This window comes from Capra hircus, chromosome 10 (genome assembly GCF_001704415.2).
Source record: "Capra hircus breed San Clemente chromosome 10, ASM170441v1, whole genome shotgun sequence".
Classification (NCBI taxonomy): domain Eukaryota; kingdom Metazoa; phylum Chordata; class Mammalia; order Artiodactyla; family Bovidae; genus Capra; species Capra hircus.
In genome coordinates, this window is record NC_030817.1 from 30,517,269 (window position 1) to 30,589,357 (window position 72,089).

At 35.8% G+C, this 72,089-nt stretch overlaps 1 protein-coding gene across 1 annotated transcript; it reads left to right on the forward strand.

Moving 5' to 3' along the window:
- Positions 6,647-51,630, forward strand: C10H14orf39 (chromosome 10 C14orf39 homolog). Its single transcript, XM_005685939.2, has 18 exons — positions 6,647-6,695; positions 6,793-6,849; positions 7,859-7,985; positions 18,763-18,852; positions 24,012-24,199; positions 24,313-24,355; positions 26,118-26,238; positions 27,186-27,277; positions 27,673-27,806; positions 28,595-28,671; positions 35,037-35,122; positions 35,209-35,267; positions 38,360-38,421; positions 39,598-39,770; positions 41,156-41,161; positions 41,451-41,589; positions 45,663-45,720; positions 51,431-51,630. The coding sequence occupies exons 1-18, from the start codon at positions 6,647-6,649 to the stop codon at positions 51,628-51,630; spliced, it is 1,761 nt and encodes a 586-aa protein (XP_005685996.2).

A 72,089-nucleotide genomic window follows, 5' to 3' on the forward strand; every position in this document is an offset into this window, starting at 1 on the left:
AATAAAACCAAGGTACATGAATAGTAAAACAATGAATGAGTCAGAGTAATGTTTATTTATTTTTGGCTGCACTGGGTCTTTGTTGTGGCACAAGGGCTTTCTTTAGTTGCAGCAAGTGGGGGCTACTCTCTAGTTGGGTGCACAGGCTTCTCATTGTAGTGACTTCTTGTGAAACACAGGCTCTAGGGAATGCAGGTTTCCGTAGTTGCGGCACCTGGTACGTAGTTGTAGCATATGGATTTAGTTGCCCTGCAGAATGTGGGATTTAGTTTCCAGATCAGGAATTGTATCCGTGTCCCCCTGCATTGGAAGGCAGATTCTTAACCACTGGACCACCAGGGAAGTCCCTAGTCAGATTAACATTAAATGGCATCTACAAGAAACAAAAAGGCTGATTTTTTTTTTCATTTGCCTAATATGGTTTGCACATATTTGGAAACCCACTGGCGTTAGAATAAATATCAATAAAGGTCAGCAGAGTTGTCAAACAAATACCTATATTTTATTGACTTGATAAATCAAGGAGTTGATGAAAGTATAGATCTAACTTGGTCACGAAAGTCAACTAGTTTCAACACAGGGAGTCAACTGAGAAAACAAAGGATATATTTTTATATATCAGAGACATTTTTATGTTATAACGGAGATATTTTAATATTAAAATATAAATTTAATCATACATATTTGAAAATCCTGGCACACTTTAATCCTGTTGTTTTCTCCACTGACCTGACTGCCATTCATGTAAATGAATTTGTGTTAGCAGATTCACATTGTTTCACTCCCTTTTTTATGACTATTTTCCCTATAAGAACTGTTCTTAGAATGAAGTGGCTTTATTTCCTTGGAATTGCTTGTGAATTGAATTGGGATTATAGCCATTATAACAAAACACTGCTGTAACCTATTCATTGTGGCTGCCAAGGTGTTTGTGTTGAGGGGAGGGGAAAAGGGGGGGCCTATTTTCATGGAGTCTACAGTATGGTGGGTGAGATAGATATTTATACAATAATTGCACAAATAATTTAGAAGTATAAGCATGTTAAAGGCTATTAAGGATAAATATATGAACTTTGACAGTCGATAATTGGTGTTGCTGAGGCTGTGATGCTTTTTAGCTGAAATTTGAAAAATGAGTAGGAGGTTAGGAGCCAGCTAGTACATTGTCCTTGTGATGGAAATGAACATGTTAAGAACTGAAAAAAGGGTGTGAAGTCTGGATTTCAGGAGGAAGATAAAGTTGGAATTATATGAAGAAGCAGAGATAGATAGGGACAGGATCATAAAGGGCCTTGTAAGCCATAAGAAGAATCTTGCCATTTATTATTAGAAGACTAGAAAGCCACTGATGTGTTTTAAGGTGTGTGTATGAGAGACAGAGACAGAGTCAGAGAGAGTATAAAATTTGCAATCAAGAATTACTGTGTTGAAGGATGTATGATTAATGGACAAGAAAGCTAGAGTAGATATGCAGCAAAACCAGTTTGGAAGTTATTACAAAAATCTAAATGAGAGAATGATGGTGACTTAGCCTAAGATGGTAGCAGTTGAGATGGAGAGAAATGGATGGATTTGAAAGATATTTAAAAGGATTTGTGGTGGATTATCACTGCAGATGGTGACTGCAGCCATGAAATTAAAAGATGCTTATTCCTTCAAAGGAAAGTTATGACCAACCTAGATAGCATATTCAAAAGCAGAGACATTACTTTGCCAACAAAGGTCCGTATAGTCAAAGCTATGGTTTTTCCAGTAGTCATGTATGGATGTGAGAGTTGGACTGTGAAGAAAGCTGAGCACTGAAGAACTGATGCTTTTGAACTGTGTTGTTGGAGAAGACTCTTGAGAGTCCCTTGGACTGCAAGGAGATCCAATCAGTCCATCCTAAAGGAGACCAGTCCTGGGTGTTCATTGGAAGGACTGATGCTAAGGCTGAAACTCCAATACTTTGGCCACCTCATGTGAAGAGTTGATTCACTGGAAAAGACCCTGATGCTGGGAGGGATTGGGGGCAGAAGGAGAAGGGGACGACAGGGGATGAGATGGCTGGATGGCATCACCGACTCGATGCACATGAGTTTGGGTGAACTCCAGGAGCTTGTAATGGACAGGGAAGCCTAGCATGCTGTGATTCATGGGGTTGCAAAGAGTCAGACATGACTGAGAGACTGAACTGAACTGAACTGATATGGGAAATGATAGGAGAGGAAGACTGTCTAGGATAATGTCTAGGTTTCTGTTATGTACTGCTGGATACTGGCCCCGTTCATGAAAAGAGAAAGAATTTTAAAGGTTCAGGATTAGTTAGGGGAAACATGAGTTGTGTTTTGACTTATGTAGGCAGTTAGATTGATGGATCTGGAACTCAGAGGTTAAGTATTATGGAAAGCTTCTATTATTTTTGATTTCCCAGCATTTGAATCCATTTCTTATGCTTGGAGAAGTTCTCACCTTAACAGTCTGAAAGGACAAAAAGTGAACCATGAACCTAGGTTTCTCTCATCAAATGTACTCATCCAAAATTCTGGATTGGGAAAAAGTGACACAAAGAATTATGCCCTAGGAAGAATCCCCTCCTGGAAATGGTGGCAGTTGAAATAAGATCAAATTTATAGGATGGCTGTGGTACTAAACTATCTTGTGCTGGTAGTAATGATGTCAGTTGCAGCCCTTGATGTTTGATTGTGGTTGTGGTTTCTGGACCACTCATTCTGAAGTGTGAATTTGGGCATTGTTTCTTGCTAGAGCTTGGTTCTTTAGCTATTATGGAGATTTTGTGTTACACAATATCCTTTTTAACAAATTTGATTTTTACTTAAATCAGCCAGAATCAACTTCTGTTTTTTTTTTTTCCCCACTAAATACTTGAATTAATACTAGAAGTCTATGCCGGAGATACATGTTTGTGAGTCATATATATAGTGGTAAGCTATAGACGGCTTCCCTGGTGGCTCTGATGGTAAAGAATCTGCCTGCAATTCAGGAGGTGTGGGTTCGATTCCTAGGTCAGGAAGATCCTCTGGAGAAGGAAATGGCAACCCACTCCAATATTCTTGCCTGGGAAGTCCCATGGACAGAGGGGCCTAGTGGGCTATATAGTACATGGGGTTGCAGAAAAGTTGAACATGACTTAGTGACTAAACAACAAACTATAGACAGAGATGAGAGTACTTAAACATAAGAGAACAGGATGAGAGGAAAGGGCTAGGATTGAGCCTCAAGAATTTATAAGATTTAGTGACTGAGTAGAAGAGGATGAATCTGAAAGAGGAGATAGAGAAATTATTAGACATAGGAGAAAAAAGCAAGTAAATACTGTATTCTAGAACCCAAGATGTAGAATTATTAATTCTCACTTTACATTTCAGGAAGCTGAAGCTTTGGTTAGAAACTTGCCCAAAGGTTTGACTTCACAAATGACAGAACCAGAAGTTGAATCTCTATCTGTCTAACTACAAAGACTATTTACAGAGTTGATTGGATGTATACAAGAAGTGGGCTAGTGATAAAGAACCCTTCTGCCAATGCAGGAGATGTAAGAGATGCAGGTTGGATCCCTGGGTTGGGAAGATCCCCTTCGAGAAGGGCATGGCAACCCACTCTAGGATTCTTGCCTGGAGAATTTCAAGGACAGAGGAGCCTGGTGGGCTATAGTCCATGGCGTCGCAGAGAGTCAGACATGACTGAATTGACTTCGCAGGCATGCACACACGCACAGATAATAGGATACAGCTGGAAATACAGATTTGGGTGTTTTAAGCACATTTTGAATGAATAATCCAACAAACATATAGAAGGGGGGTAGAGTTAAAGAAAAAGCTAAGATAAGAGTCTGTAGTTGGGAAGTGATAGTGAGAGGGAGAAAAGTAGAAGCCAAAATCAGAGGGGCAGCTAAGAGAAATGCGAAAGCAGTTCTTTTAAGAAAGTAGTGTCTTAGAAGACAGGGTTAGGGTTACAGAAAATTTTAATGGGACCAAGTACAAGAAAGAGGAAAGAAGAAGGGAAGGGTAAGACTGAGAACATACCGTTATATTTGGACTAAAATTTTTTTATTATCTGAAAAAGCAGTTAAATGTGTTAGGGTATAGTGGTTGGGTTGAAAATCAATGAGGAAAGGAGTGGAAAGGAATTGTAGGCAAGAGACATGTTTTTAATTGATAAATTTAGCAGTCAAAGTAAGAGTAGTACAGTGTAATTTTAATAGGCAGCAGTTTTAAATTAAGAATTTCTTTAGATTCTGATTTGCATATGTGGAGCAAGAGGGGAAGGTGCTAATAATAGGTAGGGAGAATTTTAATGATTTGTCAGGGAAAATGTTTACATGAGTCAAAATTCTATAATTTTCCAAATAGAACATTATATTTCATTGAGATTTAGAGGGGAGAATAAAATTTATTATTTAAAACTCTCCAGTAGATGGAACATCTTCATCTTTAATGCTTTTCCAGAAGGAATTTCTGGAATGGAATAAGGGGTAGTGGAGTTGGTAGAACTCAAGTGTATTTTTATGAGAGTATATTTTATAAAGATATACATAGATGTAAGTAAATGGATTTCCAGATCTCAATAAGGTGATTTTTCTAGGTCTCCACAATTTTACATAAGAAAATCTACTATTAAGTTGAAGTGGATCAGCTTTTTTGATCTGTCAAGTTTTCTTAGCAGTCATAGCAATGCAGCACCAGCAAGACTAATGATAATTTAGCCTTCATGTCTATTGTCTCATACCTTCCTAAAAAAGGGTAACTAATAAATATAAACAAGTATAAGAACAAACCTTCTAAATCTCTTATGTCATCAATTTACATTAAATTAGCTTTGATGACTCACTATATTGATACTAATAAGCAGTATTATATCACATTATAATAAAACTGGTTATTGCATATATGATCTGAAGTACTTAAGAAAACTCGCCGAAAGTATCTTTTTCATATTAAAAATCTGTGAAACAATTTAAGTGTAGGGAATTGAGGCAATTATTTACATCATTTTCACCGGGAATTAATCCCATGGGCAAAGGAGCCTGGCAGGCTACAGTCTATGGGATCGCAAAGGAGAACTTAGTGGCTAAACAATACAAATAATGAAGGCAGTTTGGGGGGGCTATTTGTCTAAATCATTGTGAACAAGTTATAAACCATAAATTAAAAGTTATAAAGTGAATTCTTTATTTCACCTTAGATATGCAAGGTCTAAGAGTATAAATTACAAAGACAGCATTTTGGAAAGAAAATATTAATGTACATTTTATTTGAAACTGAATAAATACCACTCTCAAAATGTTTGTTAAATGAAAATGTATTTGAATTCTTAGACTTGCTTTTCAGCGAGTTTTGAAGGCTGAATGCGAAATTGAATTTTGACGATTGATTCGAGTGGTTTTTGTTGTCATGTTAAGGTTAATGTCAATTTTATTGCTGTTCTCCGAAATGCATTTTAAACTGTTATTTTACGAGAGGACTGGCTAGTCTTAGGGAAAGAAAACAATAGCTCCCGACGGGTTCCCTAGCCTAGGTCTTGGGCTTCTGATCCCAGCAGGTCTTCTCGGGCGGCGGGATGCTTGATTCTCGCTTCGCGGGGGAGGGAGGCGTGAGCGCCGCCGCGCTGGTCTCGCGTGGAGTCAGACCTCGCTTTTCAGCGCGATCTTGGAGCTCCTGCGGTGGGCTTCGCGGGGCTGGGTGGGGCCGAGCGAGGTAGAAGCGGGGCTCGGACGGGTCTGTGTGGCGATCTGCTGTCGCGTCCTCGGCTCTCGCCACCCCGAGTCGAGAGTGTGGGATCCGGGAAAGAAGGGTGGGCGTTCGGGTGCCAGAGGGAGTCACTGTGAGGTGGATGGGGAAGAACTGTGTATGGCGGTTATTCTGAGGGCAGGCGGCCATGAAGGGTTTGCGGGGCTGGAGGGCCCTGTCCTCGGAGTATGACTGGAGGTTGCGTTCTGGGGGCTTTCCTGGCCCGTGGTCTCGCTTTCGGCCGCACTGCAGCCCGAGGCTTCGGGGGTCGCCGCGAGGCTGGAGTGTCGGGGACGGTCTCGGGTGAAAAGAAGCGAGTAGTCTCTGAAGGGAGTCGGCGAGCAAACTCCCCGCTTCGGAACGCGCGGGAAGAGTAGCTCTTCGACTCTGTGGTGAAGAGTGGTCCAAACTCCGCCTCAGGCGGTTTTTAAATTTTTTTTAACGCGACTTGGTAGTCCAGTAAATACCTCCACTTTTAGATTCTTGGTGGTAAATTCGCCAGTGTCAAATTGCACGGTTCCTGTAGGTTTTACCTAGCTGTCGGTGAAGGAATTTCACAATTTTGCTACACGTAATACTCAGGCCGAGAAAGGACATTCAGAGATACTGTTTATTGTAAAGAGCATGCCCTTTTGAGAAGTCTGGGTGTCTGTGGACTCCAGATTATTCAGTGATTTATGGCACTACCATGTATAAACAATTGTGAAGTTTTAGTAATGCAACGACATTCAATTTACTATGTATAATTGTATATATTTATTTTAATATATATAACGACATTAATTTTTAAAATACCTGCCCAGTACCGGGATGAAGGGGTCTTTCTTTCCATCCACATTTTTATGTAATAATACTGTGTCAAAAGGTTTTTAGAAAATCCTTCCTTCTTCTTATTTTTTTTTTAGCAAGTGTCCAAGATGAATGACAGCCTATTTGTCAGTCTGGACAGACTTTTGCTAGAATTTGGTAGGTATAAAGTGAAAATAAAGAAGTAGGTAACTATTTGTATTATCATTTGACATTTTAACAATGAAATGAAGTTACAAGAGTTATTTTATTTTAGTTTTCCAGTATGAACAAGATATAAGTACTAAAGAAGATATAGTTCAGCGAATTAATAGTAAGTAGTTTTGCATGACAAAGATGTTTTAATTTTTTATAGAATATAGGATGTTATGCAGTTGCTTTGTTTAGGGTAATTTATAGTTGGCATTAGAGCTCCCCCTTCTATCTAGGGACTAATAATAAGCTGTTTACCCTAGCTAGTTTTTCAGTAGTACATGTCAGTATTCTGTATTCAGCATTTAATTATTTTGTGTTTAGGAATTTTAAGTAGAAATCACTCATATTACATAAAATTGAAAATATTTTTTCCTTAACACAGGTTATTTCAAACATTTGAGTAAAAAATTTTAAATATTTTTAGAAATCATCAAAAGTCAGTGGCCAGAATTAATGGATGCCACATTTTCAGGAATGCTAATTATCAAAATTAATATTATGAGTAGAATGACAAAGCAAATTATATAAATGTAGTGTTTTAAGATCCTACATAAAAACTATCCAAAGAAGCTACAATCATTATTTCTAATAGTTCTGAAAGGTTTAATAAATTTGTTTATCTTTTCTGCAACAAAAGAGAATAGGGTATTAAGAATTTGTTTTAATTTTTTAAAGAAATTACATTTGATTTTTATCTTGTGTTTACTCACTAGTGACAAAGAAATAAGTGAATTGAAGATATATTAAATAATGACTTGGAATTGATTAATAGAAATTTCACATTTGTCAAAAACAAAACTCTTACATTAGTATCATGTGAATAAATGTTTACATGAACTCATAACATCATAAGATACCATTGATCTTAGACATTTCTTAATCTAGCCCTCTTACATTAGAGATGGAACAGGGGACATTTCTCTTCAATCTCAAATACGACTTCTTAGCTTCTGGGTCTAGGACCAAGCCTGATTGTCCTGTGCTCTTTAGGGCCCTTCCCATCTCAAGCTTCACTTCTTGTCCATTCTTTGGTTCTCCTTTTTTAGGTCAGTTGCCATACCTTTTTTCCTACTGTATTTATTCTGAATTTATGATTTCTCCTTAAAATAAATATTTCTGTTTTCTAGAATGCTTTGAAGATATTAAAGAATACAAAGCTACTGTTTGTAAGATACATGAAACTATAAATACGACAGATGAGGAAATTGGTCATTACTGTAAACATAGTAAAGAGATCAAAGACAACTGTAGTAAGTGAGTATTTTAAAGAAACTTTCAATAATTGTTATTAGATTCTCTTATTCAGGGATATTGAGTTTATAGTTGAAGACACTGTTGCTTGACAGTAGTATTTTATATTAGGAAAATGATGAATCAGGTCTTCAATTTCCTTGTTACAAGACACTGTAAAAGGGATAACAGAAGGTTCAAAAGAAAGAAGTAAGTGTTCTAAGTGAGGTGAAAGTCACTCAGTCATGTCTGACTGTTTGTGACTTCATGGACTATACAGTCCGGGAAATTCTCCAGACCAGAATACTGGAGTTGGGTAGCCATTCCTTTCTCCAGGGGATCTTCCCAGCTCAGAGATTGAACTCAGGTCTCCTGCATTGCAGGCAGATTCTTTACCAGCTGAGCCACAAAGGAAGCCCAAGAATACTCGAGTGGGTAGCCTATCCCTTTTCCAGGGGATCTTTCTCACCCAGGAATTGAACCGGGGTCTGCTGCAATGCAGGTGAATTCTTTACCAACTGAGCTATCAGGGAAGCCCTAAGATCTCTCTAGTTCAAATCCAGTTAGTATAAATATAATATTTTGAGTAGACTCAGAAAATTCCTATTAGATAAATAGATCTAAAATAATGTTCACCTTTGAATTTTCAAGATCTTTTTGTCTAAGGGAACTAGCCTAAAATTAGTAGCTTTTCAAAATAAAACTATTTAGTATCTTAATTCTTTCAGTATAGTCTCACATCCTATTCTAATAGTTATATCTATTAATATTATTTAAGACAGACATTTTGAAGCAAAGACTTTTTTTTTTTTTTACAAAGGCTTGTTAATGGAACCTAACTGTATGATCAAGTACTTACAAAAAGAAAGTGTGTTAGCTTTCTGTATTTAATTTTATGTGGGCCACTGTCTTTGTATTAAGTACTATACTTAAGAATCATGCCTGTTTTAAAATGTTTTGTTATTTAAAAATTTCATAAGCTTTTGGTTTCCCTTATTACTTTTTTTATAGTTGTTTTAAATAGAAGTGACACATGCCTAGTATAAAAATTCAAAGCGTATACAAATATATGGAATAAAAAGTCTCTCCCTGTCTGCAGTCCCCACCCCCACCCTGTACTCTTTCTTATAGGTAATCACTCTTAACAGTGAGTACACTTTCAGACCTTTTAAAATATACATTCAACACCATTACTACATATGCTTATTTATATGTCTACCTGTATTTCTGACTTTCCTTGTCTCAAAAATGCAATCATACCATACTGATTTTTCAACTTGTTTTTAAAATTTAACAATAGGTAATGTAAATGGTACTATACATGGGATGACTGTATATAGATTTCATTCTTTTTTTAATAGCTCCATAGTATTTTATAGTACTGATGCATCCTAAGTTACTTAATCTTCTCCTATTAATATACATGTTGGTTATTTACAGTTATTTCCTATTATAAGCAATATATATAGGTCTCCTTCCATATTTCTAGAACTGCTGCTATAGAATGAACTCCTGGAAATGACATTGCTAGATCAGAGAGTATGCATGTTTAAATATTTGATAAGTAATTCTAAACTTCTCTCCAAAAAAATTATACTAACTTATACTTTCACCAACAATATTTGAGAGTTTCTATTCCTCACAACCTTGCTAACACTGAAATTATCAATGTTTAATTTTTTTTGGCAGTATCATTAATGAAACACTATGTACTGTTCAACTTTTTCTTTGAGGTATACTGCAGTAGGTTTTACCAGTGGTTTCCCTCAATTAGCTGCAATGGGTTCTGGAAAATTACTGGTAGTTTCTCCTTAGAACCTACTGTGTTCAAGATGTACTTTATACAAGATTATTCTCTACTGGGTGCTGAGGACAGTTAGGATCTGTTGATTTTAATGCGCAAATACCTCTAGTTCATGATTTCAGCTTGTGGCTAAGTGATTTAAATGTGACATATGAATTCATGAAAGTATGAGAAAAAATATAGGTGACTATAATCTTTGAGAGAAGAAGATCTGTGTCATCAAAGGTAGAAATCACATTGGAAACAATGGTAAGTATACATAGAAATTAAAAAGAAAAACACCTCAAATTGATACAAAAAGCAAAAAGATAAAGTAGAAAAACATCAAAGAAGGGTCAATTTAAAAAATATAAAGTGCTTGTAGAAATTATTAATAAAGAGCCAAAGCCCCATTAGAAAAAAATGGGCAAAGATGGTAAATAAGTAAATACCAAAATGAAGAAATGTGTGTCTAATGAACATGTGAACAAATGCTCAATCTTACTAATAATCAAAGACATCCAAATTAAAGCAATAATATTATACATTATTGTACATTATTTTGTCCTTAAGTTTTACAGAAATTTAAAGAAGGTTCATACCCAGTATTGGCCAGCAAATAAGAAAATCACCTTGCTCACACAATGTAGGAATATGTTATTGTTGTTGTTCAGTCACTCAGTCGTGTCTGATTCTTTGCAACCCCATGGACTGCAGCACTCCAGGCTTCCCAGTCCTTCACTGTCTCCTGGAGCTTGCTCAAACTTATGTCCATTGAATTAGTGATGCCATCAACCATCTTGTCCTTTGTTATCCCCTTCTCCTCCTGCCTTCAGTCTTTCCCAGCATCCCAAGAGTCAGCTCTTCACATCAGGTGGCCAAAGTATTGGAGCTTCAGCCTCAGTTCTTCCAGTGAATATTCTGGATTGATTTGTTTTAGGATTGACTGGTTGATCTCCTTTCTGTCCAAGGGACTTTGAAGAGTCTTCTCCAACACCACAGTTGAGGCATCAATTCTTCAACGCTCAGCCTTCTTAGTGGTCCAACTCTCACATCCATACATGACTACTGCAAAAACCATAGCCTTGACTAGACAGACCTTTGTTGGCAAAGTAATGTCTCTGCTTTTTAATATGCTGTCTAGGTTGGTCATAGTTTTTCTTCCAAGAAGCAAGTGTCTTTTAATTTCAGGGCTGCAGCCACCATCTGCAGTGATTTTGGAGCCCAAGAAAATAAAGTTTCTCATTGTTTTCATTGTTTCCCTATCTATTTGCCATGAAGTAATAGGATCAGATGCCATGATCTTCATTTTTTGGATGTTGAGTTTTAAGCCAGCTTTTTCACTCTCCTCTTTCACTTTCATCAAGATGCTCTTTACTTCTTTGCTTTCTGTCATAAGGGTGGTGTCATCTACATATCTGAGGTTATTGATATTTCTCCTTGCAATCTCGATTCCAACTTGTGTTTCTTCCAGCTCGGCATTCCCAGTGAGGTAATCTGCATATAAGTTAAATAAACATGGTGATAATATACAGCCTTGATGTACTGCATTCCCAATTTTAAACCAGTCCATTGTTCCATGTCCAGTTCTAACTGTTTCTTCTTGACTTGCATACCGGTTTTTCAGGAGGTAGGTAAGGTAATCTGGTATTCTCATCTCTTTAAGAATTTTCCACAGTTTGTTGTGATCTACACAACAAAGAATTTTAGTATAGTCAGTGAAGCAGAAGTAGATGATTTTCTGGAACTCTTGCTTTTTAGATAATCCAACAGATGTTGGCAGTTTGATCTCTGGTTCCTCTGCCTTTTCTAAATCCAGTTTGGACATCAGGAAGTTCCCGGTTCATGTACTATTGAAGCCTCGCTTGGAGAATTTTGAGCATTACTTTGCTAGTGTGTGAGATGAGTGCAATTATGCAGTAGTTTGAACATTTTTGTCATTGCCTTTCTTTGGGATTGGACTGAAAACTGACCTTTTCCAGTCCTGTGGCCACTTCTGAGTTTTCCAAATTTGCTGACCTATTGAGTGCAACATTCACAGCATCATCTTTAAGGATCATCTTTGAGGAATTCAACTGGAATTTCCAATACCTCCACTAGCTTTGTTCATAGTGATGCTTCCTAAGTCCCACTTGACTTCACATTCCAGGATGTCTAGCTCTAGGTGAGTGATCACACCATCATGGTTATCTGGGTCATTAAGGTATTTTTTGAATAGTTCTTCTGTGTATTCTTGCCAGGTCTTAGTATCTTCTGCTTCTGTTAGGTCCATACCATCGCTGTCCTTTATTGTGCCCATCTTTGCATGAAGTATTCCCTTGGTATCTCTAATTTTCATGAAGAGATCTCTAGTCTTTCACATTCTATTGTTTTCTTCTTTCTTTGCATTGATCACTTAGGAAAGCTTTCTTATCTCTCCTTGCTTGGATATATCTTTTCCTTTCTCCTTTGTCTTTCACTTTTCTTCTTTTCTCAGCTATTTGTAGGGCCTCCTCAGACAACCATTTTGCCTTTTTGCATTTCTTTTTCTTGGAGATGTTCTTGATCATCACCTCCTGTACAATGTTATGAACCTCCATCCATAGTTCTTCAGGCATTCTGTCTATCAAATGTAATCCCTTGAATCTGTTTTTCACTTCCACTGTATAATTGTAAGGGATTTGATTTAGGCCATACCTGAATTGTGCCTAGTGGTTTTTCCCACTTTCTTCAATTTAAGTCTGAATTCGGCAATAAGGAGTTCATGTCAACTCCCGGTCTTGTTTTTGCTGAGTATATAGAGCTTCTCCATCTTTACCTGCAAAGAATATAACCAATCTGATTTCAGTATCGATCATCTGGTGATGTCCATGTGTAGTCATCTCTTACGTTGTTAGAAGAGTGTGTTTGCTATGACCAGTGCATTCTCTTGGCAAAACTCTGTTAGCTTTTGCTCTGCTTCATTTTGTACTCCAAGGCCAAACTTGCCTGTTACTTCTTGACTTCCTACTTTTGTATTCTAGTCCCCTGTGATGAAAAGGACATCTCTTTTTGGTGTTAGTTCTAGAAGTTCTTGTAGGCCATCATTGAACTGTTCAACTTCAGCTTCTTCGGCGTTACTGGTTGGGGCATAGACTTGGATTATTGTGATATTGAATGGTTTGCCTTGGAAATGAACAGAGATCATTCTGTCGTTTTTGATACTGCACCCAAGAACTGCATTTCAGACTCTCTTGTTAACTGTGAGGGCTACTCCATTTCTCCTAAGGGATTCTTGCCCACAGTAGTAGATGTAATGGTCATCTGAATTAAATTCACCCATTCCAGTTCATTTTAGTTCACTGATTCCTAGAATGTTGATGTTCATCCTTGCCATCTCTTGCTTGACCACTTCCAATTTAACTTGATTCATGGTCCTAACATTCCAGGTTCCTATGCAGTATTATTCTTTATAGCTTCAGACTTTATTTTCACCACCAGACACATCCGTAACTGGGCATTGTTTCCACTTTGGCTGAATTTCTTCATTCCTTTTGGAGCTATTTCTTCACTCTTCTCCAGTAGCATATTGGGCACCTATTGACCTGGGAAGTTCGTCTTTCAGTGTCATATCTTTTTGCCTTTTCATACTGTTCATAGGGTTCTCAAGGTAAGAATCCTGAAGTGGTTTGCCATTTCCTTCTCCAGTGGACTGAACTCTCCACCATGACTAGTCTGTCTTGGGTGGCCCTACATGGCATGGCTCATAGTTTCATTGAATTAGACAAGGATGTGACCCATGTGATCGGTTTGATTAGTTTTCTGTGATTGTGGTTTTCATTCTGTCTGCCCTCTGGTGGTAGACTTCCCTGGCGGCTCAGACGGTAAAGCGTCTGTCTACAATGCAGGAGACCTGGGTTCAATCCCTGGGTGGGGAAGATCCCCTGGAGAAGGAAACGGCAACCCACTCCAGTACTCTTGCCTGGAAAATCCCGTGGGTGGAGGAGCCTGGTAGGCTGCAGTCCACGGGGTCGTGAAGAGTCAGATATGACTGAGCAACCTCACTTCACTTCACTCTGGTGGATAAGGATAAAAGGCTTGTAGAAGCTCCCTGAGTTACTGGCTCTGGGGCAAACAGGTCTTGCTCTGATGGGCAAGGCCATGCTCAGTAGATTTTTAATCCAATTTTCTGCTGATGGATGGGGCTATGTTCCCTCCCTGTAGTTTGGCCAAACTATGGTAGGGTAATGTAGGAATATACACTGGTTTATACCTTTTGGATCACATATCTGCATACTTTAAAGACTTTAAAAATAAGCATCACTTTTGATTAAATGGTATCATTTCTGATAAATTTTTGTAAGGAAATAGGTATTTTCTAAAAGATATAATGTACAACAATGTATTTATATCAACCTTTTATGATAGGAGAACATTGGAAGCAGCTCAGTGTTCAATATTAGGTGATAGTTTAAATGAATTTTGGTTCATCCATATGAATGAACAGTAAACAGTCTATTAATTTATGCTATATGTCAATATTTATTGACATGAAACGTGTTAACAGTATATTACAAATTGAACAAAACATTGAAACAGCATTCATAAAATAAACTCAATGTAGTAATTGTGTATTTATATATGTATAATAGAACAAGTCTAGACATATGTATGGAGAAGGCAATGGCACCCCACTCCAGTACTCTTGCCTGGAAAATCCCATGGATGGAGGAGCCTGGTGGGCTTCAGTCCATGGGGTTGCTAAGAGTCGGACATGACTGAGCAACTTCACTTTCACTTTTCACCTGCATGCATTGGAGAAGGAAATGGCAACCCACTCCAGTGTTCTTGCCTGGAGAATCCCAGGGAAGTGGAAGCCTAGTGGGCTGCCGTCTGTGGGGTCGCACAGAGTCAGACATGACTGACGTGGCTTAGCAGACATATGTACATCAAAATGCTTATAATGAGTATCTTTTCAATGAAAATATAGTTCTTACAGAATTTTAAAAATATTCAGAATGTATGTATATATAACCTTTGATCTTATAATTCCATTTTGGGAAATATTGTTGAAGGAAATGATTGAAAACTCAGGCAAACATTTAAGTGCAAGTCCTTAAGAGAAACTTAGAGTAACTAAAATGGCTAACAGTATTGGAATGAGTAATATGTTGTATTTATTAAAACCTTTACAGTGAATTTTTAGTAACAAAGAAATGTGTATAGTTTAAAACTAAGTGATAAAGGTGAATACTTTGGCCACCTGATGTGAAGAGCTGACTCATTGGAAAAGACCCTGATGCTGGGAGGGATTGGGGGCAGGAGGAGAAGGGGACTACAGAGGATGAGATGGTTGGATGGCATCATCAACTCAATGGACACGGGTTTGGGTGGACTCTGGGAGGTGGTGATGGACAGGGAGGCCTGGTGTGCTGTGGTTCATGGGGTCGCAAAGAGTCAGATATGACTGAGAGACTGAACTGAACTGAAAGGTGAATATGTTGTATATGTGAATATGATCTCAAATATGTTAAACTATATGTGTCTGCTTGTGAATGCTAAATCTCTTCACTCATGTCTGACTCTAGGTGACCCTATGGACTGTAGTTCATCAGGCTCCTCTGTCTATGGGGATTCTCTAGGCAAGAATACTAGAGGGGGTTACTATGCCCTCCTCCATGGTATCTTTCCAACCCAGGGATCAAACCCACATCTCTTATGTCTCCTGCATAGGCAGGTTGGTTCTTTACCACTAGGACCACCTGGGAAACTCTGTTTATAGTAAAATTGGAAGTAAATTATTGAAATATTCAGTTCAGTTCAGTCACTCAGTCATGTCCAACTCTATGCGATCCCATGAATTGCAGCTGAGCACCAAAGAATTGATGCTTTTGAACTGTGGTGTTGGAGAAGACTCTTGAGAGTCCCATGGACTGCAAGGAGATCTAACCAGTCCATTCTAAAGGAGATCAGTCCTGGGTGTTCTTTGGAAGGAATGATGCTAAAGCTGAAACTCCAGTACTTTGGCCATCTCATGCGAAGAGTTGACTCATTGGAAAAGACTCTGTTGCTGGGAAGGATTGGGGGCAGGAGGAGAAGGGGATGACCGAGGATGAGATGGCTGGATGGCATCACCGACTCAATGGACATGAGTTTGAGTGAACTCCGGGAGTAAGAGGAGAGTGAAAAAGTTGGCTTAAAACTCAACATTCAGAAAACTAAGATCATGGCATCTGGTCCCATCACTTCATGGGAAATAGATGGGGAAACAGTGGAAATAGGGTCAGACTTTATTTTGGGGGGCTCCAAAATCACTGCAGATGGTGATTGCAGCCATGAAATTGAAATATTAGTGGTTATTATTCAGTGTTGAGAATATGGATGATAATTATTTTCTTATGTATACATTTGTGCTTCAAAGGTGGGTATGAGTACTTTTTGAATCTGAAAAATAAAAAATTAGAAAAAATCTGGAGGAAATATTTGAACAATACTTAGAATGTAAGCTGCAGTGGCATATGCTTAATTTTAGATTTTTTGCATTGGTGACATCTTTCCAGTCATGTAATAAAAACAAATGTGTAAGCAGAATATTCATTTTATACTTACTGTCTGATTTTATAATTCATTTTGGTCTAGTTTCTTTCAAATTCAGGAGGGTATAAATTTCTAAATTTGAAAGGAGAAAAAATCCCTTTATCCCTTATGCTAGCCCTGCTTATTTAACTTATGTTCAGAGTACATCATGCATGCAAAATGCTGAGTTAGATGAATCACATGCTGGAATCAAGATTTCCAGGAGAAATATAAACAACCTCAGATATACAGATGATACCACTCTAATGGCAGAAAGTGAAGAGTCAGGCTCCTCTGTCCATGGGGATTTAGCAGGAACTCCCAGGGACGGGAAAGCCTGGTGGGCTGCCGTCTATGAGGTCGCACGGAGTTGAACATGACTGAAGCGACTTAGCAGCAGCAAAGAATCTCTTTTAAAATCATGGCATCTGGTCCTATCACTTCATGGGAAATAGATGGGGAAACAGTGGAAACAGTGTCAGACTTTATTTTTTTGAGCTCCAAAATCACTGCAGATGGTGATTACAGCCATGAAATTAAAAGACGCTTACTCCTTGGAAGAAAAGTTATGACCAACGTAGATAACATTGAAAAGCAGAGACATTACTTTGCCAGCAAAGGTCCATCTAGTCAAGGCTATGGTTTTTCCAGTGGTCATGTATGGATGTGAGAGTTGGACTGTGAAGAAAGCTGAGCACCGAAGAATTGATGCTTTTGAACTGTGATGTTGGAGAAGACTCTTGAGAGTCCCTTGGACTGCAAGGAGATCCAACCAGTCCATTCTAAAGGAGTTCAGCCCTGGGTGTTCATTGGGAGGATTGATGCTAAAGCTGAAACTCCAATACTTTGGCCACCTCATATGAAGAGTTGACTCATTTGAAAAGACCCTGATGCTGGGAGGGATTGGGGGCAGGAGGAGAAGGGGACGACAGAGGATGAGATGGCTGGATGGCATCACCGACTCGACGGACATGAGTTTGAGTGAACTCCGAGAGTTGGTGATGGACAGGGAGGTTTGGCGTGCTGCAATTCATGGGGTCGCAAAGAGTTGGACATGACTGAGCAACTGAACTGAACTGCACTAATAGAATCTCCTGAAGAGGGTGAAAGAGGAGAGTGAAAAAGCTGGCTTAAAACTCAACATTCAAAAAGCTAAGATCAGGGCACCTGGTCCCATCTCTTCATGGCAAATACAAGGGGAAAAAGTGGAAGCAGTGACAAATTTTCTTTTCCTGGGCTCCAAAGTCACTGCAGACAGTGACAGGTGCTGCCATGAAATTAAAAGACACTTGCTCGTTGAAAGGAAAGCTATGACAAACAGAAACAGTATAGTAAAAAACAGAGACATCACGTTGTCTACAAAGATCTGTAGAGTCCGTTTTTCACTAGTCATGTACGGATGTGAGAGTTGGTCCGTGAAGAAGACTGAGCACCAAAGAATTGGTGGTTTCAAATTGTGCTGGAGAAGACTCTTGAAAGTTGCATGGATTGCAAGGAGATCAAACCCATCAATCCCAAAGGAAATCAACCCTGAATATTCATCAGAGGGACTGATGCTGAAGCTGAAGATCCAATACTTTGACCACCTGGTTCGAAGAGTCAACTCATTGGAAAAGACTTTGATGCTGGGAAAGATTGAAGGCAAAAGGAGAAGGGAGTGGCATAGGATGAGATGGTTAGTTAGCATCACTGACTCAGTGGGCATGAATTTGAGCAAACTCTGGGAGATAGTAAAATAAGGGGAGCCTGGAATGCTGCAGTTCATGGGGTTGCAAAGAGTTGGTTATGATTTAGTAACTGAACAGCAACAACTCTATAAATATTTATTCCAATAGAATTTCTTAACTAAGATCTTATGAGTGAGATGAGTGAGTGAAGTCGCTCAGTCGTGTCCGACTCTTTGCGACCTTGTGGACTGTAGCCCACCAGGCTTCTCTGTCCATGGGGTTCTCCCGGCAAGAATACTGGAGTGGGTTGCCATTTCCTTCTCTAGAGGATCTTCCCAACCCAGGGATCGAACCCAGGTCTCCCGCATTGCAGGCAGACACTTTTTAACCTCTGAGCCACCAGGGAAGCCCTTATAAGTATGATGAGATCTTATATATCTTACATATCTTATAAGTATGGAAGATCTTATAAGTATGATGAGAAAAATAGCCTGATGCCAACACTCAACACAACACAGAGTGTTGCAGAGTATATTCCAGAGATGTCATAGCAATATACAATCCAGGCATGTCAAATTTGTTCCTTCCCTAGTCATGGTTCCCAAACAAACTTTTATGTGAAAAATTAGTGGATGTTGATATTCAAACATGTATACAATTATGGTCATAGTGGTGATGATGGGAAATGGGAATGTTTTTCTTAATGTAAGCTTACTTTCTCCAAGAAAGGAAAGATTGTTTAAGTGGTTAAATTCATTTCTATTATTTCTTCAATTTATTATTCTGAGATGCTAATTACAGTATTTTTTATCCATAGCTGGAAGCCAACATGTGATGTATTTCATAAACATGAAGACTACATGCAGGAGCAATTTATTATTTATCAAGAAACTATTGAAAAAGACAAGTATAGTATAAATATTAATTTAAGCTTATCAATTCTATAAGTTAGTTTTAATAAGACATTATTTGTAAAAATATTAATTGAAAAATGTACACAAAATTTTTAAAAAGTAAATCCAGTGTTTTGGACTCTTTGGTTGTCATTGTTGGCCTACCTATTTGTTATAAAGCTCTTTCCAACCTTAGATATATTTAAACATATCCTTAACATAGTAACTATCAGTAGCAATATAAAGCAGAGTGCTTCAGTTAATGTTTTTTATGACTGAGTTGCTATGGTCAAACACCTTAGGGAGTAGCCAGTTATAAAGTTAGCTTATGAGAAAATTGAAATATTGGCTTTAAAAGGGTATTTTTATATAAAATTTGTGTTTTTCAGTTTTTTAGCGGGATATTATATTCTGATAGAAAAATATTAATATTCATGTGGGTTTATTATGTGTTAAATCACTTGGTGGGGGATTAAATGTAGTTAGTGAATATAATGAAACAAAGTGAGGAACTTGGAACAATATATAATTTCACTTAATTTAAAAAAATTGAAATGTTTTTATTTTTAACATAATTGGATAAGAACAGTATCAAGTTTATTTTTAATTTTTATTTTTTTCTTACTATTTTCCCCCCAGCTTTATTGAGGTATAATTGATGTATGACCTAGGGGTTTTCCTTATTTTCTTCAATTTAAGTCTGAATTTTTCAGTAAGGAGCTCATGATCTGAGCCACAGTCAACTCCAGGTCTTGTTTTTGCTGACTGTATAGAGCTTCTCCATCTTTGGCTGCAAAGAATATAATCAATTTTGGCATTGATCATTTGGTGATATCCATGTGTAGAATTGTCTGTTGTGTTGTTGAAAGAGAGTGTTTGCTATGACTAGTATGTTCTTTTGACAAAACTCTGTTAGCCTTTGCCCTACTTCATTTTGTATTCCAGGGTCAAACTTGCCTGTTACTACAGGTATCTCTTGACTTCTTACTTTTGCATTCCAATCCTCTATGATGAAAAGAACATCTGTTTTTGGTGTTAGTTCTAGAAGGTGTTGTATGTCTATACAGAACTGGTCAACTTAGCTTCTTCAGCCTTAGTGGTTGGGGCATAGACTTGGATTACTGTGATGTTGAATGGTTTGCCATGGAAATGAATGGAGATCATTCTGTTGTTTTTGAGATTGCACCCAAGTACTGCATTTCTTTACCCAAGTACTGGCCCAAGTATTGCCCCAACCACTAATGCTGAAGAAGTTGAAGTTGACTGGTTCTGTGAAGACATACAGCACCTTCCAGTTTTGCCAAGAGAATGCACTTGTCATAGCAAACACCCTCTCCCAACAACACAAGAGGAGATTCTACACATGGACATCACCAGATAGTCAATACTGAAATCAGATTGATTATATTCTTTGAAGCCAAAGATGGAGAAGCTCTATACAGTCAGCAAAAACAAGACTGGGAGCTGACTGTGGCTCAGATCATGAACTCCTTATTGCCAAATTCAGACTTAAATTGAAGAAAGTAGGGAAAATCACTAGACCATTTAGGTATGACCTAAATCAAATCCCTTACAATTATACAGTAGAAGTGAGAAATAAGATTCAAGGGGTTAGATGTGACAGAGTGCCTGAATAACTATGGATGGAGGTCCATAACATTGTACAGGAGACAGGGATCAATACCATTTCCAAGAAAAAGAAACGCAAAAAGCAAAATGGCTGTCTGACGAGGCCTTACAAATAGCTGTGAAAAGAAGAGAAGTGAAAAGCAAAAGAGAAAAGGAAAGATATACCCATTTGAATGCAGAGTTCCAAATAATAGCAAGGAAAGATAAGAAAGCCTTTCTCAGTGATCAGTGCAAAGATACAGAGGAAAACAACAGAATGGGAAAGACTAGAGATTTCTTCAAGAAAATTAGAGATACCAAGGGAACATTTCATGCAAAGATGGGCACAATAAAGGGCAGAAATGTTGTAGACCTAACAGAAGCAGAAGATGTTAAGAAGACTTGGCAAGAATACACAGAATAACTATTCAAAAAAGATCTTCACGATCCAGATAATTGTGATGGTATGATCACTCACCTAGAGCTAGACATCCTGGAATGCGAAGTCAAATGGGCCTTAGGAAGCATCACTACAAACAGAGCTAGTGGAGGTGATGGAATTCCAGTGGAGCTATTTCAAATCCTGAAAGATGATGCTATGAAAGTGCTGCACTCAATACGCCAGCAAATTTGGAAAACTCAGCAGTGGCCACAGGACTGGAAAAGGTCAGTTTTCATTCCAATCCCAAGGAAAGGCAATGCCAAAGAATGCTCAAACTACCACACAATTGCACTCATCTCACACGCTAGTAAAGTAATGCTCAAAATTCTCCAAGCCAGGCTTCAACAGTACATGAACTGTGAACTTCCAGATGTTCAAGCTGGATTTAGAAAAGGCAGAGGAACCAGAGATCAAATTCCAACATCTGTTGGATTATTGAAAAAGCAAGAGAGTTCCAGAAAAACATCTACTTCTGCTTTATTGACTATGCCAGAGCCTTTAACTGTGTGGATCACCACAAACTGTGGAAAATTCTTCAAGAGATGGGAATACTAGACCACCCGACCTGCCTCTTGAGACATCTGTATGCAGGTCAGGAAGCAACAGTTAGAGCTGGACATGGAACAACAGACTGGTTCTAAATAGGGAAAGGAGTACATCAAGGCTGTATATTGTCACCCTGCTTATTTAACTTATATGCAGAGTTCATGAGAAACGCTGGGCTGGATGAAGCACAAGCTGGAATCAAGATTGCCAGGAGAAATATCAATAACCTCAGATATGCAGAAGACACCATATGACAGAATGTGAAGAAGAACTAAAGAGCCTCATGATGAAAGTGAAAGAGGAGAGGGAAAAAGTTGGCTTAAAACTCAAAATTCAGGAAACAAAGATCATGGCATCTGGTCCCATCACTTCATGGCAAATAGATGGGGAAACAGTGACAGACTTTATTTTGGGGGCTCCAAAGTCACTGCAGATGGTGACTATAGCCATGAAATTAAAGGATGCTTGCTCCTTGGAAGAAAATTTATGACTAATCTAGCCACCATGTTAAAAAGCAGAGACATTCCTTTGCCAACAAAGGTCCATCTAGTCAAAGCTCTGTTTTTTCCAGTAGTCATGTATGGATATGAGAGTTGGACTGTGAAGAAAGCTGAGCACAGAAAAATTGATGCTTTTGAACTGTGGTGTTGGAGAAGACTCTTGAGAGTCCCTTGGACTGCAAGGAGATTCAACCAGTCCATCCTAAAGGAGATCATTTCAGCTGAATTAAATTCACCCATTCCAGTCCATTTTAGTTTTGTGACTCCTAAAATGTTGATGTTCACTCCTGCCATCTCCTGTTTGACCACAGCCTATTTACCTTAATTTGTGGAGCTAACATTCCAGGTTCTTGTGCAGTATTGTTCTTTACAGTGTCGAGATTTACTTTTATCACCAGTCACATCCACAACTGAGTGCTAATTCTGCTTTGGTCCAACCACTTCATTATTTCTGGAGCTATTAGTAATTGTTCATTGCTCTTCCCCAGTTGCATATTGGACATTTCCCAACCTGGGGGACTCAGCTTCCAATGTCATATCTTTTTGTCTCTTCATACTGTTCATGGGGTTCTCGCAGGAGGAATACTAGAGTGGTTTGCCATTTCCTGTGGACCATATTTTGTCAGAAGTCTTCACTGTGACGTGTCTATCTTGGGTGGCCCTAAACAGCATGGCTGATAGCTCCATTGAGTTATGCCAGCCCTTTGCCACAACAGGCTATGATCTATGAAGGGATAAGGAATGTAAGTGTGCTCACAAATCCACCTGCATGAGAACCTGCCCAAGCCTCACCCCCATGCCAAAGTGGGAGTGCAGATAATTGGCTCAGATTTCAGTCCTCCTTCAGGAGCAGTGGTTACATGGTAATCTTCCTTGTACCTTTAATTGAGATCTTCTGCAAGCTTTAAGTAGGTATTCTATAAGAATCATTCTACCTGTAGATGTAGTTTTGTTGTGTTTGTGGGAAGAGATGAGCTCCCTGTCCCTCTACTCTGCCATCATTTTCTTCTCTCAAGAATATGGTTTTGCAGTGAACTGGATTGAACATGTTCAATGTTGTAAGTGAGGAATGGCAAACGTTTTTTGCTAAAGGTCCCGATAGTAAATGTTCTAGGTTTTCTAAATGTTAAAGTGTTTGTCGTAGCCACTCCAGTCTGTTAATTTGGTATAAGAGCAACTTTAGGCAATATGTAAGTATTGTGTTCTAATAAAACTTTCTTTATGGACATTTGCAGCTTGATTTTCATTAATTTTGATCCGTCATGAAGTATTATTATTATTATTTTGATTTTAAAAAATAATTTAAAAATGTAAAAATGGTTCTTAGCTCATAGACTGTACAAAAACAGGTCGCAGGTTAGATTTGGCCCATAGATCATAGTAACTGACTCGTCTTGTAGATCATGCAAAGTTCAGGTAAGAAGGGAGAGTTAATATCTTTTTTTGCAAGAATTGACCATCTCACTCAAGACTGGTTCTTGAAGAGATGACCATTCACCTCTACCTGAGCGGTACTGGAGGAGTTCCTCCAAACAGTGCTAAAATTTTCTTATAAAACAGTTGTGGAGTATGCAAGAATGATTGTGAACCCAAAGTTCTGTCACATAGAATGTGATAATTTTAGCGTAGAAAACTTAAGGAGATTTAAAGGCATAGTTATAAAGGTAGCTGAACTGGGAAGAATAGAGATTTAGAGGATAGAGATTCAAGAAGTAATCAAAAGAACCAGGTTCTGCATTGTCATGTAGGATGAGAAGTGAAAAGAGATCACTAAGTTGGACAAATTAGATCATTGGTAACCTTGGGAAGGGTGGATTCATTAGAATGGTGGAAGTAGAATTTTAATTGAAGAGGATTAAGGAGTGAGGAACTCAAGCAGTGAAGAAAAAGTGTAGAGAATTGAAAAGTTTTATAGAGTTAAGAAAAGTTTAAAGGGCAGACAGTATTGAATGAAGCAAAAATAAGTAGATTTTTAACTTGTCTTTAATGCTTAATTTAGTAGTTTTTAACAAGTGATTTTAGAAAGTTTTTAGATATACTTTTGTTACATTGATATCATTTCTTTTAATTTTAACAGAAAAATGTACCATGGTTATATATGTCAGTATAAAGATGTTTTAAAGCAATACCAACTAAAATACTCAGAAACACCCCTCTCACATGAATATTATGAGAAGAAAAGAGAATATGAAGAAATTAAAAACAGAGTGTTGACAAGTACTGAACAACTGAAAATGAATGAAACTATTTTTATGGAATTTTTAGGTAATTTTTTATACATACTGTTTGATACATACATATTTTTGATACATACTGTTTTAATAACATTACCCTTTAGTGGAAATAATATAATAAATCAATATGGTTTTGTTTTTCAGTGCCTGCTCCCTTTCCATCACTTACCAGTTGGACACTACATATGTATCCACAGTAGTATTTCTACTTAGAATTTTTATTTGATAAGTATTGTTTCTGTATTCTAGCTGCTACTGTGTTTTCCTATGACTGTTACATTGATTTGGTTTTTTTGTTTAATTAAAAAATTAAGAGATTACTTTAAAAGTCATCTGGAATTAGTTTTCATATATGTGCATGTCATCAGAAGCAAGAAATTCTGATGCAAATAAAGTGGTATATGTACTTGTCTTTAAGTGGCATAACTTAGCAACCAAACCAATAAAAAAGTTATTTTGCTTTGTCTTACCAAAGAGTTTCAATTAAATCAGTTGATTATTTCTATTAGGATGGAAGGTGGTAAGGACGTGAGTCACAATTCATTGGGTATCTACTTTGTGCCAGGAAGTACTCAAGAAGATACAGAGCTTTCTCATAAGGAGCTCACAGTTTGGTAGAGGAAACAAACATATAAACAAGTAATTCTAATGCAGTGGCATTGTTTTAGATGCTTAAGTAATTTTTAATTGGTCTAAGTCTCATCTCCTTGTCAAGGAGATCTTCCCCCATGATGAACTTGGAACTTTAATCCTCTTCCAACCTCCACAATCCTTCATATGCTTTCCTATCAGATTATAACTCCACTGTTTGTACTAAGTCTTCTTTATCCCTGCATTCTACCTTGCTTCATGCTGCTTCATCCTAAATCATCCTTTTAACTCCTTTGCTGTTTGCTCTCTTCATGTTTGGGTTTAGCTTATTCTGTACTTTGTTGTTCATTTGCTGCTGATCTAATACATTGCCACTGCATTAGAATTACTTGTTTGCATGTCCATTTCTTCTATTAAACTGTGAGTGTTTTAACTTTCAGTGGGAAGAGGCAGAGGCTGGTGGTAGATGCAGAAGGCACAGCAGGGGTTTAGGGACTTCGATTGTAGAAACGGATGAGACATTGTTTGACAGACATGAAGAGGTGATGAAGGTGGGGAGAGTTGAAGATTAGGAGTTAACTGTCTATATCTAAAAAATTTAAATTGATACTATAATAATAGCATAGTGTTATAAATAATGTTCATTTGAAATTTTATACTCTAGCATATAAATCCTTAATTTTAGTGAAATAGGAAAGGTCTGGCAAAGATTTTCTCTGGAGTTCTTGCTCATTAGCACTGTTCTATATATTTAAAAAATTTTCCTAATGGATTGCAGAGTAACTTAGGAAATTGTAGAAACTAGTAATCATGCAGAAGTTTTGTTAGCAGCTGAGAGATTCTCTACTTCAAATTGAGTGTAAATCTAGTTCAAGCAGAAAGTTCAAAGAGAAGATATAGCTCTCTTTTGAGTTCTCCTGGTGCACAGATGGACCATAAAGAGCAAGAAAAGGAAGATTGAGTGGATTTATAATGTTGATCTTAGAACAAATAAATTATAGAAACTAAAGCAGTTTAGTTTGGACTTGATTATGTTTATCATGCCAAATGACATGATAAACTTGGGTTAAAAATAAAAGTAAAAAACTGCCCTGTGAAAAAATTTAACTGAAAGAAAAAATCCTAACATGCATTTGATGAGATATTATTTTTAAGCTAAGTATATAATGTAGACAAACAGTAAATTGACAATTTGCCAGATGTTTGTATTAGTCTTTCTGCTGTTTTCAGATACTGTTATTCATATTGCATGTATGATACATATATAATTAATTTTATATAATACTAATTATTTTTATATAGTACTTATATTATAAATGTGAAAGTTATTTATATGACATAGTTCCTTAACATAAAAGGGTTAATTTGAGATATAAAACACAAGATATTCTTAAACATGCTAACCAGTTTTCCAAAAGATCATGTGACTTGAAGAAAGAAGTAGATGACATGGAAATAGAAATTAATTATTTAAACCAGGTATTAATTTTGTTATATGTTTCTAATATGTGTGTTAATGTATAATTGTAATGGTATGTTAGATGATGGTCTAAGAAGAGCTGTTTCTAAAGCAACTCAATAATTTATTTGCCTCAGATTACCTTTGGAGCCAAAATGTTTTTAGGTATTGAGTATATTCAACTCTGAGTTTTGGAAATAGTTTAACTTTCTTTGAGTGCTAAGGAAAGAAGATAAAGAAAGAACAAGTTGGAGCTTAATAATAGATATTTAAAGGCATTGACAGAGCTTACAGCAATGCTGTCAAAAAGCAAAACAAGTTATTAAATGATTTTAAAAACTTAATCTAGAAAATTTATGACTGCAGTCTTTATAAAGCTAGGCCAGAACTAGTTTTTAGCCTTTAAGATTGATGATACATGATATTTTCTTGAATATATTTTTAGTGTCATCTATTGAAATGTGGCTTTAATTGATGAGTATGAGAGCCACCAAAGTCACTTCCAAATTTTGAGAAAAAGTTGAATGGCTAATTTTTAAAATTTTATTAAAATTGTGTTAAAGATGGTATATTTATCATCTGTAAGCATGAGGTTCCACATAACAGTAATATCATTTTAGTAAGAAGAAAATGAGTGTCACTTTCTTTAAAATATATAGTAACTACTGGACATCTCTATGTAGAGAATCAACATCTACATTGCTTCTGACTGTCCTTTTTAAAAAGAATGAAAGTTGATTGAAATCTAGGTTTCCTAATGGAGTTGTAAGGAAGAATAAAAGGAGTATAATTTATTGTTAATTTTGACTGTTTTATTAACTTTCACTAAAAGATTGTTAGTACTACCAAAAATATAAATCTTGTGATTATGTAGAAAAAAAATCATATTCATTAGGTAAGATAACCAAATGTTTCTTAATGCTTTGCAGGTATTTATTTTGTTTTGCTTTGTCATTTTTCTTTTTAGCAGATTGCAAGACATTATGAAATGAAGAATCTTACAGAAACTCTAGAAGAAAAAAGTAAAAAAGTAGAAAAGAGAAAGGAATTGAAAGAAAGGTATGGTGGGGGTTTAGCCACTAAGTTATGTTGGGCTCTTTGAGACACCATGGACTGGAGCCTGCCAGGCTCTTTTGTCTATGGGATTCTCTAGGCAAGAATACCAGAGAGAGTAGCCATTCCTTTCTCCAGGGCATCTTCCCAAGCAGGGTCTCCTGCATTGCAGGCAGATTCTTTACCATTTTAGCCACCAGGGAAGCCTCAAGAGAAAGGTATAGGTAAACTTTAAAATAGCACTTTGTTTATGTGAACAGATATTCTACATTTAAAATTTATTACATTTTCTATACAACTTGAAGAGTTTTAGCTATATAATATCTAAATATCTCTTCTAACTTTAAAATATGCTAATTTTTACTTAGCTAATATTTAATATTATTCACTCTTCTCTTTAGAATTTTTGAAAAAGATCCACAACCTGTACTTATGTTGAACAAAACCGCTCAAAACAGTCAATTATTTCTTCCATATGAATCTCAGAAATTAGTAAAACCAATAAAGATGCATTCTTCAGAACCAAGAGTTATAGGTACAGTATCTGTTTATTATTCAAAAACTTAGTTTTGTTTGAGAACATATAAAAGAAGGAATAGAAAGGAGCAATTTTAGTTATCACTTGGTGTAAGCAAGAGCTAACAATACTGGAGACTTATAGACTCATAAAGTGTCACTTTGGTTCTTTCTGAGAGCAAGCAATATGTGCCTTCTATACGTAACATTTTTCTTTTTGAGAGAGAAATCACTCATGATTTTTAAAAAAAAAGAGTTTTAGTCTGGTTTCCAGCTATCATAAGAGGATGAATAATTATATATTTTTCATTTGAGAGGTTGTATTATCAATATGTATGATTAAAGTCACTCAGTTTTGTCCAACTCTTTGCAACCCCATGGTGGTGAGACTTGTGGTAATGATATTGTGACTTAGTCACTGAGACAGTTAAATCATGTTTTATTCGATGGATAGATTAACTACATTGTGCTAGGTTAACTACACTAGCTGTTTTATTCCCCAGTCATTTACATCACCACTCTTTGTTCTTTGGTTCCCTATTATAAAGATGTAGTTTTGTCAGCTACTTTCTAAAATTTAATTTTAAAAATTTACTTATTTATTTTTAATCAGCTGTTTTTCATTTTACATACATGGTTATTATAGTAGCTACTATATATTGAAGAATTAAGATTATATAATAATTTCATAATTCTTTAAATATTTTGTAACTTGATTTTTAAATTACAAGGTTAGGTTAAATGTTGGACATGACATTTGATTCTATTTCTGGCATTGATTTGAAGTTGTACAATTTAATAATCTAGATAAAAAAGAAGAAAGTTCTGTGAGTCAGTCAAAGCTTGCCAATATTGACTTCAAGCAAAAAGAAAATGATGCACATGTAGGTATTTCTTTTTTAATAGTACAAATGAAATGCTTGCATTAAATGATATAATGAATGTACTGCATTTAGGGTGTGTGTGTGTGTGTGTGTGTGTGTGTGTGTGTGTGTATGTGTGTGTGTGTTATAAATATATTAAACTAGCCATTAGTACAATCTCAGGATATGAAAAACTTAAGAGTTTTGTATGGTAGCCTGAGCATATACTGTAGCCTTCTCCTTTACTTCTAAAAATGAAAGATATTTGAAAATATCAATCCCTGTACCCAATAGACCAAAATGTAAGAGACATTTCTGAAGGAATTAGATTGAAGAGGGAAATTGTGGCACCATCTCCATAATGTCATCATTTCTTGACTTCCATTGGTGTTTTCTTTTCCTGCTATCCTTATGCTAACCTTTTACCTCAAGGTTATTTCATGATCAGAATAACCTTGTAACTTGCTATCATATCTTCCTTCTAGGGAGGAAAGAAGAAGGGGAAAAAACTCTTGTTGAGTCAGCCTCATTTTTAGGGATCTTTCATGGAAGCTCCTTAAACAATTTGTTAATGTTTCATTGACAAGAACTTTAAAACATGGTTACCTCTATCTGCAGAGAGGTTGACAAACATGATGGGGTTTTTGTTTGTTTACTTTTTAAATCAGAACATAAAGGAAATGTCAATTTTGAAGAAGATAGAAAAACTAGCAGTTTCTGCCAACAAGAATGAATCAAGTAGATGAAAAATAAGTAAGGATGTAGAGGATCTAACACAAATAGTAAGCTTTGTGCCCAACATACACATAATTCAGTTAAATTTTGTTTGCAGTATTCACCAAAATTAACTATTTATTAGAACAAAAAGGATATCTCCTCCATTCTAAGAAGCTGCTATCTTTACTAGCCACAACATCAAAAAAGTTAAACAAGTTAAACAAAAAGATAACCTTCTCCTCAAAAAACTATTTGGTTGAGTAAAAAGAAATTCAGTTCAGTTCAGTCACTCAGTCATGTCTGACTCTTTGTGACCCCATGAACCACAGCATGCCAAGCCTCCCTGTTCATCACCAACTCCCGGAGTCCACCCAAACCCATGTCCATTGAGTCAGTGATGCCATCTAACCATCTCATCCTCTGTCATCCCCTTCTCCTCCTGCCCTCAATCTTTCCCAGCATCAGGGTCTTTTCCAATAAGTCAGCTCTTTGCATCAGGTGGCCAAAGTATTGGAGTTTCAGCTTCAACATCAGTCCTTCCAAAGAACACCCAGGACTGATCTCCTTTAGGATGGACTAGTTGGATCTCCTTGCAGTCCAAGGGACTCTCAAGAGTCTTCTCCAACACCACAGTTCAAAAGCATCAATTCTGTGCTCAGCTTTCTTTATAGTCCAACTCTCACATCCATACATGACTACTGGAAAAACCAGAGCCTTGACTAGACAGAGCTTTGTTGACAAAGTAATGTCTCTGCTTTTGAATATGCTGTCTAGGTTGGTCATAACTTTCCTTCCAAGGAGTAAGCGTCTTTTAATTTCATGGCTGCAATCACCATCTGCAGTGATTTTGGAGCCCCAAAATATAAAGTCAGCCACTGTTTCCACTGTTTCCCCATCTATTTCCCATGAAGTGATGGGACCGGATGCCATGATCTTAGTTTTCTGAATGTTGAGCTTTAAGCCAACTTTTTCACTCTCTTCTTTCACTTTCATCAAGAGACTCTTTAGTTCTTCACTTTCTGCCATAATTCACATGCTTTCAAATTACTTTTGGGCTATAGAAGAAATCAAAATAGAATTTAAAAACTATTTAAAAGCATACTATAACCTGTGAAATGTAGCCAAACTGATCTTCAGAGAGAAGTTTATGTTTGAAAACAAACATATTAGAAAATAAGGAAGATTAAAATCAGCCAAACATTAAGTATTAATCTGAAATGTTGAACTTAAAATATGAAAAGCTTAACTTAAAATACAAAAATAAAATAATAAATGCAAAAAGGTAGGAATTAACAGAGAAAAGCAGAAATTTATGAAATTTAAAAATTGAGTTAATTAATATAGCCAAGCACTAGTAAGTTTCAGCAAGTGTACAGAAAAAAAAGAGAAGTCCCCCATCGAAAAAGAAAAGTATAAAGTGGAGAAACAGTGTGTATCACTACACCTATGAAAGAAATATTTTTGAAGTCCTAAGATGATACTATGTAAAATTATATACCAACAAACTTGAAAATTTAGGTGAGATGGAAAATTTTTTGGACAATATAAATTGCTAGACTGAAAAAGAAAAACATGAATAGATCAATAACTTAGAAGAAACAGAAATGTAAATGAAACTGAAATATAAATAAATGCCTATTTCCCTCTTTTCTCCCTTATTTCCCTCCCTTTTCCCTCTACCACACATGCCCTTCAGAACACTTCAGACTCAATTTTTCAGGTGAATTCTGTCAAACCTTAGATCACAGTTTCTCAATAGTGACACTGTTGACATTTTGGATCAGATAATTAATTCTTTATTGTGGGGTTGTCCACAGAAAAAATTAATTACTCTAGTGATCCACTAGAGTCCAGTAGCACCTCATCTGCAATTTATGACAATCAAAAGTATCTCCAGATATTGTCAAATGTCTTCTGAGAGGCAAACAAAGATCATGGCATCTGGTCCCATCAATTCATGGCAAATAGATGGGGAAAGAGTAGAAACAGTGACAGACTTTATTTTCTTGGGCTCCAAAATCACTGCAGGTGGTGACTGCACCCACAAAATTAAAAGACACTTGCTTCTTAGAATAAAAGCTATGACAAACATAGACAGTGTATTAAAAAGCAGAGACATTACTTTGCCTACAGAGGTCCTTGTAGTCAAAGCTATGGTTTTTCCAGTAGTCATTATGGATGTGAGAGTTGGACCATAAAGAAGGCTGAACGCCAAAGAATTGGTGCCTTTGAACTGTGGTGTTGGAGAAGACTCTTGAGAGTCCCTTGGACAGTAGGAGATCAAACCAGTCAGTCCTACAGGGTGTCAACTCTGAATATTCATCAGAAGGGCTGATGCTGAAGCTGAAGCTCCAATACTTTGACCACCTGATGTGAAGAGCCGACTCATTTTAAATCAGACTCTCATCCTGGAAAAGACTGAAGGCAGGAGGAGAAGGGGATGGCAGAAGATGAGATGGTTGGATGGCATCACTGACTCAATGGGCATGAGTCTGAGCAAGCTCTAGAAAATGGTGAAGGACAGAGAAGCCTGGCCTGCTGCAGCTCATGGAGTCGCAGAGAGTTGGACACGACTGAGCAACTGAACAACAACGACAAAAGCAAAGTTTAAAAATGGCCGTTATAACAAAAATAAATGGATACACTTTCCTATTAAAGATATTTTAATTACAGGTAAAATAAGAAAAATCAATACTTCTTCAAAATGAGTGACTCGGGGAAAATGAAAGACTTGAAACAGACAGTATAAACATTAGTAAAGCAGTGATTTAAGCATTACATAAAATTTAAAGTTAAAAATAATATATTAGTTCTGCCATATGTGTCATACATGTTTTAAAAAGAAGGTTTCAGGATTTACTCTTAACTTGTTTTCCTTTCCTGTATTCAATTTTAGAGGGTATAGGGGATTTAGAAACACAGACATAAGTACAGTTCAGTTCAGTTCAGTTCAGTTCAGTTGCTCAGTTGTGTCCGACTCTTTGCGACCCCATGAATTGCAGCACGCCAGGCCTCGCTGTCCATCACCAACTCCCGGAGTTCACCCAAACTCATGCCCATCAAATTGGTGATGCCATCTAGCCATCTCATCCTCTGTCGTCCCCGTCTCCTCCTGCCCTCAATCTTTCCCAGCATCAGGGTCTTTTCCAATGAGTCAACTCTTCGCATGAGGTGGCCAAAGTATTGGAGTTTCAGCCTCAGCATCAGTCCTTCCAAAGAACACCCAGGACTGATCTCCTTTAGAATGGACTGGTTGGATCTCCTTGCAGTCCAAGGGACTCTCAAGAGTCTTCTCCAACACCACAGTTCAAAAGCATTAATTAATTACATCCAGAGAATGCATCCAAGTACTGCAACAGTACTTAGATGCAATCTAAATAATGACAGAATGATCTCTGTTCATTTACAAGGCAAACCATTCAATATCACAGTAATCCAAGCCTATGCCCCAACAAGTAACGCTGAAGAAGCTGAAGTTGAACAGTTCTTTGAAGACCTATAAGACCTTCTAAAACTATACCCATTTGAATGCAGACATCCAAACAATAGCAAGGAGAGATAAGAAAGCCTTCCTCAGTGATCAGTGCAAAGATATAGAGGAAAACAATAGAATGGGAAAGACTAGAGATCTCTTTGAGAAAATTAGAGATACCAAGGGAACATTTCATGCAAAAATGGGCAAAATAAAGGGCAGAAATGTTGTAGACCTAACAGAAGCAGAAGATGTTAAGAAGAGGTGGCAAGAATACACAGTACTATTCAAAAAAGATCTTCACGATCCAGATAATTGTGATGGTATGATCACTCACCTAGAGCTAGACATCCTGGAATGCGAAGTCAAATGGGCCTTAGGAAGCATCACTACAAACAAAGCTAGTGGAGGTGATGGAATTCCAGTGGAGCTATTTCAAATCCTGAAAGATGATGCTGTGAAAGTGCTGCACTCAATATGCCAGCAAATTTGGAAAAGTCAGCAGTGGCCACAGGACTGGAAAAGGTCAGTTTTCATTCCAATCCCAAAGAAAGGCAATGCCAAAGAATGCTCAAAACTACCACACAATTGTACTCATCTCACACGCTAGTAAAGTAATGCTCAAAATTCTCCAAGCCAGGCTTCAACAGTACATGAACTGTGAACTTCCAGATGTTCAAGCTGGATTTAGAAAAGGCAGAGGAACCAGAGATCAAATTCCAACATCTGTTGGATTATTGAAAAAGCAAGAGAGTTCCAGGAAAACATCTATTTCTGCTTTATTGACTATGCCAAAACCTTTGACTGTGTGGATCACCACAAACTGTGGGAAATTCTTTAAGAGATGGGAATACTAGACCACCCGACCTGCCTCTTGAGACATCTGTATGCAGGTCAGGAAGCAACAGTTAGAGCTGGACATGGAACAACAGACTGGTTCTAAATAGGGAAAGGAGTACATCAAGGCTGTATATTGTCACCCTGCTTATTTAACTTCTATGCAGAGTACATCATGAGAAACGCTGGGCTGGATGAAGCGCAAGCTGGAATCAAGATTACTGGGAGAAATATCAATAACCTCGGATATGCAGAAGACACCATATGACAGAATGTGAAGAAGAACTAAAGAGCCTCTTGATGAAAGTGAAAGAGGAGAGGGAAAAAGTTGGCTTAAAACTCAACATTCAGAAAACGAAGATCATGGCATCTGGTCCCATCACTTCATGGCAAACAGATGGGGAAACAGTGGAAACAGTGACAGACTTTATTTTGGGGGGCTCCAAAATCACTGCAGATGGTGACTACAGCCATGAAATTAAAGGATGCTTGCTCCTTGGAAGAAAATTTATGACCAATCTAGCCAGCATGTTAAAAAGCAGAGACATTCCTTTGCCAACAAAGGTCCATCTAGTCAAAGCTCTGTTTTTTCCAGTAGTCATGTATGGATGTGAGAGTTGGACTGTGAAGAAAGCTGAGCACAGAAAAATTGATGCTTTTGAACTGTGGTGTTGGAGAAGACTCTTGAGAGTCCCTTGGACTGCAAGGAGATCCAACCAGTCTATTTTAAAGGAGATCAGTCCTGAATATTCATTGGAAGGACTGATACTGAAGCTGAAACTCCAATACTTTGGCCACCTGATGCGAAGAACTGACTCATTGGAAAAGACCCTGATGCTGGGAAAGATTGAAGGCAGGAGTAGAAGGGGATGACAGAGGATGAGATGGTTGAATGGCATCACTGACTCAATGGACATGAGGTTGAGTAAACTCAGGGAGTTGATTATGGACATTGAGGCCTGGTGTGCTGCAGTCCATGGGGTTGCAAGGAGTCAAGACATGACTAAGCGGCTGAACTGAGCATAAATTAATTAGATTAAGAATTAAGATTCACTTGAGTAATTAAGGAAGACAAAATTTTTTAAGTTTACCTTAAATGTGTGTATACTATCAGGCATAGTAATTATACTTTTCAAAAACATCAAATTCCTTGAGACTCTTAAACCGTTCTGTTTCCCAGTGTTTGACTTAATGTTTTGTATGCAGTGGTTTCATTTAATGTTTGTACTTGTCAGTGTTGATAATAATAGTGATGATGAGGTGGATGACAATGTTCTTTGAGAGCCTTGAGTAGGCATGGCAAGCAAAACATTTTATTGTTTTGTATAGTCAATTCTAATGCTTAATTTCTTTTGTTCAGGTATTGAATGACTCTGCTGTGAATAACCATCCAAAATGTACACATGTTACAGCTTTTAAAAATTCACAAAATATTATGCAGTTCAGGTAACCTTTAAAAATAAGGAATTGACTTATTTTCTGAAATGCTTAACTCAGTAAATAATATAAAAATGTTGTTTATTGTATTTTAGATTGGTAACACCACAGAAACAATCAAATTGCAATCAATGTTTGGAAAAGAGAGATACAGGTATTTGCCATTCATATTATTCCTAAGAAATGGGAGTAACAAGTTATATCAGATTTTTATACTAGTCAAATAAATTATTTGGATGGTTTGCATCTCTGGCTAACTCACCCTGCATGCCTGGTTTTAAAATATGTTTTTCTTAAATATAAAAGAAATACACTTACTGTAGAAAATTTGGAAAATGGAGAAAAATATAAAAGAAGCAAAAATACCAACCACCCAGATATAACTGATACTATATATACTATTGTATTTTTTTCTCTATGCATATGTGGTTTTTTTTCTTTTTGTTTGTTCCTTCAAATTTGAAACATACTATTTATATTACTTTGAGTCTTTTTCTTTCCATTTGATTTGCCCTTGAGGATATTTTTCCATTCCATTAAATAGATTTTATTTGTGATGACTTATGACCCCATGGACTGTAGCCTACCAGGCTTCCCCATCCATGGGATTTTCCAGGCAAGAATACTGGAGTGGGTTACCATTTCCTTCTCCAGGAGATCTTCCCGACTCAGGGACTGAACCCCGGTCTCCCATATTGTAGGTAGACGCTTTACCGTCTGAGCCACCAGGGAAGTCCATAATATGTCTTTGCATGGGTATGCTTTAATTTATTTAGCAGTCTCTCACACTGAATATTTTGTTATTTCCAGATTTTTTCTGTTATAAATGATGCTACTATATTCTTTTATATAAATATTTTGCTATCTTAGATTATTTTCTTTGAATAAATCATAGAATGGTCACAGGATATATATGTATAAATTTATTATCCTAGAGTCAAGTAGCTCTTAGAACTTTGATGCACCCTTGACACAGACTCATTTTCTATGTGTGTGTATCTCTCTCTCTATATATATATATTTATATATATACTGTATGCATACATATATATATAATATATAATATATCATAGAGACACACACAGACAAATATATATATGTATAGTTGCGCCTGATGCGAAGAACTGACTCACTGGAAAAGACCCTGATGCTGGGAAAGATTGAGGCAGGAGAAGAAAGAGACGACAGAGGATAAGATCATTGGATGGCATCACCAACTTGATGGACATGAGTCTGAGCACACTCCGGGAGTTGGTGATGGACAGTGAAGCCTGGCATGCTGCAGTCCATGGAGTCATAAAGAGTCAGACACAACTTAGCGACTGAACTGACTGACTGATAGTTGCCCAGTAATAAGTAGCAATTAGGCTATATAAAAGTCTCTCTTCTTGACTTATTTTGAAATTTTAAAAATGACTCATTCTGGTGGTAAATATATGCATATTCTGAATGGTCATATAGTATACTATAAGCCTGTTCCTCTCACTCTCAATATAGGATTCAACCAAGATAATATGCTTAGATGGATACTCCTCCTGCTTTCTTCTGGAAAAAAGGATTATGACTTATCTATCCAGGTGATATATTTCACCTGTTTATAATCCTCTGTATATGCTAAGCTGACAGAGTGTTAGATAGGGAGGAATGGATAATCTCTAGAAACAATATACCCCCTAATACAGATATATGGGGAAATGTATGTATCTGGCATAGTCCTGGCTGCCATTGAGCCTATGTGGTGAGGCTCTACACTCAAGAAGATATATAATTATCTTAGAAGAAGAAAGATTCTCTTCAACAATCTCCAAGCCTATCTTTTGAAGAAGTTAATATATGTGAAAGTAGTAGTATGATTAATGCAAGACGCAAACCTATAAAGCTTTCAGATGACCAAATTGGGAAACTTCTGTTCAAGATAGGAAAGAATTTCTTTAAAAAAATGAAAAAACCCAATCATAAAAGAAGTATTGATAAATTTGGTTATATTAAAATTAAGAATTTCTATTCATCAAAAAACACTATAAAAAGAATGGGAGGCAATAGAATATATTTTTAATAAAACTGTCAAAGGAGTAGTTTCCAAAAATGTGTAAAAACCTTCTACAAACCAAGAAGAAAACTACAGACAACCCAATTAGAAATGTGCAAAATAATTACGAACAGGCACTTCAAATAGAAAAACCTTTGTGGCAGATAAACATATTAAAAAAAATGTTCAGCAGATCAGGAAACTGAAAAATAAACCCACAATGAGATATCATTATACCCCCATCAGATTAGCAAAATTTGGAAGGTCTGACAAAGTTCAGTGTTGATGAGAATGTAGGACAATTAAAACTCACATAATTATTGGTAGAAACTTTTAATATGTCATTTATAAATAACTTACTGACATATAACTAAGTTATAATTGGAGCTCATAATTTTGTCCTGTGAAATTGAATAATTCCCTAGGGTAGCTCAGGATGGCCAGTTGCCACAACAAAAATTGGTAAATAGTTTCAAAACTAAAATTGGAGAATAGTTTAACATCTGGTAAAATGGAAGATACACATACCCTATAGTTTGTAATTCCACTCCTAGGTATGTACCTAGAGAAATACAAGTACATACATACAAATATATATATAGAAGAGTGTTAAAATCATTGTTTGTAATAGCCTCAAAACAGAAACACCCCAAATATCCATCTGCAGTTGAATGGATAGTATTGTGTTACATTGTGCTGTGTTTGTATAATGGAATACTTTACACCTATAAAAGTAAGCAAACTATGTCTATGTGCAGCAATATAGATGAATCTCGTGAGTGTACTAAACCGAAAAAGCATGACAAAGAGCACATACATTATTATTTCATCATATAACATTTGAAACAGGAAAAAGTATATTGCTTAAGCGATAAACTGATAAAGCAAATCAGGGTAATGATTATCACAGAAGTCAGAATAGTGTTTACCACTGAGAAGGAGGCTATGGGGAATATGGGGCCTTTTGGAGAACTCATAATGTTCTATTTCTTTATCAAGGCAGCAGTTACATGGGGTGTTCTCTTTATAATTTTGTTTGTTAAACTGTTCATGTAGGTTTTATTCTATTATTTTTACATATTAGATTGAAGTATCTAAAATTTCCATTTTTATTGACCAAGAACAGTTAAATATTGGCAGTTTCATATGGTTTAATTTGTTTTATTTACAATTAAATTTCAAAAAGAAAAAGTAGTTTGTTCTCATATAACAAACAGATGCTGAGTGTGGAGATAAAAGGACAATAAGACAATTGCCAGAATCAAATTGTGCTTCACAAGTAAGTCAAATGTTTTGTTTTGAATTCCTAAGCAGAATATTCTAATTTAAATATTGTTTTCATTTTAATTTCAGATTTGGGATAATGAAACTTATTTATGTGAGGTCTGGATGTTATTAGCTTAGTAAGCAAGTTGCTGTGATGTTACAGATTCTATTCCTTGGAGGAGTTATAGATTTAAAAGTGAAACCACAAAAAGTTTACATGAAATATTTAAAAAATTGTCATTAATAATTGACTATATATATTGATACCACAACAACTAAATTATAACTGAAGAAAGAAATTTTGTTTGGTAAGATTGAATTATTAGCCAAGGCTGCCACAAAAATATCTTCAAAGTATTTTTTAATAGTAGATAGCTTTAGTGATTATAGGTGTAGGCAATGTACTGTAGCTACTAAGGGATAAAACAAGAGAAACAACAGTAGTATTCTACTATAAAGAAATACAGGTAAAAAGCACGCTTAAATTATTTTTTGCTGGAGTGACCCAAATAAATTGTTTCCAAATGGAATTTGGTAACAAACATTTGAGAAATCATATTCCTAGCTTACCAAATGATATAAAGGGGAGTTAGTATTCAAGTCCCCAATTTTGTAGGGAAACTAGTATAATGAATTTATAAGGGCAAAAAATGTAAAGAACATAATCACTGAGAAAAAAGATTGCCCTTTTCTTTCAAAGTCAAAGTGAAAGTGAAAGTGAAGTTGCTCAGTTGTGTCCAACTCTTTGCGACCCCATGGACTGTAGCCTACCAGACTCCTCTGTCCGTGGGATTTTCCAGGCAATAGTACTGGAGTGGATTGCCATTTCCTTCAAAGGAGTATATAAATCTTGACCCAGAGCACAATGCAGAAATTTTGAAAAGAAAATTATTTCTAACCATTTTTCTTCATCAATCTGAGTATATCCTGGTTGTGAGTTAATTTTACAGGTAGGGATAGGTGAGATAGAGCTGGGAAGAAAAAAATTGAAAATAATTATTCTCCTGTTTGCTGACAGATATATTTTGGTATCACTTTCACTAGTTATTCTTATTTCACTTATTTTGTTTATGAATTGAAAACATCATATGTTAATATTGATGTTTTTAACCTCACATATTTTTACATATGTGAATTTATTAATGCAATAATATTCCTTTTATAGCTTTCTGTTACTTTGAATTTGCAGATTACATATGCAGAACATTTTGGGAAGCAAATAGAAAGTAATAGTGATGAAGTAGAAGAAAGGGCTGGGATTTTTCCACGAACTTCTGAAATTCCTTTATTTTTACAAACTCCTGAAGATGTGAAAACACCTGACTCTGTGGAGAAATTACCTAAAACGCCCTCATTTGAAATGTAAGGTTTTAATTAATTATTATAATGAAAGAATCTATATGTTTTGAATTATGTAAATAATTGATAGGAATAGTAAAATGCTTAATACCTCTAACTTTAAAAAGTTTTCTATTATGGAATATTTCAAATATACAAAGGGGAGAGATTAGTATAATGAACTCTCATATACCTACCATTCTGCCATCTCATTTTATAGACCCTTTTCCCCATTTTACCCTGAAATGTTTAGCTGAAGGTAACATGGATCCTGAGTACCTATCAAATTTAATATTACAAGATTTAAGATTTTCAGAAGAATAAAAGATGTATGGAAAATATTAAATTGTCAAGCTAAAAAGTTACTATCACATTTGGTAGATTGTAGACATCATTGAATAATATTCCAGCAGTCATTTTGCCTTAATGTTGTAGTGTCTTAAACAAAAACTGCCATTATTTAAGTAACTTTGGTTGACATAAATATCTCTAACATCGTTATTTAACTTTGGAAACCACAGATTTGTAGTTTACAGCCAAAAAACTAATGCTATATTTAAGCTTTTTGTTTAGTTCAGTCTTTTCTTTAATGTTGAATCCTGGGATTCTTCTAAAATATGTGTCAAATAGATTTCACTTCATCAGGAATCTCTCTCCTGTGTTCTACTCTGTATTTTAAATTGCTAGTAAGATTTTTATGTATAAATGTCATGCTGTTGACTCAAACACAGGATGTTCCAAATGGAATTTATCTTCAAATCTGGGAACTGTTAAAGGGTGTTGCAATCGTATACTAAAACCTCTCCTTAGGGATGAGAAAACCAATCTGTAAAGTGACTCATTAACAGTCATGGAGATAGTTATGGAGGTATCTTCAGACTTCTATTATTTAACACTTAATAGCACTATTAAGTGAATTTGAGTGTAAGCATTTTATAAGTATTGTTCCTTTCATATTCACAACAGCTTTGTGAGATGTAAATACATTATTATCCTTATTTTATAGATGAAGAAACAGAATCACAGATGCTGCAACTCATCAGTGATAGAGTTGAGATTTAAACCCAGGCAGTTCTGCCTCCAGAATTCATGGTTTTAACCACTGTGTTATATACTGACTTGTCTAACTATTTTTCCCAAATCATTTTATAACTTAATTCCCTTATGAAACAATCTGTCATGGCTGGCTTTTCATTAAGACTAAAATTTTGTGACTGCTTTCAAGATCTTGGGAACAGTTTAACATCAAGTTTAAGAACTTGGACTTTGAGTCTGTGTTGTTACATTCAGATCCCAACTCTGGCACTTATATTCTTTCAAGCAAATCATTTAATCGTTCTATGCCACAAAATCCTCTTCTATGAAATGGAGGTGATAGTAATGGTAGCTATCTCAGAGGGTTGTTTAAGGAATAAGTAAATTAATGATAATGGAAATACAGAGAATAGAGCCTGACAGTATATGCTTAGAAAGAATTCTTTATTATCATTTCATAATTGATTATTATACTTTATTTAATATTAGTCTCCACCCAAACCATGGGTTTTCTTCTCCATAGGTCTGACACTTCAATAACTACTTCCTCCTTTTTCCTGCTATGCTAATTCTTACCTTTATAACATAGTACCTATGGTGCTTACCAGTCTGCAATATTTGATAATATGTATTTTGCAATTTGATGATTTTCTTATTTCTCTGTATCAGAAATAGAAATACGGCTACTGAGAGTCAAACACAAAAGGACTCCCCTGGATTTTCTTTTTTAATGAGTTATACTTCTCGATCCCCTGGATTGAATTTATTTGATTCTTCTGTATTTGATTCAGAAATCTCATCACATCAGGTAATATGAGAAGCTCGTTTTATTTCTAAAAAATTGTTCACTAGGACCTCAAAAAGTTTAATTCTTTAATATCAAACTTTCTTGAAGCAGAGTACAAAACAGAGACAATTTCTTTTTAAAAAAATTTTATTGAAGTATAACTGATTTACAATGTTATATTAATTTCTGCTGTTAATTTTTGCTATACAAAGTGATTCAGTTATACGTATATATTCTTTTTCATATTATTTTCCATTATGTTTTGTCCCAGGATATTGAATATAGTTCCCTATGCTATACAGTCAGACCTTGTTTATCCATACTATATATAAAAGTTTGCTTCTGCTAATCCCAAACTCCCAATCCTTCCCTCCCCTTCCAGTCTACCCTTGGCAACTGCAAGTCTGTCTATATCTGTGTCTGTTTTTATTTTGTAGGTACATTGATTCATATTGTATTTTTAGATACCACATATAAGTGATATCATATGGTATTTATATTTCTCTTTCTGACTTACTTCGCTTAGTATAATCTCTAGGTCCATCCATGTTGCTGCAAATGGCATTGTTTCATTCTTTTTAATGGCTGAGTAATATTCTATTGTATATATAATATATAACACACCTTTATCCATTCATCTGTGAATGGAAATTTAAGCTATTTTCATGTCTCGACTATATATCTTTTTGAGTTACAGTTTTGTCTGGGTATATGCCCAGGAGTGAGACTGCTAGATTGTATGGCAACTTTATATTTAGTTTTTTGTGAAACCTTTGTAGTGTTTTCCATTGTGGCTACCTCAGTCCCACCAGCAGTGTAAGAGGTTCCCTTTTCTTCACAGCCTCTCTAGCATTTGTTATTTGTAGACTTTTTAATGATGACCCTTCTGACTGGTATGAGATAATTGCTTGTTATAGTTTTGATTTGCATTTCCCTAATAATTAATGATATTAAGCATCTTTTTGCATGTGCCTGTTGGCCAACTGTGTGTCTTCTTAGGAGAAATGTCTATTTAGGTCTTCTGCCCATTTTTTTGGTTGGGTTGCTTTTTTGTTGTTGTTGAGCTATATGAGCTGTATGTTTTAGAAATTAAGCCTTGTTGGTTGTATCATTTGCACATATTTTCTCCCAGTATGTAGGTTGTCTTTTCATTTTTTTTATGGTTTTCTTTGCTGTGTAAAAGCTTGTAAGTTTGATTAGCTCCCATTTGTTTATTTTTGTTTTTATTTTCTTTGCCTTGGGAGACAAGAAAACATAGGTGCAATTTATGTCAGAGACTGTTTTGCTCTTCTGGGAGTTTTATGATGTTTTGTTTTATATTTAAGTCTTTTAAGTCATTTTGAGTTTATTTTTGTGTATGGTGTGAAGATGTGTTCTAAGTTTGTTGATTTATGCAGCTGTCTAACTTTTCCACCACCACTTGCAGAGGTGGTTTTTAAAAGATTCTGAGTATTGATAGTTTAAAAAAGTTCCCCCATTGTCTTTCTGCTTTTAACTTCAAGTGTCTCACATTGATTCTATTTGTAAAAACAGAATCTCAGAATTTGAAGTGCAGTTAAAGGCAGTTTAAAAATTAGTTTGGCTTTATAGTTCTAAACAAGCTTCATGTATTGTCAATGTGAAAAAATTTTCAGGTAATTAGTTGGTCTTTTCCTCTCCATGTGTACGTAGAAACAAAAACTGACAGAATTAAAGAAATAGATGAAAACAAGTTTAGTTAGAGATTTTTAACACCCCTTTCTCAGCAATTGATAGAATTAGACAACACAGTCAAGAAATATCTTACATAAAATCCAAACAACCCCATCAACCCCCTTGACCTAATTGATATTTGTAGAACTCCACATCCAACAACTGCAACATATTTATTCTTTTCAAGTGGTGATGGTACATTCACCATGATAGATCATATTCTGGGCTATTAAATGGGTCTTAATAAATTGAAAAGGATAGAAATCATGTAGAATATTTTCTCTGATCTCAGTGAAATTAAATTAGAAATCAATAACATATTAGGAAATTCCTGAATATTTATGCCATGGATCGAAGAATAAATTAGAAAAGATTTTAAAATGAATTATGAACATTCAGCATATAAAAATCTGTGGGTTCCTGCCAAAACCAGAACAAAATAACTTTAAATAATTAATAGAAAATAAAGGTCCGTCATCAATGACCTAAAGTTTTGCCTTGAAGAGCTAAAAAAAGACGGTAAACCCAAAGTAAGTACAATTAAAAATAAGAACGATAAGAAGTCACTGAATTAGAAAACAAACAATAGAGAATATTAGCAAAGCTAAAGTTGGTTCTTTGAAAAAAACTAACACAATTTATAAACTTACTAGATTGATAAAGGAAAAGATTAGACAATTTACCTATATTAGGAATGAAAGAGAGGATATTATTATAGCTCCTACTTATTTTAATGATAAGACAGTATTCTGAAATAGAAGACTGGTAAGAGGAAACTTCAGTTTCTACATATTGAAATATCCTATAAACCTGTGAGCAATCAAAATAGTGTGATAATGGTACAAGGATTGATTGATCCATGGCATGGACAGTGTCTTGAAACAAAAGAATTTAAACTGTGGTAGGAATAGGGCCACAAATTAGGAGGGATAAATTAGGCGTTTGTTGTACATGTGCACAAGTAGATTCTATGTGCTTAGTCACTCAGTTGTGTCCGACTCTTGGCAACCCCATGGACTGTACCCCCCAAGGCTCCTCTGTCCATGGCATTCTCCAGGCAAGAATACTGGAGTGGGTTGCCATTTCCTTCTCCAAGATGCTATAGATGCATTAAATTTTAAAATGTTAACTATAAAATATTTCAGAAGAAATATAGGTGAATATTTACCAGAGCTTAGGAAGAAGAAGGATTCTCTAAGCATGAAACAGTGGAAGAAGAGGCAAAAGAAAATAAAAGTGGTTTTGGTTTGGTTACATACAAAATTTTTATATGTCAAAAAGTTTTAAAGGCAAAGCAGTAATGTGATATAAAATATTTGCAATAATATGACAAAGAATTAAGATCTTTATTATGTAAAGAGCTTAGGGCTTCCCTGGTGGCTCAGAGGTTAAAGTGTCTGCCTCCAATGAGGGAGACCTGGGTTCAATCCCTGGGTCGGGAAGATTCCCTGGAGAAGGAAATGGCAACCCACTCCAGTATTCTTGCCTGGAGGATCCCATGGACGGAGGAGCCTGGTAGGCTACAGTCCACGGGGTTGCAAAGAGTCGGACACGACTGAGCGACTTCACCTTTCACCTTATATGTACCAGCAAGAAAATTACTGCCTCAATAGAGATATGGACAAAGTCCATTTGGTGACTAGTTAATTCACTGACAAAGAAATTCAAGTGACTTAAAAAAATCTCTGGGAAAAACAGCTTTCCTTATTAATTGTCAAAGTACATAAATCTGTGCATAATAATATTTATTCAAGTGTGATTTATATTAGAAAAAGAAATAGGAACAATCTAAATGTTTAAACAGAAGAATGATTGAAGCTATATGTTATGTCCATATAGAGGAATATTAAAATGATATAAAAGGATTAAAGTTTTAGAAGAATAGTTACATGGAAAAATGCTCATAATGTAATGCTAAGAGGGGAAAAAAGAGAACAGAAAACTATATTTAATTATCATAGTTTTTGAAAAGCCCGTTTTATAAAGGAAACAGATTCTTTTGGCAGCAAAAGTTTATTTGAACTGGCATGATGCTATCAAACTGTATTATTTTATTATATAATACAACCTGATTTGTAAAAGGCCTTTAGAATAAAACAAAGTTAATTAGAATTTTAGGTTATATTAACATTCCAAAGTAGGAACTATCCTTGGTACAATATGTATTGCCTATTAATATTTTATATATTGCCAGAGTCAAATCAATAAGCCTTATTTTAATATGTCAATGATAGTTTTAAAGATAGACCTCTTTTTAATTGCAATCATATTCTATATAGAATGTTGCCATTTTTTCTGCTCTATTTATGCTTAGAAGAACTAGGCTTTGGAGTCTAATATAAATGCTATGCATACTGTTCTACTGATTTCATGAATAATATTTAATGGAAATTATTTTTCAGTTTAGTGAACATTATTCTTCAGGAAATTTAAATCCTCTCTCATCACAACAAGAAATTGGTAAGTAATTTGAAGTTTGCTATATATAAAACTTTCACCATTTGTGTTTAGCTTGTCTGAGTTTGTTAGGCACTTAGTTAATATTCTTTAAAAATTACTGGTACTTCTGCACCACTCACTAATTATTATTTTTAGCAATTTATCTTCTCTCACTTCTCTCACTTTACCAAAACTTGCTTTTTCCAATATTATTGATGACTTCAGTTCAGTCAGCTCAGTTGCTCAGTTGTGTCCAACTCTTTGTGACCCCATGGACTGCAGCATGCCAGGCTTCCCTGTCCATCACCAACTCCCAGAGCTTGCTCAAACTCATGTCCATCGAGTTGGTGATGCCATCCAACTGTCTCATCCTCTGTCATCTCATTCTTCTCCTGCTTTCAATCTTTCCCAGCATCAGGGTCTTTTCCAGTGAGTCAGTTCTTCGTATCAGGTGACCAAAGTATTGGAGCTTCAGCTTTAGCATCAGTCCTTCCAATGAATATTCAGGACTGATTTCCTTTAGGAGTGACTGAGTTGATCTCCTTGCAGTCCAGGGGCCTCTCAAGCATCTTCTCCAACACCACGTACAAAAGCATCAATTCTTTGGTGCTCAGCTTTCTTTATGGTCCAACTCTCACATTAATTGGTATTAATGACCTACCAATAACCAAATATTATGAGTATTTTATATTTATTATCATATTCAGTCTCTTCATAGCATTCGATATAGCTGAATATTCTTGTCTTCCTTTTGGAGTTTCTGTATTTCTTCTTTTTAAAAACATTTTTGGCTATAGCCTGAAGCATGTGGGACCTTAGTTTCCCCAGCAGAGATCAAACCCAAGTTCCCTGCATTGGAAGACAGAGTCTTAACCACTGGATTGCCGGGGAAGTCCATGGATTTCTTCTTATCTTGCTGGGGCTTACTTTTTATTGCATTTTCTTTCTTCTTTTATCTCTTTATTAATTCACTTATTCAACATATAGATATATATGTATATTACATATATAGTATAGTTGATATCCCTGGAAGAGGGCATGGCAACCCACTCCAGTATTCTTGCCTGGAAAGTTCCCATGGACAAAGGAGCCTGGAGGGCTACAGTCTATGGGGTTGCAAGGAGTTGGACATGACTGAATGACTAAGCATAGCACAGCACAGCAGCATACTTGATATCAGATACTGCTTCTGGTTGCAATGATAGAATAGTGGACAAAAATGCAAAGTTCTCATAGGGTTTATATATGGTCTATCGGGAGAAGCTGAAAATAGACAACCTTTATATGTCAGGTAATACACTAAAAACAGTTGGTATGGGTTTGAATTGGCAGCCAGACTCATGTGTCACAAATTTTAGTCTTAGGTTTAATTAGCTTTATAGAAAGATATGGGATAGATGATAACAGCATGTACAGCACCTTTGTCTCATTGAGCTACCAAAATAATAAACTAGCTACCAAAATAATAATAAACTTTCTTTTGCTACCTCATCCACAAGGGACATGTAAAGCCACTATGAATAAGAGGAGTGGCACAGGTAAGTCATCTTGACACACAAAAGCAGCAGGCAATTTCCCACTAGTCTTTTAATACTATTCTAGTCATAAGGCCCAGAGAAGGCAATGGCAATCCACTCCAGTACTCTTGCCTGGAAAATCCCATGGATGGAGGAGCCTGGTGGGCTGCAGTCCATGGGGTCACTGAGAGTCAGGCACGACTGAGAGACTTCACTTTTCATTTTCCTGCATTGGAGAAGGAAATGGCAACCCACTCCAGTGTTCTTGCCTGGAGAATCCCAGGGAAGGGGGAGTCTGGTGGGCTGCAGTCTCTGGGGTCGCACAGAGTAAGTTGTCTCTTCACACTGTTGATTGTTTTGTTGTGCAGAAGTTTTTTCTTTTGCTTGTGCTTTTAGGTGTTATATCCAAATATTATTGCCAAGACTCAAATCAGGGATATTTTTTCTTATATTTTCTTCTAGGAGTTTCATAGTACCCAGTTTTAAATTTTAAGTCTTTACACTGTTTTGAGTTAATATTTGTGAGTAGTATAAGTCGTCTATTTAACTCTTTTCCATATGAATATCCTATTTTCCCAGCACTGTTTATTGAAGAGGCTATCTTTTCTCCACTGAGTATTCTTGGCTTCTTTATCAAATATTAGCTTTATATGTTTGGGTTTATTTCTGGGCTCTCAGTTCTGTTCTACTGAGACAGTTTTGCCTCTTTATTTCCAATTTTGAGGCCTTTATTTCTTTTTCTTGCCTGAATGCTCTGACAAGGACTCTCAATACTATGTTGAATGGGAGTGTGGAGAGTAAACACCCTTGTCTTGTTCCTGATTGTAGAGGAAAAGCTTTCAGTCTTTTATTATTGTGTATGATGTTAGCGGTGGGTTTATTGTATAATGGCCTTTATTATGTTTATTATGTAAGGTGCATTTCTTCTATACCTAATGTTTGTCAAATGGTACCTCTGCAACTACTGAGATGATCATTTGGTTTTTTCTTTCATTCTATTAATGTGGTATATCACAATGATTGATTTGCATACATCAAACCATCCTTGCATCCTAGGTATAAATCTTACTTGAGCATGATGAGTGATCCTTTTAACATGATGCTTAATTTGGTTTGCAAGTATTTTGGTGAGAATTTTTGCATCTGTATTCATCAGAGGTATTAGTCTGTAGTTTTTTTTTTTATGGTAGTATCCTTTTCTGGCTTCAGTATGAAGGTAAGCTAGCCTTGTAAAGTGTGTTGAAATGTTCCATCTTCTTTGATTTTTTTTTAAGAACTTGAAAAAGATTGATATTAATTCTTCTTTAAGTATTTGGTAAAGTTCACAAGTGAAGTTATCTGATAGGACTTTATTTGTAATTATATAATCGATATCTCTTTATATCTAAAACGTCTGTTGACATTTAAAACTCAGCATATCTGAAATCAAACTGGTTCTCTTTCTGATGTACCTGATGGTATCTCCATTTTCTAGTTGCTAAGACTGAGAACATCAGTCATAATTGTAAACATTTTCTGTGCCTATGACTACATTCAACAAGTCATCAAGTTGTGTCAGTTCTCTCTTTGAAATACTTTTCTTTTCTATTTTCATTATATGGAAATAATTAAATTTAAGACTCTTATTATCATTCACTTGTGCTATTTCAGTAACATTGTAATTGGTCTTTTTATCCTTTTAACTTACTTATAGATCATACCCCAGTTATTCTTCCTTATGCACAGTATTGACCATCTCATTGCCCTGGTTAAATACTTTTAATGTATCCCCTAGAGTAGCAAATTATGCTCCCAGTTTTCTAACCTAGCTCCTAAGCCTTTTCTCCTATTAAAATAATTTATGCTTTGGCTATACTGAAGAACTCATTGCATCCCTAATCTGCCCACACTTTCTTATCTACTTTTTCTTCCTGAAATCCTCAACTTCCATCTCTTTCTAACCATCTTTTCAAGACCAAGACTCTTCCATAAAGCCTTTTATTTTCCCCTTTGACATTCCATTCCAAAAAAAGTATCTCCCTAAAAGGAACTAGATAAAGAATATTCTCTAAACTATAAAACTTGGGGCCCTGGTTGTCTAACAGTAAGTAAAGAAGATATTATCTGGAGACTGAGTTACTTAGTTTAAGAAAACTTCCCAGATCGACAAGATGGGCAGCAGTTGGAACTGACTTTCCATTAGTTGTTTTTAAAACATGGTAAAAGCAGAGTTTTGTTGTTTAGTTGCTAAATCGGGTCCAACTTTTTTGCAACCCATGGACTGTTGCCCGCGAGGTGCCTCTGCCCATGAGATTTCTCAGGCAAGAATACTGGAGTGGGTTGCCATTTCCTTCTCCAGAGAAAAGCAAAGTAGCCATATTTAATTAGATTATTTCTAGATATGAGACTGCTGTGCATCCTATTACAAATTATAAATTTTTAAGACATTTTAATGAATTTTTAGTTGTTATATAGAAGTAAAAGTTATTTTCTATTTTGAAAAAGCTCTCTACTTTTCTGATTCTCTTTTTTAAATACATTTTCATACCTATACTATTATTATGCTGTAATTACTTATGAATAAATACAAAATCTTTTCTAATCATAGGTTCTTTGAGGGCAGGTCTCTGTTTTATTCACCTTTGAATTCTCCCCAGCACCTGGACTACACAGTAATCTTGAATAGTAATCTATTATTTTATTTATAGTGATCATAGTTTTATGAATATTTCATATGAACTTCTTTTCTTCTGAAATTAAAATAATGTCAGACTCATTTTTTTCAAAGGGAGATTTAAGATTTTTAGTTCTTCCTGGATCTTTAGCTATGTTATAGCTATTTTCTTTTGTTTAAGTCTTACATATGTATACTAAAGTCAGGGGAAAAATGAAGTGAGAAAGGGAAAGAGGAAGAATTCAAGATCAGTCTAGCCATCTGTCCATCCCTCTGTTCATCCATCCACCCACCCAACCTATTGCTGCTTGGTAAAGTAACCGAGATATTTGAAAATATATGAAATTTCAAAATGGCACAAAGTGAATTGTTTTGCTTAATGTATTAATTGAATTGGTTCTCTGTGGAAAAAATATAGATGCTTTAAAAGACTTACTTCAAATAAGTCTTTGGATTGCTATACATTTTAACTTGTTAAATAGTAATTAAAATTATAATTAAGATATTGAAATTTTATTTTACAATTATAGTCTTAATATAATGAATGAAAAACAATATTTTTCTTTAATGGCAGTTCTTGGAATCATCAACCAAATAATTCTTTATGAGGTTGATTTCAAAAGTTCCTTTTAAATCTATAAAGCTCTTTTCATTGTTCTGTCAATTTCCTTAAACAATGCCATGAAAAGTATATTGTAGTTACTCAATAAATAATAGTTGAATAAACCTGACTTACATAGTATGTTTCAGATCACCAGATCTTTCTCCATTCTTTTTCTATCATTTTAGGTAATGCCAAGCATTTATCATCTCTTTCCTGTTTAGCCCCATTTCTAAACATTTTCCTATTCCAGTCTTTCTTATTATCTTTTGAGAAATTCTTATAAAGGAGTTCAAATCTTGTCATATCTTTGCTTGAAAACTTTAAATGGTTTCATCTTATCTACCAAGTAAAGTACAGATTCTGTAGTTGGATATTCATTCATTTTCAAGCTCATAATTCTGTTATTTCTCAATGCTTCTGATAAATTGAATTGACTTCTGTTTCCCTTATATTTCTTATGAACATCTATTTCTGTTCCTCTGTGCTATTCTCTCCATCTGAGATTTTTTATTCCTTTTTCTACCTTATACACTAGATTTCATGGTGGCTCAGATGGGAAAGAATTCAATTCAGGAGACCCAAGTTCAATCCTTGGATTGGGAAGATTCCCCTAGAGAAGGAAATGGCAACCCACTCTAGTATTCTTGCTTGGAGAATCCCAGGGACAGAGGAACCTAGCGGGCTACAGTCCATGGGGTCGCAAAGAGTCAGATACAACTGAGTGACTAACACAACACTCTTTATATACTTGAATTAAAATTACATCAAATAGGGTTTAAGTTTGAAGCTGTTTAACCTTCCATAGTACAAAAGACAAAGCTTTGCACATAAGAGGAAGACAATTAAATATCTGATTTAATGTTACCCTATTTATTGTATGCTGTGTACTGTAATTTGGTAGGTTGTACAAGTTATGCAACATAAATTACATGACATTGTAATATTTCTCTTCCTCAGGAAACTTATTTGGGAAACCAGAAAGAGAAGATGCCTTTACTTTTTCTTTTCCATCAGACTCTTCAACTCATACATTTGGAGCTGGAAGAGATGATTTTAGTTTTCCGTTTTCATTTGAACAGGATCAAAACTCAGCACTTTCTTCTGTAAAAGGGTTTTCATCTACCTCACAAAATACCACACAATTTACTTTTTTTTGAACTAGTTACTGATTTTTTGAATTATTTTACTGGTCTGCAATTATCTAGGGCATAAATTTATGTTGTTACTTAAACTATGAAGACCACTTTCTTTTGTTGATTAAAGAAATAATGGGTTACCATAGTAATATTATTTGATTATATTGATTTAATATTGAAGGAAATTAAGCCTGGGTCATCTACATTTATTTTTATTTGCAGCAATAGCTATCATTATTTATTTTGGTTTTGATTTTGCAAGCTATATTCTTTGAAAACCTATGCTTCACTGCTACAGTAAATAGAGTGATACTTTATAATGATCTTGAAGAATTTATGCTATTGATATTGAATAAAATGTTATGTTTTATAATACAACAAAATTTAAATATTACTCATTATTTTAAGATGGTATCTTTAATAGAAGAAAATTAAATGTGAATGGCTAGAGTAATTTATGAAAGTTGAGTGGTTGCATTAATGGTGATACTGTTAATATTTATTTTTGCTTAAACCTTTCTGAAGAACATTTAAAACTTTGATTCCTGTCTTCAACAAAAAATTCACCTGTATGTTTTTTATGTATTAATAGTATTTGCTTATCAATCATTTATATAGCTTAAATGAAGAATAATTAAATTTTGATGAAATTGTATAAATATAACTACTCAATATCTTTGTACCTGTGCTTTTAAAAATTAATTATATTGAGTTATGAAGTAATAAAGAGTCTGACTTCATAATTTGATCTATGACTGTTGAAAGATTTTGAGCCTCACCTGTTTTCTTCCCCTCCTGCCCCACATCTGGTCAAGCTGGTAAGAAAGCCGAGGAATTTCCTCCTTTGGCATCAATGGAATGTTCAAAACCATGTATAGGAACTTTTGTCATGGCCTATCCCTAACTGCCGTTAAAAACCCAAAGCTAGTATCTCCTTTCTCTGCCATTTTCAGACTAGGTTTTCAGATCGGGTCTGTTCTCCCCAGAAAATGTTATTCTGTAAGTAATAAGCTTTGTCGTACCTATTTGGAGTGTGTGGTGTCACCAGTCTAAATATCCAAACCAAATTTTGGGTGAAAATCAATCTTGCTTCTTCAGGATGTCTATATATATCACAATTGTAGTAACTAAACCTTCCTAAACTTTTTAGACGTCAAAAGGATGGTATTACTAAGGGTAGAAAGAATTTAAGGAAACTTTGGACTGTTTTAAACATCTTTAACAGCTGGTTGAATGATGAAAATTTAAGTTAAAAAGCTGGAATTTTTCTTTTTATATCAACTATTAATTTTATTGTGTATGATTTAATTAATTGGTGGTTTTGACATAATAAAGACCCTAACTATATATGAGAAAGGATAAAAATGTTGTAACTGGCTTGTTACTTAGTAAGAGGTTCAAAACTAGTTTTAGCTTTGAGCAACACACTGATGGCATGGTTTATTTTTGCTCTTATATAGAGAAATGTCTAGCAAACAAGTAAGGTTAGATTTACCATGTAAAGGTAAAATAAATGTTTTTAAAGTATCTACACTGTGTGTGACATTTTGAGGACACATAAAATTGCTAAAGATATAGTATTTAAATTTTTTAAAATATGTATTTATTTGGCTTAGTTGAGCATGTGGGATCTTTGTTACAGCTCTTGTACTTCACTCTAGTGCTGCTCGGGCTCCAGAGTGCACAGGCTGTCTCCCTGCCGTACGTGGGATCGTAGTTCCCTGACCAGGGATCGGACTGTGTCCCCTGCATTGGAAAGCAGATTCTTAACCACTGGACCACCAGGAAAGTTCCTAAGTCTTTATACTTAAGGAACTTAAAATTCAGTTGAGGAGACAAATGTAGGAATCAATATAGCATATTAAAATAAAATAGTTAATAATCACATTCTATAGCTTATAACTTGGTCTCTGCAAGGGAAGAGACTGAGGGCTCAAGAAACCTTTCTTTTCTAATTCTGTCATCATGGACTGGAAAGCCTGGGAAGAATTCATTGAAGAGGTAGGATGTGAATTAGGATTTTAAAGGTATGTAGATTATAAAATTCTTTCATAGAAGGTTGCCTATTTCTAGTTTCACATTTTTTATTGCATAATTTTACTGGCTAGTATTTAGTACGATTTCATTAAATGCTTGTTGGATTTATAGGATTGATCTGAATTTGTAAAGGAGGCAGTGAGGACTTTATATCCAGAGGGATGGTATGGGGAGGGAGGTGGGAGGGGGGTTCAAGATGGGGAACACATGTACATCCATGGGGGATTCATGTTGATGTATGCAAAACCAATACAATATTGTAAAGTAATTAGCTTCCAATTAAAATAAAAAAATTAAAAACAAACAAAAGATAAAACTACCACTTGAGAGAAAAACCTGTAATCACTTTAAAATCCAGATGCATTAAAAAAACAAAAAATAAATTAAAATGTTCCAACCCTTAAAAAACAAAAATAAAAAATTTCTTGGAGTCTAAAAAAAAGAAAAATGGAATCATAAATTGTGTGGAGGAAATTAAAGAGTAAGCATATACAAAGTGTAAAAATTTTTTTTGGTTTATGTGAAAAATGCCATTGGTAATTTGATAGGGATTGCATCGGATCTGTAGATTGCTGTGGGTAGTATAATCATCTTCCCAAACTATTTGTTAAATATATCTTTCAACTTCTTTGACCTATGAATTATTTAGAAGTGCATTTAATTTCAAAATATTTAAAGTTATGTAAATATTTTATTTTTACTGGTGCCTTAATATGATTGCATTGGGATTATTTAACATATGATTTCTATTCTTTTAAATTTGAGTCTTCTGTAGCCCCATGTATATGTGCTTGGTCGCTCAGACTGTCTGACTTTTTGCAACCCCATGAACTGTAGCCCGCCAGGCTCCTCTATCCATGGGGATTCTCCAGGCAAGAATAATGGAGTGAGTTGCCATGCCCTCCTCCAGGGGATCTCCCCAGCTCAGGGATCAAACTCAGGTCTCCTGCATTGCAGGTGGATTCTTTACCATCTGAGCCATCATATAGTTTCTTTGTAAACAAATTATGTGTATTTGAAAAAAGTGTGTATTTGGCAGTTGTTGGGTGTAATGTAGTAGTCTTATTGGTTAGGTCAAGGTGTTTTGGTGGTGTTTAGATCATCGTTATATTTGCTCTTTTTTAAAAATTTTTATTTTTACTTTATTTTACTTTACAATACTGTATTAGTTTTGCCATACATTGACATGAATCCACCACGGGTGTACATGCGATCCCAAACATGAACCCCCTTCCCACCTCCCTCCCCACAACATCCCTCTGGGTCATCCCCGTGCACCAGCCCCAAGCATGCTGTATAAAAATATGGAACACTTCATGAATTTGCATGTCATCCTTGCGTAGGGGCCATGCTAATCTTCTCTGTATCATTCCAATTTTAGTATATGTGCTGCTGAAGCGAGCACTATATTTGCTCTTAATTGCTAAGAAAAGACTAATAAAAACTATGACTGGGTCTGCCCTGGCGGTCCAGTTGTTAAGACTTCATCTTCCAGTGCAAGGGGTGAGAGTTCAATCCCTGGTCAGAAACAAAGATCTCACATGCATGGCCATAAAAATCCAAAACACAAAACAGAAGCAATGTTGTAACAGATTCAATCTCTGCACATACTCCCTCTAATAGTCTCATATGATATTGTGACTTTTGTCTCTTTGGTCAGAATGAAGTTGAGAAATGTATGCTTTTAGGTGAGCACATTACCTGGGGTTTTATTACTAAGAAAGAAGAGGAAACTAGATATTGAGAAGTAATTAGTCCCATATTATGTGGTTTTTGTTTTGCTTCTTTATTTATATAATAGCAAATTTTAGGACTTAATGACATGTATTCTCCTTTACTCACCATATTTCATAGTATATTCCTGGGTACATTTATTTTTATGCTCAAGTATGTCTTCCAAGAGTGTTTCCCAAGATGATTCTTGAAAAGTAAACCTTCTGAGGCCTTTTATGTCTGGGAACATCTTTATTTTTCTCTTTTATTTTTAAAACTCAAATTTCTTTTTTTAAAATATTGAAGTATAATTGACCTACAATATTATATGCATTTCAGGTATACAACATAGTTTTGATGTCTATGTACACTATGAATTGATCACCATGATAAGTCTAGTAACCACTAGTCATCATTTAAAGTTATTACAGTATTATTAATTATATTCCTATGTTGTATGTTAAATCTCATCTCTGTGACTTATTTTATAACTGTAAATTTGTACCCTTTGATCCCCTTCACCCATTTTGCCCACTCATTCTCCTTTCTGGCAATCACCAGTTCGTCTTCTTTATCTATATCTGTTTCTATATTGTTTTGTTTTTTAGATTCCACATGCAAGTGAAATCATACAGTATTGTCATTCTATGTCTGACATCTTTCACTTAACATATTGCCCCCTAGGTTCACTCATGTTGTTGCAAAGGGCAAGATTTAATTCTCTGGAGTTATGCTCCATTGTGTATACACACACACACACACACACATACACACACATCGGAACATTGTGTGTTCCACATCTTTCTTATCAATGGTACTTTAGGTTGCTTTCATATCTTAACTATTACAAATGGTGCTGCAAAGAATATTGGGGTGTTTTCATTATCTTTGGATGTATACCTAAAGGTAGCATTGCTGGATTATATGGTAGTTCTATTTCAATCTTTTCAGTAACCTCCTTATTGTTTTCCATGCAGGCTATACAAATGTGCAGTTTCACCAACAATACACAAGAGTTCCTTTCTCTCCACATCCTTGCCTCTTGTCTTTCTGATAATACCCATTGCAAAGTGTGTAACGTAATGTCTCATTGTGGTTTTGATTTGCCTTTCTGTGATGGCTTTAATGATATTGAGCATATTTTTATGTGTCTCTTGATGATCTTTATATCTTCCTTGGGGAAAAAAGATCCTCTGTCCATTTTTAAATTGGATTTTTTTATACTGAGATGTGTGAGTTCTTTATATATATTTGATACTAACCCCAGGTCAGAGGTATCATTCTGTTCAGTTCAGTTCAATTGCTCAGTTGTGTCTGACTCTTTGTGACCTCATGTACTGTGGCACCGTCAGGCTTCCCTGTCCATTACCAACTCCTGGACCTTGCTCAAACTCTTGTCCATCAATTTAGTGATGCCATCCAACCATCTCATCCTCTGTCATCCGGTTCTCCTCCAGCCTTCAATCTTTCCCAGCATTAGGGTCTTTTCCAATGAGTCAGTTCATTGCATCAGGTGGCCAAAGTATTGGAGCTTCAGCATCAGTCCTTCCAATAAATATTCAGTGTTGATTTCCTTTAGGACTAACTGGTTTAATCTCCTTGCAGTCCAAGGGACTCTCAAGAGTCTTCTCCAACACCACAGTTCAAAAGCATTAATTCTTCGGCACTCAGCTTTCTTTATGGTCCAACTCTCACATCCATACATGACTACTTGAAAAGCCATAGCTTTGACTAGATGGACCTTTGTCCACAGAGTAGTGTCTCCACCTTTTAATATGCTGTCTAGGTTGGGCTTCATTGGTAGCTCAGGTAAAGAATCTGCCCGTAATGTAGGAGGCCCAGATTCAATTCCTGGAACAGGAAGATCTCCTGGAAAAGGAAATGGCAACCCACTCCAGTATTCTTGCCTGGAGAATCCCATGGACAGACAAGCTACAGTCCATGGGATTGCAAATAGTTGGACATGACTGTGCGACTAACTCAACTCATGTTGGTCATAGCTTTTCTTAAAAAGAGCAAGTGTCTTTTAATTTCATGGCTGCAATCACCACCTGCAGTGATTTTGGAGCCCAAGAAAATAAAATCTGTCACTGTTTCCATTGTTTCCCCATCTATTTGCCATGAAGTGATGGGACCAGATGCTATGGTCTTAGTTTTATGAATGTTGCATTTTAAGCCAACTTTTTCACTCTCCTCTTTCACTTTCATCGAGAAGTTCTGTAGTTCCTCTTTGTTTTCTGCCATAAGGGTGGTGTCATCTGCATATCTGAGGTTATTTATATTCTCCTGGCAATCTTGATTCCAGCTTGTGCTTCATCCAGCCTGGCATTTCGCATGATGTAATCTGCTTAAAAGTTAAATAAGCAGAGTGACAGTATACAGCCTTGATGTTTTCCTTTCCCAATTTGGAACCAGTCTGTTGTTCCATGGCCAGTTTTAAATGTTGCTTATTGACCTGCATACAAATTTCTCAAGAGGCAGGTAAGGAGATTTGGTATTCCCATTTCTTGAAGAATTTTCCAGTTTGTTGTGAACCACACAAAGGCTTTAACATAGTCAGTGAAGCAGTAATAGATGTTTTTCCGGAATTCTCTTGTTTTTTCCATTTTCCAGTGAATGCTGGCGATTTGATCTCTGGCTCCTCTGTCTTTTCTAAATCTAACTTGAACATCTGGAAGTTCTCTGTTCATATACTGTTGAAGCCTAGCTTGGAGAATTTCAAGCATTACTTTGTTAGCATCCAAATGGTGCAATTGTGGGGTGGTTTGAACATTCTTTGGCATTGCCTTACTTTGGGATTGGAATGAAAATATCTTGTCCAGTCTTGTGGTCACTGCCAGGTTTTCCAAATTTGCTGACATATTAAGTGCAGCCCATTCACAGCATCATCTTTTAGGACTTGGAATAACTCAGCTGGAATTCCATCACCTGCACTAGCTTTGTTTGTAGTGATGCTTCCTAAGGCCTATTTGACTTCAGACTCCAGGATGTCTGGCTCTAGGTGAGTGATCACACCATCGTGGTTATCTGGGTCATGAAGATCTTTTTTGTATAGTTCTTCTGTGTATTCTTGCCACCTCTTCTTAATATTTTCTGCTTCTGTTAGGTCCATACCATTTCTGTCCTTTATTGTGCCCATCTTTGTATGAAATGTTCCCTTGGTATCATAATTTTCTTGAAGAGATCTCTGGTATTTCCCATTCTATCATTTTCCTCTACTTCTTTGCATTGATCAGTTAGGAAAACTTTCTTCTCTATCCTTGCTATTGTTGGGAACTCTGCATTCAGATGGATATATCTTTTCCTTTCTCATTTGCCTTTCACTTCACTTCTTTTCTCAGCTATTTGTACAACTCAGACAACTATTTTGCCTTTTTGCATTTCTTTTTCTTTGGGATGATTTTGATCATGGCCTCCTGTACAGTATTATGAACCTCTGTCCATAGTTTTTCAGGCACTCTATCTATCAGATCTAATCCCTTGAATCTATTTGTCATGTCCACTGTATAATCATAAGGGATTCGATTTAGGTCATACCTAAATGGTCTAGTGATTTTCCCTACTTTCTTCAATTTAAGTCTGAATTGGCAATAAGAAATTCATGATCTGAGCTACAGTCAGCTCCCAGTCTTATTTTTTCTAACTGTATAGAGCTGCTCCATCTTCAGCCACAAAGAATATAATCAATCTGATTTTGATATTGACCATCTGGTGATGTTCATGTTTGGAGTTGTCTCTTATGTTGTTCGAAGAGGGTGTTTGCTATGACCAGTGTGTTCTCTTGGCAAAACTGTTAGCCTTTGCTCTGCTTCATTTTGTACTCCAAACTTGACTGTTACTTGACTGTTACTGCAGGTATCTCTTGACTTCCTACTTTTGCATTCCAGTCCTGTATGATGAAAAGGACATCTTTTTTAGGTGTTAGTTCTAGAAGTTCTTATAAGTCATCATAGAACTGTTCAACTTCAGTTCTTCAGCATTAGTGGTTGGAGCATAGACTTGGATTACTGTGATACTGAATGGTTTGCCTTGGAAATGAACAGAAATCATTCTGTCATTTTTGAGACTGCACCCAAGTACAGCACTTTGGACTCTTTTGTTGACACTGAGGGCTACTCCATTTCTTCTAATGGATTCTTGCCCACAGTAGTGGATATAATAGTCATCTGAATTAAATTTACCCATTCCAGTCCATTTTAATTCACTGATTCCTAAAATGTTGATGTTCACTCTTGCCATCACCTGTTTGACTATTCCCAATTTACCTTGATTCATGGACCTAACATTCCAGGTTCCTTTGTAATGTTGTTCTTTACAGCTTTGAGCTTTACATCCATCACCAGTCACATCCACACCTGGGCATTGTTTTTGGTTTGGCTTAGCCTCTTCTTTCTGGAGCTATATCCCCATTCTTCTCCAGTAGTGTATTGGGCACCTACCAACCTGGGGAGTTTGCTTTCAGTGTCATATCTTTTTGCCTTTTTATAGTGTTTATGGGGTTCTCAAGGCAAGAATACTGAAGTGGTTTGCCTTTCCCTTCTCCAGTGGACCACATTTTGTCAGAACTCTCCACCATGACCCACCCATCTTCAGTGGCTCTACTCATAGTTTCATTGAGTTAGACAAGGCTGTGATCCATGTGATCTTGGTTAGTTTTCTGTGATTGTGATTTTCATTCTGTCTGTCCTCTGATGGATAAGGATAAGAAGCTTGTGGAAGATTCCTGATGTATCATTGCAAATATCAATTTTGTAGGTTGCCTTTTTTGCTTTGTTGATGGTTTTCTTCATTGTGCAAAGTTTTTTAGTAGTTCCAATTGTTTATTATTGCTTTTGTTTCTCTTGCCTGAGAGATCCTAAGTATTGCTAAGTCCAGTATCAAAGAGAGTACTGCCTATGTATTTTTTTCTGGAAGTTTTATGGTTTCAGGTCTCATTTTAAGTCTTTAATTCATTATGAGTTTATTTTTGTGTATGATGTAATGTCTAAGCTGATTCTTTTACATGTAGCTGTCCTGTCTTCCCAATACCATTTATTGAAGAGGCTATATTTTCTCCTATTGTATCTTCTTGCCTCCTTTGTTGTAGATTAATTTGACCAGTATGGGTTTATTCCTGGCCTTTCTATTAAGTTCCATTGATTTATGTGACTGTTTTTGTGCCAGTATTGAATTGTCTTTATTACTGCAACTGTGTAGTATAGTTTGAAACAGGGAACATGATACCTATAGCTTTGTTCTTTCTCAAGATTACTTTGGCTATTTGGGGTTTTTTTGTGTGTTTCCATGCAAAATTTGAAATTATTTATTCTAGTTCTGTGAAAAATGCCAGTGGAATTTTATAGATATTGCACTGAATTTGTGGATTGCCTTGGGAAGTATGGTCATTACAGTACTGTTTCTTCCAATTCATGAGCACAGTGTATCTTTCTATCTGTATCTTTAGTTTTCTTCATTGATATCTTATAATTTTTGAATACAGGTCTTTTATCACTTTGCTTAGACTTGTTCCTAGACTTTTTGTTCTTTCCCTTGAAATTGCAAATAGAATTATTTTCTTAATTTCTCTTTCTGAGAGTTTGTTGTTAGTGTATAGAAATGATTTTGGTGCTATTGAGCAACAGATTTCTATATATTAATTTTGTATCCTTCAGCTTTACTGACTTCATTGATGAGTTCTTTTAGTTTTTTGGTGGTGAATTTAGGATATTCTATGTATGGTATCATGTCATCGCACATAATAACAGCTTTACTTCTTTTCCAATTTTCATCCCTATTTTTCTTGTCTAATTCTGTGGCTGGAACTTCCAATGCTATGTTGAATAAAAGTGGTGAAAGGGAATATCTTTGTTTTGTTTCTGATCTTAGAGGAAATGCTTTCAGCTTTTTACCATTGAGCATGATATTGGCCAACATCTGCTGGATCATGGAAAAAGCAAGAGAGTTAAAAAAAAACATCTATTTCTGTTTTATTGACTATGCCAAAGCCTTTGACTGTGTGGATCACAATAAACTGTGGAAAATTCTGAAAGAGATGGGAATACCAGACCACCTGACCTGCCTTTTGAGAAACCTATATGCAGGTCAGGAAGCAACAGTTAGAACTGGACGTGGAACAACAGACTGGTTCCAAATAGGAAAAAGAGTACGTCAAGGCTGTATATTGTCACCTTGCTTGTTTAACTTATATGCAGAGTACATCATGAGAAACGCTGGGCTGGAAGAAGCACAAGCTGGAATCAAGATTGCTGGGAGAAATATCAATCACCTCAGATATACAGATCACACCACCCTTATGGCAGAAAGTGAAGAGGAACTCAAAAGCCTCTTGATGAAAGTGAAAGAGGAGAGTGAAAAAGTTGGCTTAAAGCTCAACATTCAGAAAACAAAGATCATGGCAGCTGGTCTCATCACTTCTTGGGAAATAGATGGGGAAACAGTGGGAACAGTGTCAGACTTTATTTTTTTGGGCTCCAAAATCACTGCTGATGGTGATTGCAGCCATGAAATTAAAAGATGCTTACTCCTTGGAAGGAAAGTTATGACCAACCTAGATAGTATATTCAAAAGCGAAGACATTACTTTGCCAACGAAGGTCTGTCTGGTCAAGGCTATGGTTTTTCCAGTGGTCATGTATGGATGTAAAAGTTGGACTTGTGAAGAAAGCTGAGCGCCGAAGAATTGATGCTTTTGAACTGTGGTGTTGGAGAAGACTCTTTAGAGTCCCTTGGACTGCAAGGAGATCCAACCAGTCCATTCCGAAGGAGATCAGTCCTGGGTGTTCTTTGGAAGGACTGATGCTAAAGCTGAAACTCCAGTACTTTGGCCACCTCATGCGAAGAGTTGACTCATTGGAAAAGACCCTGATGCTGGGAGGGACTGGGGGCAGGAGGAGAAGGGGACGACCGAGGATGAAATGGCTGGATGGAATCACCGACTCGATGGACATGAGTTTGGGTGAACTCCGGGAGTTGGTGATGGACAGGGAGGCCTGGTGTGCTGCATTTCATGGGGTCGCAAAGAGTTGGACACGGCTGAGCGACTGAACTGATTGAACTGAACTGATGATGTTGGCTGTAAGCTTGTCATGTATGGCTTTAATGTTGAGATATGATTCCCTGTATACCCATTTTGTTGAGAGTTTTTTTTTTCAATTGTAAATGGATGTCGAATTCTGATTAAAATTTTTTTCTGTATCTACTGAGATGATTATATGATTTTGAGGATAAATCCTGCTTCATCATGGTGTATAATCTTTTAATGTATTATTTAATTTAATTTGCTAATATTCTGAGGAATTTTGTATCCATGTTCGTAAGTAATGTTTGCCTGCAGTTTTCTCTTTTTGTGGTGTCTCTGTCTGATTTTGGTGTCAGTTTGATGCTGGCCTTGTAGAATAAGTTCCTTCCTCTTCAGTTTTTTTTAAATTGCATGAGAAGGACAGATGATAACTATTCTTTTACTGTTTGGTAAAATTTACTACTTTGCTCAAACAAGTAGAATGTACAACACAAAAAGCAACCCTAATGTAAGTTATGGACTTTGGGTGATAAAGATGTATCAGTGTAGGTTCATTGATTAAAATAAATATACCACTCTAGTGGTAGATGTTGATAATGGGAGAAGTCATGCATGTGTTGCGGTAGGGAGTATATGGAAATCTTTCTGCCTTCTGCTCAGTTTTGCCATGAACCTAAAAGTGCTCTAAAAATGTCTTAAAAAATCAATAGAGAGAAAATTTAAACAATATATACATGTGCGTGTGCACACAGACACAGCTTTAAGCTTTCTATTATCTTACTGATTGCAGGATTATATAATCCTTTGGGGGTAATGGAAAATTTAAATATTAATTTTTTATTCATTGTGAATGAATAGGTACTATAATTTCAGGAATCTAAATAGGTCACTGACTAGAGCTTTAATAACTGCTAGCTGAGAAGAGATTATTAATAATTTTGAAGTGGTATTATTACTATTTAAAAATTTTTTTCTGATATTTCAAGGAATGAATGAACAAGCAATGTATAAACCTGGCTTGCATGTTGATGCTTTCCCTTTGAATTTCAACTGCTACCATATAACTTGCCTTAGAGGCTGAATGGCTCATTTAGAAACATTCCCATTGCCTTGCTTTTATATTTTACTCTTGATTTCTCCAAAGCTGACACAAGTCACATGCAATCAAATCTATATCCCTGGTGGACAGGCCTGTCCTAATATTCTCTGACTCACACCCAGGTTGTTTGCAGCTCAGCAGTTCTTCTAGATACATTACTTTGTATTCTGATGTTAATATCCTTCTGAGAATTTGTCTCTTAAAACATTATTTAATAGTGTACCTTTTTGATTTAATATGAATATGATACTCTTTTTAGAACTTCAAACTACTCTACTTTTTAGAAGGTTATTTTGCCAAAGTATCAGTTCATGTTTTAAGATTTTTTTTTTTTGGTATGTTTTACAAAGTGTTTTCTCACAGTATATTTGTAGCTCCAGATTGATAAATCGTAGAGAGTATAGCAGAGGAATTATGGATGGAGTATTGCATTATAGCTGAGAGTGTGGACTCTGGAGTTCCTCTCTGGATTTAAACACTGAAAGATTCACGCCAAAGTGTGACTCTGAGCAACCATTTGTCATGTTTGCTTCAGTTTCCTCATTTTTAAAATGGGGCTGCTGATCCTACTCAAATAGAGTTGGGAATATTAAAGTGTTTGGGTTGGTGCTTAGCTCATGGTAAGTGCTTGAAGAATAGTGGTCTAATTTGTTTAGATGTAGAAGATAAGAGATTTTCATGCAAAATGTGATAAGAAAATTTGATGTTTAGGTTTTAAAAACATGTATTAAGAAATGTTAAACATAAAATGATAGAGACAAAAGATGTTTTAAATTAAATTTTAGAGTCTGTTTCATAGTAAGGCAAGTATTCATATTAGTTCAGTTATAACATGGTCCAAGTGGATGTGAAAAATAACAACTTGCAAAAGTCATACATATTTTTCCTGCCAAGGAAGTGATAATTCTGTACTCTAACATGTAGTAAAAGGGTGACATTAAAATATTTACTCCCTAATCTCATTTTATTCTTTTGCCCTTCATAAATAATTCTAATTTTAGAATATTTGAATTATATATTGACTTTTTTATAATTAATAATAGCCTACATCTTTTGAATTTGTCTCTTGCTTAAACTCTGTACTTGCTGGGTAGAAAAGAAAAAGATTTCAATAGTGAAAATGTGCAAACCTAATAATAATTAATTCAAAAAATGTTTGTTATGGTCTACTGAGTGGGAGTGATAGCCAGTACACAAAACTTGCATAAATACTTGAAATGTTCTAGGTAATGGCTTATAGGGCATAGGTCCTGAGGTAGAGACTTGGCATTTCTAGAACGTGGAACTCAGTCTGGCCAGAGCTTGGTGAATGAGAGGAAGAGAAGAGAGGGAAAAGAGTAGTGTATTTTATCCAAGTGAAACAAAAAATACTCCTCCACAGCTATAGTAGCACCTCTTTAAGAACCTGAGTACACAAAACCAACCTGATATTAAAAGCATAGTTAAGACTGTAATACAAATGTTTTTTTATTTCAACATTACATAAGTCATTTACTAAGAGATAGCTTAAAACAGAAATGTAATTAATATTCCATGCCTACAAAAACAAAATCAATACAATAGTGTACATCTTCTTCTTTGTGATCAGAAATTTATGGGGGAAATTTTCTTATTTGTTTCCATTGATTAAAATAGCACCCATATGCTACTTGGACTTCCAGGATGACTTAACTGTAAAGCATCCACCAGCAATGCAGGAGCCGCAGGAGACGTGGGTTCAATCCCAGGGTCAGGAAGATCCCCTGGAAGAGGGCATGGCAACCCACTCCAGTATTGTTGCCTGGAGAATCCCATGGACAGAGGAGCCTGGCAGGCTACAGTCCATAGGGTCGCAAAGAGTCAGGCACGACTGAAGCAACTTAGCACGAACACATGCTATTTACTCCTACTTATTTTCTACAACTTAGCTCAAAGGCATCTCTGCAAAACATTCTCTGATTTCAGTAAGCATATCTCAGCTTGTATGCTCCAAAAATACTTTGCCCATACTGTTAAAATAACTATTAAAATATTCACATCATTTATCTATTTGTAAATTTAGGACTTGAGTTACACAAGGACAAGGATTAAGCTCTGGGTATCTAAGGATCCCCAAACACAGTAGTGCTTTAATTATTTTTGTAGTTCTTGAGTGCTTCCTATTTCCCTCACTTGACTATATCTAATTTGTTTGCCACTGCTACCTCAGATATAATCCAGCATGCTTTGTATCCCTTGTAGGTGCTCAATAAATATTTGTTGAAGAAAGGTGAATGACATAAGCTAACTCTGCTAGTATGCTAGTTAATCACCAGTGTCTAGCACTACTGTTTTATAGAATTTAATTTTTCCTGAGAACTTTTCTCATAATCCTAGATATGAGCTCCTTGAGAGCAGTACTTGGTCTTTAATCTTTATAGCCCTAAGGCCTGGTTCTTAATAAATGATCTATTGTTGTTCAGTTGCTAAGTTGTGTTTGACTCCTTGCAACCCCATGGACTGCAGCATGCTAGGCTTCCCTGTCCTTCACTATCTTCTGGAGTTTGCTTAAACTCCTCTACCAGCCAATGCAGGAGACATAAGAGTCACAGGTTCGATCCTTGGGTTGAGAAGATCCTCAAGAGGAGGGCCTGGCAATCCACTTCTGTATTCTTGCCTGGAGGACCCCATGGACAGAGAAGCCTGGCAAGCTGCAGTCTATAGGATTGCAAAGAGTCAGACATGCCTGAAGCAACTTAACACACACACACATCCACTGAGTTGGTGATGCCACCCAACCATATCATCCTCTGTCGCCTCCTTCTCCTCCTGCCCTCAGTCTTTCCCAGCATCAGAGTCTTTTACAGTGAGTTGACTCTTCACATCAGGTGGCCAAAGTATTGGAGCTTCGGCATCAGTCCTTCCAGTGAATTTTCAGGGTTGATTTCCTTTAGGATTGATTATGATCTATAAATGTTTACTAAATTGCTTTGTAGCATGTACATTTGGTAACTGTACATGAAGATAATTTGAAAAGTATTCTTAGGTGTTTTTTGAAGCTATTTATAAATACTTAAAATTGAAGTATTTTTATCAATGGATAATTAGCTATATCTTAAGTATACTTTTTCACTTTTTCTGTTTTGTTTTTTAAGCAAAAAAAATGTGTGGCTCTGACATATATCACCATTGAATTATTACATTTTCTTTAGGGCATGAACTTGAAACAAATTACCTGAGAGAAATGAATTGCAATCTGAAATTAACTTAGAATAGCAACCTAAACTCTGATAGCTGTGGCCTTTTCTCTAAGTATCTTGAACAAAACTGATTTTACATCTTATTTGGTATTTATACAGCATCTTGGAATTCTAGATGTAAGCAACAGACACCCAAGTCACACTAACTTAAACACAAAATACACCATAGATTTGGCTTCAGATTTGATTAGAACAGCAGACTTTCTTACTAGCATTCTCATTGATTCATGTCTCCTCCTCGAAGATGCTTTCTCTCCTTCCTGTAAACTATTAGGATACCTCTCATAACATCTTGCATACATCCTTCATATAACATCACAATTTTAATTATATAAAGAATTATATACTTTATATAATGTTTAATATTTGGTCAATATGTGCCACTAGACTATAGGTTCCAAAAGGTAATGGATGAAGTCTGTCTTGTTACCTGCCATCTCCAGGACAGGATTTTTTATATAATACTCTGTAAATTTTTGTTATGATTAAATAATTAAAATTCTTTTTGAACACAACCAAAATTTATTGGTCCATAAAACCTGGGGAAATAAACCCCAGACATTGTCATTATATTTTTTATTGATTAATGAAGCAGCCTCTTCTGCCCCAAATAAAAACGAAAAACTGTGATCATGCAGCAAGTCTTTTCTTTATATTAGGAGAAAAGATATTTCTGGAAGGCACAGGTGGCCTGAAACAACAAGGGTTACAAAATTTTACCCCAATGCGCTAGCTCTCTTGATATACACTAGTGCTATTTTACTTCTTAAGAATTTTCACCTGTCCATAAACATAGCTGAGTATTCTTTGGTTTAAAGAATAAGGAGGAATACAAAAAAATAAAAGCTGTACAAGAGAAACAATTCTTTAATTTACATAACTGAACATGTTTCATGATCAGTTTCTTCCTGATTGTAAAACTAGGACCAATCCAACTGTTTGGAATTTCATAGGACTTTATATATATTTTGCTTTAGTTCTTAAATGAAATGATATTGTTTCATGATAAATACTTCAGAATTAAGATCAAAGAATAAGCAGAGCGGCTGGATCAATTGTAAGTACTGACATAATGTAAAACCACTATTTGTATTCCTAGTTTGTCATTTATTGCTTCTTGTTAGTCATGATGATTACTTTGACAAGAGAATGCTGAAGGCTTAGCAATTTTTTCCAGGATTTCAAATAGAGTTACCTTTTCTCTAGGCTATCAATATATGAGAGATGACATCTGATGGTCAATGCTTACCACATCTTTGTAAGTTAAGATATGAAACTGGATGCAAATGCATGTATTTTTATAATAATGTTAATAAATATGGATTCATAAAAAACTAATAAGACATTCTATACTATAAGTACGTAAGAAAAATAATGTAAAATGTGTTTAGACTTACTCTTATAAGGAAATAGTTTAGTTTAAATGTGTTAAATTTTTCTATTATGAGTCAACTATGAAAGCTGCTGTAGAGTAGGTTATTTTATAAAATAGTGGATCAGCTATTACCAAGAAATTAGAGATAAAATTTTTTATAATGCTTTTTTCATATTAACACAGTATATATTTAATAAATATTAAATTTGGTAAATATTAACCTAGCAACTTGAGAACTGCCTGATCATTGTTTACCAAAATGAGCTATTTAACTTTTTTCATGAAAAAATAGACAATGTTGTATCCTTTGCTATATCACGTCTCACTATTCTATTAAGATATACATAGTTGCTAAACTTAATATATGTAATATTTATTAGGGGCTCCCCAGGTGGCTCAGTGGTAAAGAATCTACCTGCCAATGCAGGAGACACAGGTTTGATCCCTGAGTCAGGAATATCCTCTGGAGAAGGAAATGGCAACTCACTCCAGTATTCTTGCCTGGAAAATCCCATGGACAGAGGAGCCTGGTGGGCTACAGTCCAACTCCCAAAAGAGTCAGACACAATTTAACGACTGAGCAACAACAAACAACAATATTTATTTTAATATATAATTTCACAATTATTTCAATGTTATATGTAATATAAATTTATTAATCTCTGTAATATAATCATCTATTTTATATATGAATATCATATTAGTGGTAATTTTATGTGAGATGTGATTAGCTTATATATGGAAGAAAGGAGCACTTGAATTTAACAAATCATACCTTTCTTTTTTGTGAATTTCCAATCATTTTGAGAAATAAACAAACTGCATACACATATCTATATATCTTTGTTTCTATATCTATCTATAATCAAATCCAGTGAGTTGAATTAAATAAGTTAAAAAGGAAATATAGGAAGAGAAAGGAAGGAAGAAGAAGAATAGAGAAAGAAAGAAAGGAGGAAGGGAGGAAGAAAGAAATAATTTGATCATAATGATTACAAAATCCATTAAATATTTAGGAATAGAAGCAAAAAATGTGTGGGCTAACATGAAGAAAAGCATAAAACTTAATAGAGACATAGAAATCTGGAATAAATAAATAAATACTATAAAGATCACAATTCTCCCTAACTAAATCTATAAAATGGATGGAATTCTAAAATTCCAACAAATTTTTCTTCAAACTAACAACATATTTTAAAGCTAATTTGAAAAAATTAATGGATGAGAAAATTAGATGCTTCTGAAAAAAAGGAGAAAACTTACTAAAAGAATATAGTTAAAGCAATTTTTTAGTGTTATGGAAATAAATCTGGGAGACATAGTAGAATTATCATTAAAAAAAACACCTAAAAATCCCCGGGCAAAGGTTTTGATGTAGGTGGAAGGAAAGTATTAAATTCAAAAGCAAGTGATCACTGAAGATTCCTATTTGAGTAGGCAAGTAATATGATAAAGTCAATATCTTAAAAGATTAATCAGTGGTGTAAAGGTTGAATTTAAAGTGATATTAAAGACAAGAAATAGGAAAGTAAGTTAGGAAACTACTGTAATAGATATTTCTTTTTAATTGAAGTATAGTTAACTTACAATGTTTTGTTAATTTCTGCTTTGCAACAAAGTGATTCAGTTATTCAGTTTATTTTATATATATATATATATATATACATATATATATATGCATGCATGTGTGCCAAGTTGCTTCACTCATGTTCAACTCTTTGCAGCACTTTGAACTGTAGCCCACCAGGCTCTTCTGTCCATGAGATTCTGCAGGCAAGGATACTAGAGTGGGTTGCCATGCCCTTTTCCAGGGAATCTTCCCGTTCCAGATATTGAACCCGTGTCTCTTATGTCTCCTGCATTGGCATGCAGGTTCTTTACCACTAGCTCCACCTGGGAAGCCTATATATATATGTATATAGACTATATGTACACGTATATGTATGTGTGTGTGTGTGTGTGTGTGTATTCATGTTCATATTATTTTCCATTCTGGTTTATCACAGGATATTGAACATAGTTCCATGTGCTGTATGGTAGGACCTTGTTCATCTATTCTGTATATACCAGTTTTCATCTGCTAATCCCAAATTCCCAATTCAAGCTTCTCTCACTCCTCTTCCTCTTAGCAACAACCAGTTTATTCTCCGTGTCACTGATTCCATTTCTATTTCATAGATAGGTTCATTTGTTTCATATTTTAGATTCCACATGTAAATGATATAAGGGATTTGTTTTTTCTCTTTCTGTCTTATTTCACCTAGTATGATAATCTCTAGTTGCATTCATGTGGCTGCAAATGTCATTATTTCGTTCTTTTTTATGACTGAGTAGTATCCCATTGTTGGAGAAGGCAATGGCACCCCACTCCAGTACCCTTGCCTAGCAAACCCAATGGACGGAGGAGCCTGGTAGGCTACAGTCCATGGGGTCGTGAAGTGTCGGACACGACTAAGCGACTTCACTTTCACTTTCCACTTTCATGCATTGGAGAAGGAAATGGCAACCCACTCCAGTGTTCTTGCCTGGAGAATCCCAGGGACGGGGGAGCCTGGTGGGCTGCGGTCTCTGGGGTCGCACAGAGTCGGACACGACTGAAGCGACTTAGCAGCAGCAGCAGCAGTGTTCCATTGTATATATGTACCACATCTTCTTTATCCATTCGTCTGCCAATGGACATTTAGGTTGTTTCCATGTCTTGGCTATTGTGAATAGTGCTTCTGTGAACATAGGGATGCATGTATCTATTTGAATTAAAGTTTTGTCCAGATATATGCCCAGGAGTGGGATTGTTGGATCATATGGCAATGCTATTTTTAACGTTTTGAGGAACCTCCATACTGTTTTCTACACCAACTTAACATTCCCACCAACATTGTAGGAGGATTCCCTCTTCTCCACACCCTCTCCAGCATTTATTATTTATAGACATTTTAATGATGGCCATTCTGGCTGGTATGAGGTGATGCCTCATTGTAGTTTTGATTTGCATTTCTCTAATAATTCGTGATGTTGAACATCTTTTCATGTTTCTTTTGGCCATTTGTATTTCTTCTCTAGAGAAATGTCTATGTCTTCAGTACATTTTTTGTTTGGGGTGGTTTTGTTTTTGAGTTGTATGAGCTGTTTGTATGTTTTGGAAATTAAACCCTTCTTGGTCACATATTTGCAGATATTTCTCCCAGCCTGTAGACTGTCTTTTTATTTTGTTTATGGTTTTCTTTGCTGTGCAAAAACTTGTAAGTTTGATTAGCTCCAATTTGTTTATTTTTGCTTTTACTTCTATTGCTTTGGGAAACTGACCTAAAAAAAGATTGGTATGACTTATGTTAGAGAATATTTTGCCTACAAGTTTTATGTTGTCATGTCTTATCTTTAAGCCATTTTGGGTTTATTTTTGTGTGTGGTGTGAGGGTGTAGTCTAACCTTGTTGATTTACATGCAGTTGTCTATCTTTCCCAGCACCACCTGCTAAAAAGACTGTCTTTTTTCCTATTGTATATTCTTGCTTCCTTTGTCAAAGATTAATTGACCGTAGGTGTGTGGGTATTTTTCTGGGCTCTCTATTCTGTTCCATTGATCTATTTTTGTGCCCAAACTACACTGTTGTGATTACTGTAGCTTTGAGTGTTGTTTGAAGTCTGGAAAGGTTATGCCTCCTGCTTCATTCTTTTTCTTCAGGATTATCTTGGCAATTCTGGGTCTTTTATGGTTCCATATAAATTTTAGAATTATTTGTCCTAGTTCTGTGAAAAATGTCATGGGTAATTTGATAAGGATAGCATTAAATCTGTAAATTGCTTTGGGTAGTATGGCCATTTTAACAATCAATTCTTCTAATCCAAGAGCATGGGATATCCTTTCATTTCTTTGAATCATCTTTAATTTCCTGTTTTATTGTTGTTCAGTCACTAATTCATGTCTGATTCTTTGTGACCTTATGGACTGCAGCACATTAGGCTTCTCTGTCCTTCACCATCTCCCAGAGTTTGCTCAGATTCATATCCATTGAGTTGATGAT

Bases quoted from the DNA above. Each gene is read 5' to 3' on its own strand.
- C10H14orf39 (XM_005685939.2), top strand. From the start codon at position 6,647: ATGAATGACAGCCTATTTGTCAGTCTGGACAGACTTTTGCTAGAATTT. The intron at 7,986-18,762 runs GTGAGTATTTTA...TTTTATCCATAG, and splicing joins ATCAAAGACAACTGTAGTAA to CTGGAAGCCAACATGTGATG. The intron at 35,268-38,359 runs GTATTTGCCATT...TATAACAAACAG, and splicing joins TTTGGAAAAGAGAGATACAG to ATGCTGAGTGTGGAGATAAA.